Source organism: Hakea prostrata, chromosome 9 (assembly GCF_041222555.1).
Source record: "Hakea prostrata isolate BN-2017 chromosome 9, UWA_Hpros_2, whole genome shotgun sequence".
Lineage (NCBI taxonomy): Eukaryota > Viridiplantae > Streptophyta > Magnoliopsida > Proteales > Proteaceae > Hakea > Hakea prostrata.
In genome coordinates, this window is record NC_142608.1 from 27,403,360 (window position 1) to 27,475,448 (window position 72,089).

At 39.2% G+C, this 72,089-nt stretch overlaps 1 protein-coding gene across 1 annotated transcript; it reads right to left on the bottom strand.

Moving 5' to 3' along the window:
* Positions 1-3,394: 3,394 nt before the first annotated feature.
* LOC149005077 (uncharacterized) lies at positions 3,395-47,666 on the bottom strand. Its single transcript, XM_089168915.1, has 5 exons — positions 47,494-47,666; positions 32,897-32,993; positions 25,556-25,617; positions 17,426-17,482; positions 3,395-7,817 (listed from the first exon to the last, which is right to left on the bottom strand). Exons 1-5 carry the CDS (start codon positions 47,599-47,601, stop codon positions 7,746-7,748), a joined length of 396 nt encoding a protein of 131 aa, XP_089025041.1. The 5' UTR covers positions 47,602-47,666; the 3' UTR covers positions 3,395-7,745.
* Positions 47,667-72,089: the final 24,423 nt, after the last annotated feature.

Genomic DNA, 72,089 nt, shown 5'->3' on the forward strand with positions numbered 1-72,089 from the left:
TTAGGATTTAAATTTCGGGATTTATTATTGTTCTCCCTTCCCCCGGGATCCTTGATCAAAGATGCCTACAGTCATGCCTCTCTTTGGTTAAGGTTTTTCTTTTGTTTTTATTACTTTGTTTATTGCTTTGTTATTTACTTTCTGTTATTTCCTTTCTGCAATTTCTTTTTCTCTAATATCATTTCCCCCGATCGGTGGACTATAAGCTACGGCAAAGGGTCCACGGTCAAAGTCATTATTATTATACTCCCCTTCCTTTGATCCAGAGCTGACACTCGGATCACTTCCCTTTTATTTTTATTGTTCGCATTATTTTTCCTGTCTTTTATTTATGCCTTGGTTTTGTTTGCTTTATTTTTCGTCTTAATTCGATTGCATTATATATATGGATTATGATCGTTGCTTTAGTTTAATTAATTAGTTAACAAAATTGAATCATTCCACTCTCGTATTACTATTAAGAAGTTGAATTATAGGTGGCATATCTCTTTGAGATCGACTCGTTAGCTACACGATGCTATACGCTTACGGTTATTTTATTTTGCAAACAAGTTTTTGGCGCCATTGCCGGGGAGATATTTGTTCATCTCATTTTTTCTCATTCTTAGGTAAATCGAAGTGTTTAAAAAAAAAAAAAAAATTCAAGGATATTACTCTTAACTTAAGTAGAAACAAAAACGTATAGTAGTCCCCACTCTACTGCAAAATCCCCCGGATTCGATTGTAGGTGGCTCCAAAGACTATACGAATTCCCTTGCTGTCAAACCTATACAACGCTCAGCTATACGGCAACCTTACGTCTTTGGAATCATTGTTTCAATCTTTGTGGTGGGGAAATCCATTACTTCCGCTTTTGTTTTTGGTTTTATTTTATTTTCTTTTCTTCTTTAGTTTCTTTATTAAAAAAAATAAAAAATAAAAAATAAAAAACAAAAAGTCATCTTCCGTAAGAGCCTTTAATTGCATTAGGAGGTTAGTGCATGCGTGTCTGGACTCGTGATTCCACCAATCGACTTGTCCGAGTATCTACCTTGACCATGGGAGACATACCTCCACCTAAGAGTCTTAGGGATAGATTTTACCCAACTTGGTCATCACAACCCTCCTGTATACGTTTACCTGACGTAAGGGGTAACAATCCAGAGTTTTCTCGTCTCTCTTCCTTAGAGAAGAATATTAAAGTACTTTCCAGCACATTGATGACTTCTATGCACAATATGGAAAAATAGATTTCTACTCTTGCAAGTGCTTTGTCTGAGTGAGAAAAAGGTAAAATGCCTAGTCAGCTTAAGTTAAATTCTAGGACTCAAATTCAGCCAAGACCACCAAATTTGCCAAATCAAATCAACCAAATTGAAACCACCTCTTCTTCTTTAGAGCCAATTACTTCTTTGTATGCATTGAGAAATGGGAAAGGTACTTAACAGGTGAATCTCATATTTCGACCCAGAGAAAAATTAGTGACCATCATGATGAGGAGAATATTCAAGTGTCTAATGAGGGTTTGTCTGAGAAACCCATAGAAGTTGAGGATGAACCAATTGCTTTAGAGGTACCTAAATTTGATGAGTCATTATCTGAAACCTTAAGTAAAGAGCAAACTTCAAATGGGAGATCTTATGTACCTAAGGCCCCTTTTCCTAGCCGATTAACAAATAATAAAAGGACTGCAAATGTTGACAAAGTTCTAGAAGTTTTCAAAAATGTGAACGTCAACATTCCACTTTTGGATGTTATTTCTCAAGTCCCTTCTTATGCTAAGGTGCTTAAAGACTTGTGTAGTCAAAAGAGAACCACGAATGTCCCAAAGAAGGCCTTTCTAATGGAAAATGTGAGTTCAATCCTCTCAGAACAAGTCTCAGTTAAGTATAGAGATCCAGGATGTCCAACAATTCTATGTGTTATTGGTGATAGAAAAATCAAGCATGCTTACTAGACTTGGGCGCTAGTGTTAATTTATTGCCATATACCGTTTATAAACAATTGGGTCTTGGGGAACTCAAACCAACCTCGATTACTCTCCACTTGGCTGATAGATCTGTTAAAATACCCCATGGAGTAACTGAAGATGTGTTAATTCGAGTAGGAGAATTTATTTTTCCTATTGATTTCATTGTCTTAGACACACATCCAGTTACAAATTTTAAGGACCAAATTCTTGTGATATTAGGGAGACCGTTTTAGCTACAAGCAATGCCCTTATTAATTGTAGAAATGGTCTTTTGAGATTATCATTTGGGAATGCATCCGTTGAGTTCAATGTTTTTAGGCTAGGAAGACAACCAAATTTTTCTGAGAATATTAGTACGTTGCAAAGCATTTCTGATGATATTGATTTCTCCCTTACAAAAGGTTTTGAGGATGATTTTTTACAATTATTTGGAAGAACTAGAGGATATCGGGAGTGAATTTTTTGCTGATATGTGAGCTTGCAACAATTTAATGAACCACTTGGTAAGTTGTCTAGAAATCTTCCTGTCCCATCTATGGTTGAGGCCCCCTAACTCGAATTGAAACCTTTGCCTTCAACTCTTCGGTATGCTTTTCTAGGCCCCAATGCAACACTTTCTGTAATCATTGCCTCTGATCTTGCCAAAGACCAAAAAGATGAGCTTCTTAGTTTGCTTAAAGACAATCAAGAGGCCATAGGTTGGCAAATGGCCAACATTAAAGGAATTAGTCCCTCCGTAGTTCAACATCATATAAATTTGATTGATGGATACAAACCTTTTAGGGAACCCCAAAGAAGGGCTAATCCTGTGATGAAAGAAGCAATTCACAAAGAAGTGTTGAAATGCATGGATAATGGGTTATCTATCGCATATCAGATAGCCAGTGGGTCAGCCCAGTCCAAGTTGTTCCTAAGAAATCCAGAGTCACAGTAGTTACATCCGCTAACAATGAGCTCAGCTCAACTCGTATTCAAACTAGTTGGTGTGTTTGTATTGATTACCGGAAGCTTAATGCAGCCACTCATAAGGATCATTTTCCTTTGCCCTTCATTGATCAAATGTTAGAACGTCTTGCTGGCCATGCTTATTATTGTTTCCTTGATGGTTACTCTGGCTATAATCAAATCCCTATAGCACCGGAAGACCAAGACAAAACCACATTCACATGCCCGTATGGAACATATGCCTATCGACGCATGCCCTTTGGGTTATGCAATGCTCCTGCCACATTCTAACGATGCATGATGAGCATATTCTCAAATATGGTAGATGATTATTTGGAAGTATTTATGGATGATTTCTCTGTTCAACATCATATAAATTTGATTGATGGATCCAAACCTTTTAGGGAACCCCAAAGAAGGGCTAATCCTGTGATGAAAGAAGCAATTCACAAAGAAGTGTTGAAATGCATGGATAATGGGTTATCTATCCCATATCAGATAGCCAGTGGGTCAGCCCAGTCCAAGTTGTTCCTAAGAAATCCAGAGTCACAGTAGTTACATCCGCTAACAATGAGCTCAGCTCAACTCGTATTCAAACTGGTTGGTGTATTTGTATTGATTACCGGAAGCTTAATGCAGCCACTCATAAACACACAACCAAAAACTTCAGGTGGAATAATAAATGAAGACGTTCCTTGAAGAACTTCATTAGGACACTTAAAGTCAAGTATCCGACTAGGCATCCTATTCATAAGTAGGAGGCTGTGAGTATAGCATCACTCCAGTACTAGTCTAGTACATTCATGGCAATCATAAAAGAACGAGCTATCTCTAAAAGATGCCTCTTTTGGCCACCCCATTTTGGGCAGCCATATAAACAAAGTTGGTTCGGTGTATTATGCCCGAGTTAGAGTGGTATCTCTAAAATCTCAATCGATATACTCGGTTTCATTGTCACTACGAAGGATTTCCACAGTGGCATTGAATTGAGCCTTAATTATGCTAAGAAAAGCATTTAAAGACTTCATTTTTTTTTTCTTTTCCTAAAAGATAAATCCATGTGGATCTAGAATAGTAGTCTATAAATGTGATAAAATATCTATGGCCAGTAATAGATTTCTTTCTTTCTTTTTTTAAAGCTTGCATTTTTGCAATGCAAACCCGTTCTAGTTATATTTACCTTCTGCTAATAATAGAAGTGTCGTTTCTTTTGTGTTAATTCCTACGGATGTGTGGAAAAACTTTCCTTAGAGTACCAATAGAGGAGTAACCTAATCTATGATGCCACTGATGAAGATCAAACAAAGCCGAATTGACCTGGTGTGGAGGAGCAAGCATAGTAGGTGTCAATCCTCCATTCAGTTACAGCAAATAAAGTCCATTGTCCAGTTTATCACATCCAATCTCCTTCTCCATTACCAAATACTGAAAGACACATTAGGAAGGAAAAAAGGTTACCTTACAATTCAAATCATTGGTAAGACTACTAATGGAAAGAAGGTTAGTAGAACGTGATGGGACATGCAAAGCTGAGGACAAAGAAAGTGAAGGAGAGTGTTGTATAGTCCCCTTTCCAGTAATAGAAGAGTAAGAGCCATTAGCAATACGAACTTCATCTTTCACTGAGGTAAGGCGAATATTGTAAGAAAAGAGATGCAAAACCTATCTTATGATCTATTGCTCCAGTGTCGATGATCCATAGAGCTGAAACAAAGGAAGCATGGAAGCCTGTAAAGAAAGGACCTGATGTAGGAAGGTAAGAATTGGAGTGTGTAGTGGAAGTAGTTTTAACAAAGGCAGCACCAGCAGTAGAAGACTGCAGCATACGTCTAGCAGCAAGTAATTCTTGGGGAAACCCGACGTTTGCAGTGGATGCCGTAGGAATAGTCTCTGAAAGATTGGCCTTCAGTTTGCCATTCCTTTGTGCTCTTTTTTGCTCAAAATCAGCAGTGCTCACACTTCACTACTTCTTTAGCTGGTTAGTTTTGGAAGAGATAGTGCTAAGAGTCATAAGAGCAAATTTTTCCATAGGAGTGTAGAGCATGGCCAAGCGACGACTTTCCTCACACTAAACAAGAGCATAGGATATTCTAGTGTGGGGAAGGGAGAACAGCTCAACACCCACACTCATATCTGATCATATTGCACAGTCAAATCAATCAAGAAATCATAGACTTTAATCTTATCAATATGTTTCTTGTAGAAAACCACATTATTAGAATTAGTGGGATGATAATCCCCATAGTACTCTAACTCCTGCCAAAGAGATCTCAATTTAGCATAATATTATGCTACAGTCAATTCCTTCTATGTAGTCTCATGGAGTTTTTTCTGAAGCTCATATATGTGCATTTTAACCCATCTGTCCATATGTCTCTGCAGTAGCCCTCCAGATTTGGGCCACTGTATCAAGCAATAAATATCCACCGGCAGATTTGAATACATGGAATTCAGAAGAAACGACATATGTACATAGTCGTTCAAAATCTACTTATCCTGAGGAGTGCCTGCAGTTGTAGGCTTGATCATGGTGTCGATAATGTGACCAAACAATCCTTTACTAATAATAGTTAAATATGCTAAATGAGACCAAATTAAATAATTTGTTCCATTGAACCTTACCGAAAGAGAGGTAAGAGTAGGGTAAGTTTTTGAACCAGTTGGAATGGAGGTATTGTGGCTTGGTGCCATGTCTTCACAAAATTCTATATATGTTGTTCTTCAGTCTTCACCGTCCGAAATAACTAAAACTTTGCAGGAATTTCAAGAAAGCTTCAATAATAAAATAGATCTAGGTTTTCATAGAGGGAGGATAAGGGACAACATCGATTCCCAAAAAATCACCTTAGAGATGCTGCCCTAGGATGGAAAAAAAAAAAGAACTAGAGAGGTTACCGCCGACGGTAGAAAGGAAAGAGATCAGTGGTGGTAACAAAAAAGGAGAGAGGGAGGTCAAAGTGGTGGCTTGGGTGTCACGGTGATGAAGAGGGGGCTACTATGATGGCGCTAGAGGTAAAAATAGAGAGGGGCGATGGCGGAGGTAGTGTTGCATCGGCGGCAGCGGGAAGAGGGAGAGAGTGCCCAAGGTTTTCTTTTTCTCATCAATCGACTTTTGACTCTGATACCATGTTAAGAGGGGGGGGGAAAACTTAACTACATGGCTTGAATGATCATTGTGATCCCAAGCCCTTTAATTATAATGATATGAGGAATATAATATTACATAATTACCCTTACTAGGGAAACAAGAAATAAATTACTATAACCGAACCAACCAACAGGCATCACTGAAAGAAGGCATGATGTCAAGTCTAATGACCTTAGAACTAGATCTTGTTATAGTGATAATAATATAACATACCAACACCAAAGATGAGCTTGAATAAGTGAGGATTACACTTGATCCAAAGAAGAAGAAAAAAATTCAGCAAGCAAGGCATAAGAGCTTTCAAACACAAAAACACATCAACAGCCTTCCTTGAGCCCAAATTCCATTTCACAACATCCAATGATCGTCACAGGGTATAACCAATAGTTGTGTAATGCATGAAATTCCCATACCTGGTTTCGGCTCCAACATATGTTTTTGGGTGATCTGAAGGACCCATTTTTCTGAGATTTGTGATGGAAGTAGAGGACTTGGAACTTTACATTCCCATTTGAAGACCTGAGAATTGGGGATTTTTGCCCTAGGGTTGTGGGTGACCTATGACGCCATTTTTGGTGTTACTGAGATCCTTATTGTTCCGCACAAAGTGAAAGTCCTTCTCAATTGACATAGCATAGCATTGGTGTGTAAACAAAGTGAAAGTTCTTCTCAATTGACATAGCATAGCATTGGTGTGTAAATCATGTTAAAACTCTATGTCGTCTCCATGTGATTCAGTTTTGGTTTGTTATTTCTTGGTGTTAATTTTAACAGAATCCATTCCATGACAGCTTATCACTTCACTCCACATAAAAAGGTTCAGCCACAAGTAAAACACAAAGCAGCAATGCCAAGGCCTTATGCAAATCCAAAGGGGGGCAAAAATCATGACAATGTTATGTGTGTGCTGAGAGAAGAGAAGCGAACAAGCTTCAGTGAGAGGCAATGGAAGCTAACTCTCTGCAATTTGTGGGATGCTTCCAGACTTCAAGTAACATATATGGCTTGTAAAGACTATTCCATTTGACTTTTGAGAGGTGTAATATACTTTGATGAAATATATTAAGTATGTACCTTATGTAGTACAACCTCCAACAGTACCCTCTACATTTCTACCCTTCCCAAGAAAGATTTTGAGGACAGAGCCTGGTCGACTCCGAAACCAGCTCTGAGACCGAAACCAAGAGGATCACTATGGAATAAAGAACAGTTGAGAGGATTGAAGGACATGAAGAAGAAAAAAGGAGAACAAATAACGAAGAGAGAAACATTAGAAAAGTGAAAATTTTTGTACTAGAGTTTTTCATTCATGCCAATATTACAAAGACCTCCCTCGGGTGAAAAGCAGAAACAGAAACTACAACTTAAGCTGGTATATACATAAAGTAGGACTAAAGTACCACCATTACATGAGTGAACTATAACATTAGCAAGAAGTTGTTTTTGATTCAGCCAATTAATCAATTATATCATGTTATGATTTGATTTATTGACTGAATATCATTATTACATGAGTAAACTATAACATTAGCATGGTTTTGTTTTCAAATTAGTCAAACATATTATGTCATGACTTGATTTATTGATTACCCTATAACAAAAGGAAAGCATAGTACTATTATAGAAAGTACACTGCCAAAATAATTCCTCATAGTATTCAATGTGTATAGGTCATTGAAGGAAAAAAAAGGATCACTCCAACTACAACAATACCTTTATGTCACCACTGTCATCTGCAGCAGCAAGGAAAGATGACCTAGAACTGCAAACAACCTGCAGAGTTGAGAAACTTGTAGTTGAAGAAATGATAGAAAAACTGTACCAAATAGAAAAGGATAGACAAATAGAAAAACTAATATATGTACTACAAGATTACTATCCCAACTAAGCAATAAATGGGGCATTTAAAACTAAGAGAGCAATGAATAGAATAGTTTAGATTTGGAATCTTTTTCTCAGAGAGGGAACAGCTTAGAAACTGACAAGAGATAAGTCCATTTATTCATTGCATAAGAACCCCATCCTAACCTGTGGATTCCTCACATAGATGCTGAATCAGCTTCAGCATCGAAGCTTGAACTTAGTAATTGACCCAAACCTAGCCCATCTCTCAATCAGTTTTACATACATAATCCCAGCTACAACAATAAACAAGCTACACAAGATTCCAATACTAGAAGCAATAAGTACTCCTCCCTGCCCCTTCCTGCCTCCTAACCCCGTCGCACACTAGCCCTTCATCCCTTCTCCTAGCTTAAAAGCACCCTCTCTTCTTCCCCAAACCCTGAATTCTATCTCTCAATTTTCTTCCAATAGATCCTACGCCCTACTGGAATCATCATCCCCTTCCCTTCCTTAGCACTTGATCCTAACCCGTGCCCTATCCACCCCCTAAAAGCCCTTGAAAATTGAAACCTTAGTTTCCCTAGACCCTAGACTTTTAAATCTTGAATCTGAAACCACTTCAAGGTTCAGATTTAGGTTTTCATCAACCTCAAGTCATGAACCAAAATTACCCTCCTTTCAAACCCTAAAACCCCTAAATAGCCCTCCTAAAACTGTAGCCACAAGGTTTTGAGAAACCCTACTCACCTGCAGATTTCTTTAATTAACCCTGGAATTTGGCCCTCATCCTATGGTGCTACATCAGGATTCAGGAAGTGTAGACACAGATTTTACCTAAATTCAAGGTTCCCTCATTTGAAGGGAACATGTGTCTCCTCAAGAAGGTACCATATGATCAAAAACAGTCCACAAAGGCTTGGTTTGAGAGGTTTAGGGTTGAGGGGATGAGGTTCCTAAATTTTGGGATAGATCCAATGATTTGATTGTCAGAAGTCTGATCTTGATGTTTAGGTCTGAAAAATTAAAAACAAAAAAGGGGATATGGGGAATGGGTTTAGGGGAAGAAGGGATTCTGTCTTTCTAGGGTTTAGGGGGGTGGGTAGGACAAAGGTTAGGATCGAAAGCTGGGGAAGGCGAGGGGGAAGAGACTTCCTATAAAGGGATTGGGATGTGGGAGAGGGAAGGGTTGACCTTGGGTTTAGGATTTGGGGGAAAACTACTGCAGTGCAGCCACAAGGGAAAACAGAGAGAGGAAGGGTGCAATAGGTAGGGTTGGGAAGAGTGGTGGGTGAAGACTCTAGGGCTGGAATAGATGATAGGGTTGGGGAATTAGAAGAGCTAAGGCTAAAGGGAAAGGAGAGGTGCTGCCACCGGCTAGGGGAGGAGGAAAAGAAGAAGGCTGTGATTAGAAAAGAGAGAAGGGAAGCTAGAGGCAGGGTGGGGGATTTATGTACTTACTTGCATAAGAGAAGGAACTCGAAACATAGCAGAAATAAGAGAATACCAGCAGCCACAGATTCCTCCCTCAGGAAACCCACACTCCAACAGTTTCACCTTCAACAAATCTTCATTTAATAATTCATAAGCTGTCCTCTACTCCACTTTACAAGCAAAGGGCTATGTATAGCCTTACACGAAGGATTCTAGGACTCAACATTAGAAAGAAAATCAAACCAGGACTCAAAATTAGAAAGCAAGCAAACTAGAACTCCTGCTTTACTCAAGACTCTTGTTCTACCAAGTACTCTTGCATAACTCAACCTAGGATGATTCAAATTTCACAACAAGAGAAGGATTAGTCCCCCATAAGAACTTGGATTAGTGTCAAAACAAGATGGCTTTCGGTCAAAACCTGGCAATTTCACCAGGTCATTTCAATGCTTGGTTTAGGGGTTTTCTGATTTTTTTTATCAGATTTATTGCATACTACCTATTTAAAGCGTAAAGAACACAATGGCACAGGCATTTGAATGAAGAGTTATCTAACGAGTTAACAGTATACAATTTGTTCTAGTTTCAGTGTATTGCAGTAGACAATTCATTCAAGAGTCAAGATCCAATTTATTGCATACTTTAAATGTTTGATACAAGTGTTAGTATCAAACAAAAAAGGTTCATTAAAAATATTGCATGCTTTCAAAGCAAGGTTCATAGTTCACTTAAAGTATTGCACACAAGTGTCATTGTATTGCATACTACTTTAAATGAACCTTGATTGACTACAATCTAATTCACACTTGAACAAAATGTATTGCACACTATAAATGTTTGATACAAAATGACAAATACATTGTGGACCAATATGAAGGAGAAAGTGGGGTTTTCTTCAACAATTGGATTGTCTGCATTCAACAAACTCCAGGTTGCAAAAATTGCTGAACTCTATGGCATTGAATGTGAATGATTAAGATAAATTTAATGAGCAGCAATTCACTTTTAATGCCATAGAGTTCAGAAATTTTTATAGAAACACGAAGAGTTTGTTGAATGCACACATCCGAATTGTTGGAGAAAGCAAGCCCCAATGATTAAGATAAATTTAATGAGCAGCAATTCACTTTTAATGCCATAGAGTTCAGAAATTTTTATAGAAACACGAAGAGTTTGTTGAATGAACACATCCGAATTGTTGGAGAAAGCAAGCCCCACATTAGTCCATGATAAATAGAAAAACTTGTAAAATTGAATAAATTGTATAACATACTTTAAATGGTTCATTCAAAATTACAAATACAATAATCAAAAAAACTCCCAAGCTTCAATTCCAACTTGAGTGCCTCGGTGGATCCATCCCTTGAGATGTATACTCTAAATACTGGACCTAATACATCCCCACACCCATATGCAAACATAGAAGTGATGGTTTTTTAGTGAAAAACAGCTTTAAAGAGGAAAAAATGGGGGGAGATGGTTGAAACTTCGACCAAGATATGGGAGTTTTAAAGCATAGACCATCGTACTGCAATCGAAACCTGCGAATAAAATTTTGCCCAAGGAGTTTCGTCTCCGTTTTGGAAACAATCGAGGTTTCAACCAAATTTCGGTTGTTTCAGTTGAAATTTGGACAACGACTAAAAGAATGCTTCTCTATGCAGGACTGACTAGATCGAACTCCTTCATAACTTAATAAAGACTAACTTCAAATATGAAATAAGATTAGGAATAGAATCCCAATAAAATTCTGGTTATACTTAGATCAACTCGCGTTGGAATGCAGACACCCAAAATGTCCCTATGCTGGCCCAATTTTGCTGGGTAGCTGGCAGCACCACAGGGTACTAGCAACCCCCGTGGCTTCTTTGGGGTGGTCCTGCGTCCGGTTAACATCTACTACTTCATTGTTCATAAATTTTTAAACCATGACTCATTGAAGGTAAAATCCTATTAAATGGTTTTTATTTTTTTTATTTTGCTAGCTTCTATTTTTATTTTTATCTTTTATTTTTTATTTCCGTACCATAACTCATTTAGGATAAAAGTCATAAAACCCAATAAAATGAACTCTAATCTTTAAACCATAACTTGTTTAGGTGGATGCAATTCTGATGTCACTTATTGAGTTAATCCCACCACCAAAATCAACATGTAATCTAAAAGGGTGATCTAGGTGATCCGATGGGATCAAGGTGCAAAAACAATCAATCAGAATCACAATTCCATAAACATCAATCATGTAGAATCACACAACCAAATGCTTCCTTAAGATTCTAAGGTGAGATCAAGTCAAAATCCTTGTTGTGGTTGAACTGACAACCTACTAACTTGATTTCACTCACTCCACAGGGCTCCCCATCGAGGTATCTGGTAGCCTACATTCCATTCTCCTTTTTCTATCACTTTTATTTTTCATAAATTTTCAGACTCCCCAAGACACCTAAAATTCAAGGTCATTCCTACAACAAACTGTAAAATCTGTCCCACATTATAGGCACAACATCCCCTCCCCCAAAACCCTAGTGACCGTAGATCCTTCTAACCAGCCAATTTGTATATTTTAATATTTTCTTGAGTTACCATACTCCCATAAGAAACGTAATATCTTCCAATTTAGCCACACAAACCCGACCAAAATTGGGGATCATATCCTTATACAATTACCTACATTCCCACCAAGTTTCAGCCCATTCTGACACCTATAGACCCTGGCTTCCCATCACAAATAATTTATCCCACATATCCTATGAGATAGGCTAAGTATCCTTCATAAGCTGGATATCAGTTAAGAGTGCACCACTTTTAACCATATGGCCCCAACCTAATCCTTTCCTCCTGAAACCAAACTTATCCATCCCCATATGAGTTGGTTCTCTCAAAGACCCTTACTCATTTGAGGATACACCAAGTATTATCAGAGCAAGGAAGAACCAAACATTGCAGAACATGATTGACGTCAAGCAGATTTTGAGTTTATTGCCATCGGTGCAGAGTAAGTAAAATAATGGCATAGACCTCTAAGGATGTACAAGTTGAAGGCGTATGATGGCGGAGATGACTCCAAGGTACTTTCTGAACAGTTACATATTGTAGAATGATCATTTTGATTTGTATGATTTGCCTGAGTGCTGCAAGACAAGATTAGCATACACTCAACTAAAGCGACATGCCTATGAACGATAGAACACTATAAAAGAGATGGTATATCAAGGCAATGCATCTATAACCTGGCAGATATGAAAGAAGATTTAAGAAAACTTTTATCCCCATGAGAATTTAGAGCTCAACGATGACATCAAAAGAATTTCTTTGACCCACAATATTACCAAAATTCCTACAAAGCAAAAGACACTGTGAGGCCTAAACCACTAAGAAACAATTCACAGATTGAGGACTGTTGGGAATCAAGATTCAATAATTTCAGAATGTTGGCTCCACTTAACTTGGCATCATCAAAGGAAGAAAAGAATGTTTTTGCAGAAAAAACATAGCAAATGTGATGGCATAGCTCCAAAAGTCTTCAACTCACCAAAATGCACAAAGAGGACTTGATGGAGAAAAAAGAAGGAAATGAGAGTATAGTAATAGTCAGGGATAATCTGCCATTTGCTCAACCAATAAGGGGTTGCATATTAATAACCCATTCAATTCTTAGGAAACATCTTCTATTGCCTTCATTGCTAATAGCTAAAAATGTCGTCCATATTTTTTTATTTCAAATGCCCAAGTGATATGAAACTTTAAAGTGTGGAATAGAGAAATTTGACAAGCATTGGCCAGAGTATAGTGTTAGCCTAAGGAAACCTAACTCATGTAACCAGGGGGGCCCGCAGGGCAAGGCAAAAAGAAGGCTAAAATCAGCCCCTTCCTGTGGCTTAAACCATTAGGGGTCAAAGGGCCATTTTACCAGCCCCCTTTTGAGTCCCCACAGTCCCAGTAAAATCCAGAGTCACCTGATGAATCAAGATCTACTTTTTGTTTTAAGATTGAGTCTTCGGTTGCTAAGATATGGCAGAGTTCCTGTCAATGTGGGAGACCCAGTTGGAATCCTTTTTTCAAGTGGGATTCCTTCTTAAAGTAGGAGTTTAAGTTCGATTTTACAACTTTTATATGTTTTGGAGTTCCTAAATAGAATTCGTTTTTTCAGTTTTTTGAGTTAAGCCTTAGTGTGAGAAGGAATTCCAGTCCAAATAGAATTCCTTGTTGGGTCCTAGTTCAAGTAGTCTTCTCCATTTTGTGGAGTCCAAATATAATTTCCTCCACTGTAAAATGCTAAAAAATATAGCCTTCACACATGTAACAAGTGAGATGGTGTTTTCAGTTTTCTGCCAATTTCTAGATTTCTTTTCTTCTTCAAGCTTGCAGCAGCCATTAAAGACCTTTAATTTCTTCAATTGTCTACAACAGTCCCTCCATCAAATAAGTGCATCCCCAACCCCCTAACCTACCCTAATCCCTTCTCCCCTCCCTTGCACAAAGACCCCTCCCCGCTCTCTTCCTGGCAGCAACTGCAGCCCCAATCCCGAACATCAAAATCCTAGGTTCCCTACCCTTCAATCCCATCCCCCCCCTTTTGAATTACGCATTCCCTCCCTTGTGCAGACACCACTCCAGCTTTCTCTTCCTTAAGGCAACAGCAGCCCCCATCCCCAACATCAAAACCCTAGATTTCCCTCCCTTTCTTTCTATTCCATTCCCCTCCCCTTTGAATTGTTCATCACCCCCCCCCCCTTTCTTCTAACCCTCAATCTTATCTCAGCACTATTCTATTACTAAAATTCAAAACCTGCACTTCATCTTCAACCTTGAAACCTTAGAAAAACTAGAAGTTACAAAATCTTAAATACCCTAAACCCAAGCCTGAGGAATAATTCTACAACTAAAATTCTATTAAAACAGAATTAGTTTCTTCAATTTCCAACCCTAATCCAGCTTAGTCAAACCCTAATAACCCCTCCCAATCATTCCCCACTTAGTTCTAGATCCCTAACCATAGATCCAAGGTTTGGAAGTCAAAGCTCCCTTAGCCGCAGAGTTATTTGAGCCTATACAGCTGCTGTCCATTAAGAAGTGACTGAAATTTGACCTATAACAGCAAAGTTAAAACCCTAAATAACTGCTGGTTCTCTAGAAGAGGATGGTGAAGACTGGCCCCTGACTTGGGGTTACATTACTAACAAATCAGGTAAAGTGTCACCTCCCCTTGAAGACAAGATCGCACAACCCACGGAAGAGCCCAGTAATTTTGAAGCAACCCCAACAACCTTACTCGAATAAGTACCTTCTCCATATGATGTTCACCATGCCCTAGACCTAATTGTTGGTCTGGTTCTACCAAACGAAAGAGGAGGTAATATTTACAACTATGAAAACCAAGATTGTACAGGTAGAACCATAGAAGAGATCTTTAAAGAGGAAGAGAGTAAAGCAATCAAGGTTTACATAAAGGATGGCAAAGAAGTAATTGAAAACACTCCCTACAAGCCTTCAAAATTCAAGATGTTACTCTTGAGGAAATGGAGTGTGCACCACAGATCTTTGACAAGAAGGACAATAAGGCTGGAGTGATTGACAGAGAAGGAAAGAGAAGGATCTTTGCCATAGGTAACTATGTAAATCAGAGGTAATTATCTCCAGTTCATGACTGGTTGGCACAGGTTCTGATGGCAACACAGAGGTTCGCGAAGGCATGATCAAGATAGTAGTACCAACCGAAGTGATAAAAGAAGACCCCAAGAGCATGGTGATTGATATAGGACATAAGCATATTGATTTTGTCATGTCCCCATGGTTCTTCGTAGAGGAGGTCCCTTGAGTTGAAGACTTCTTTAACTACATACTCTATAAGACTCCCCCACCCAAGTACCTGGTAGCCTACACTCCAATTCCCTTTGATTCACTTCTTTCCCTCCACACCCCCTAGACTACCCTAGACAACCAAAATTCAAGGACAGATCTACAACAATCTAACAGTTAGATGTCTCCCACAATTAAGGGACATCATTACCCCAGCTCAATAACCTTAGGTCAAGTTTGAACCAACCAATTTCAAGATCTTAACATTTTCTTGAATTTTCCAACTTTAAGAACCCCAAAAACAAGAAACTTAATATCTTCCAATTTAGCCACCCAAACCCAACTAAACTTGGGGGATCATATGTTTATATCATTACCTATATTCCCTCCAAGTTTCAGCCCATTTTGACACTAATAGACCATAGATTCCCATCTCAAGGAATTTTTGTCATATCTCCTGCGGGATGGACTAAGTATCTTTGATACCCTAACATCAGTTAAGAGCGCATTACTTTTAATCATATGGCTATAGTCTAACCCTTTTCCCCTAAAACCAAACCTAACCACCCCATATGAGTTGGTTCTCTTGAAAGATCTTGGAAGAACTGGCCCACATTCATTGAAGGCCACATAGGGGGGGGGTACCAACAGAGAGTACAACTTTAGCCTATACTTTATACAAAGTATTTTAACTAATTCAAATCAACCATCATTGAATCTGGTTCAATTTTCTTAATTCTTTTCAATTTAAATTAAGGACTAATGAGTCCATTTAATCTTTAGTTAGCATGCTATATTGCTATTAGGATTATTTACCAGATCACAAGATTTAGCGCCCCCCCCCCTTCTCTTCTCAATGTAGTGACTAGTGAGTCTAATGACTAAATACTAAACTATACAAAGAGGAACAAGCTGTCACCACAGAACCTTAACTAATAAACTATAGATCATGACTGATGTAAATTAATCATCAAATTGGACTTCTTTCCTTAGGAATAGTCTTGGATTGGATCATATATGTGTTTAGCCATTGATTCAATGTGTCTGCTTTGTAATTGCCCAACTTGACGGACCCAAGATATGGGTAGAAAGCAGGAAGATGATTCACTTAAATAGTTCAGTTACAGTCTATGTCAAGTCTATTTGACTTTCCTAATCAATTTAGTTTACCTAATAGGTTAAATATTGGGTTAGGGCTTTCCTTTTTACTATAGGAGTATATTTGTAATAAGGATTTGGTTAGGCCTTTTTAAATTAAGGTTGTAATAAGGACCAATATTAGAAGTGAATGATCAATTAAATTTTGAGTTTTGTTTATTGCTATCAGCGACAATGGCATTGGATAATTGTGTGACCATTCCCCCCCCCCCCCTAGGGCGCTTCTGCTCTATGTGATTTCTTCACTTCTTCTCTTTTCTTCCTTCTAAGAATTTCTTTAGTCATTCAAGCTACTGTTCAAGAACATCTTCTACAATACGAAGTGAATTATCCCCAAACCCAATTCTTCTTCCTTCTAATTTTTAAATGCTATTTTCCCCTTTCTCTGAATTTTGGTTTCCCCAATAAACCCTAATTCCTAAGCTAAATACTACACACTTGACCTTTAGAACCTTCCCAAATTCATCTATATACACCATATACCTATTCCTTTACTTAATATGAAGTTACAGCCTCATCCTACCATTCTAAAACCCAAAGCAGACCGACTGCTAGTTGATTTAATTTAAGATCTTGGAAGACTGGCCCCAGTTGACCCTATTCAATTTAGGGCTACACCACATAAGGTTCCTTAGTATGTTAATACCTGAAACCAAAGAGCATACCCAGAGCACAAGAATCCAACCACTGCAGAGTCGGTGAAGGGTCATGGTGTCCAGCCTTACCCCTGATTTCAAAGAAAGGCTGTTTCTGGCCTCGAACCAATGAACACGTAGTCACCTGACTAATGATATATGGACCATGATACCCCTAGTATTCAAACACGCATGATTAATAAAATATAATTTGATAAGGCCAACACCAGCAGGGCCAGTTTCACCATAGACTAGATTCTGAATCACACCGGAGTCCAAAATGGACCACAACAGTTATAGCATAATTTAAATTGAAGATAGTCAACAAACAAATTAAGAAGAGAACTATAGCTTTTCAAATATGCACAAAAAGGTGACAATGTAAACCACAAACAATACCAGTAAGAGAAATAGATTCCAGACAGCAGCTCAATGCATTCTATGTGTTCATCAAAGATAAAGTTTAACATGAGCATTTCAAACATTCAAGAAATATTATCAACAATTGAGTACCTGATTTATTTCATCCTTGTTATAGTTGAAACTGTTTAAGGGCTTCCATGAAGATGCCTTAAAGGTGCCACAAGAGAACATTTTAGAGACCAAGATTGACAAGATCCATAAATGAAACTGAAAAATTTTATCCAGAAACAATTACAAAGACCCCCATCCCCATATCACCCCACATGTTGTAAAGAACTGTAGGGGCCAAAGCATTAATTAAAGTAAAAGTGCATCTCCAAATGTCTAGTTGTAAAGAAACAGATACAAAGACAGAGAGAGAGATAGAGACACAAAGAAAGAACATAATGTGCATTTGATAACAAGTTTTACTTAAACAGAAAGATACATCATCACAATTTGAAGCAGCAGTTGATGCTTCAAAGCTAAGCCAGGTCAAGAATAAGGAATAAAATTTTATATGACAACTCTGAAACCAAAGCTAAGGTCAATCTTTCAGCAATACACATCTCGATGAAGCCAATGTGTTCACTAGTAACTTAAGACAAATGGCAGAGTAATTTTGGTGGAACAACGGTGAACAATAGAGTGTAGGTTTAGTGATGTAACCAGGGTTCCCCCCCCCCCCCACTAATTGGGCCCCAAGAACCATATCCAAGAGGCCTACTTTAAAGCTAGTCAAATACCCCAGGGGTATTTTGGTCATTTTCCCAGCCCTTTTAGGGCTCAATAGGGGTCTAGTTGGAATCCCTCGATCCAAGGATCATGGATCTATCCTTATGTTTTATTTGGATTATTATATTGTGAGTTGTCATAGAGTCCTAGTCTAGTCAAGAGTCCAAGTTGGAATCTAATATAAAAAGATTCCTTCTGGGAAATTATATATTTAATTTTGCAAAATTGTTAGGAGATTCCTTTTGATTGGTATTGAGTTGTAAAGGGAACTTTAATTCTAAGTGGATTCCCCTGTTAGAATCCAAGTCTAATTCATTAGTTAGAGACCAAGCTTGTTAACTAGAGTCCAAGTTGAGTATAAGGTTGTAAGGCTATAAATGGCCCTCTTATTATTGAATGAAACATGTTAGAATATTAAATAAATCAGAGGCTTGGGCCATGCGGAAGGAAACCCTTGAGGCCTGGGCTGAGAGTGTTCTTGTGCAAGTTCAGCAGACTCCATCAAGCATCTTCATCTTCTCTTCCTTGCAGCAGCCTCCATTACAGGTTTTCTGCAAATTCCAGCATAGTTTTCTTAACTTGAGGGTCATCTTCTTCAAGTCCAGTACATACAGCAGCAATCCAAGCCAAGTAAGTGCACCCCAGCCCCTCCACACCCCTTTCCCTGACCTGCATGACCACCAAGAAACCAACTCCCTTTCCATCCGCCAGTCTTCCCATCCCCCTTAGCACCATCAGAGCCCTTAGAATTTTCTGCAATTCCACCACTTCATGGATCTTGCAACAACCCCCCCCCCCCCCCCCCAAATTCTGTTTCATGTAAAATTTATGTTTTCTTTTTACTTCTCTGGTTCTTGCCGCAGAAATCAAGAAAAGAGGGGGGGAAAATAACCACAGAAAAAAGAAAAAAAGAAAAGAAGAACAAAAGAAGAAAGAAACAACGGAAGGAAAGAATAAGAAGAAAAGAATGAAGAAAGGAACAAGGATGTTGAAGAATTCCAAGATCCAAGAATTCTTCAAGATCCAATCAGAAACTCCCTTCCCGTTTGCCACAAGATTCCCATATCCTTCTTTATTCCCATCACACAATTTCCTAACCCTAATTTTCCCTTCCCACCTTTTCCTTAATTGATAAAACTGTGATCCCTATCACTCAGGGAATTTTCTCCTCACAAATTATTCATTACTTTCTCCAAATCATCCCAAAACCATACCTATATCGACCTTAGAATATACCCTCCCTATCTTCTTGAGCATCCCATCCCTTCTCCTACAAACCCTAGTCTAACCAAATATCCCTATAGGTTAGCCAATAATGTTCAAGTCATCCCATTGGGCCTCAGGATATTCCCACAACGTTCTCCCACCCAAGCCATCCCATTGGATACCCATAGGCTCGCAAGAACTCAAAACATCTCTTTCTCAACCCATAGAACATATCCTAGTCCATGGTCAGCCCATTATTTGCTGGTTTTTATTAAAGAGGGTCCTAGAAGATCTAATCCAGATCCTAAGTTATATTACTTAGGCACAAGAAATGGTAATGTCGCTCTATTGCAACCAAGTAGTCATGGGTTGAAGTCTAGAAACAACCTCTCACAAAAGCAGTAATGTCGCTCTATTATAACCAAGTAATCCTGGGTTGAATTCTGAAAACAGCCTCTCACAAAAGCAGGGGTAAGGCTGCATATTTATGACCTCTCAAGATCTATCTCTTTTCTAACCTAGCTACCCTTATCCTTCCCCTGTCTTTCTAAACTAGCAAGATCGTGGGACATCAAAACTGGGAAGTTTCTTATTGTGTCCTATACTAGAACAAGCTCTCCTATAGGTGAACCTAGACCAAATGTCCTTTTTGTTTTTAATGGCAAATAACATCTATTGCCCAGTTCAGTGATTGTTGGTCATGTGAGAAAATAGGCCGACATTCAATATTACTCCTATTTTTAGGGTTTTTATTTCTCACTCTAGTCTCAAAAACAAGGAACAAATTTCGGTTGAAACTAGGATTTCGACCCAAAAAAAGGCCGAAATTTATAGGTTTCGAAATATGATTTTTTTTTTTAATTTTGACCCTAGGTTTCAGGCCTTATATGACGTTCATTTTATATGATTTCTTGCCTCCTCCCTATTTAAAGCATAATAAACACAATAAAACAAGTATTTTGCCCAAAAAAAAAACCACTGAAAATTTATAATTCAAGTATACTAACAAATGACTTGTCCCGACAAGTACAAATTATATTGCATAAAAGCATAGAATCATCAGCATACATGAATTGCTTAATAGAATGGTTACACATACAATAGGTCAACAAAATAAAATGATCAACTAGATCAAGTGATGATGTCTCACATATATTAAGTTGAAGCCCATACATCAGAAAATGAAAAAAATGGTAGAAAATAATTAAAAAAAATCAGTTTAACAAAACACAATCATAGATCATAGTCCTAGGCTAAACATATATTAATTTCAAGGCAATACCACATCATTTAAGGCATGCAAAAAAAAAAAAAAAAAAAAAAAAGGGAAGTTTGGAACTGTTGGGTATGGCTCATGCTTCACATTCTATTGCTATCAGAGTTTCCTTTGTAGGTGTTGTAGCTTAGGAGGTGTTTGGAGGCAAAAGAGGTGTTTGAAGGCAAAGGAGTCGTGGAAATTAGGTGAAATTTGGTAGAAATCAACAAAAACTGAGGAAAAACAAGTTGGAATATTAAAATGGTAGAAATTTCGGTCGAGATCATAGAAAAAAATTCGAGGGAAACTCAAGTTTCGACTAGGTGAAAATGGGAAACCTAGGTGGGACACTGGGAAATTTCGAGGAAATTAGGACTTTTTTGTGCAAGTTTTAGGGCGTATTTTAGGGTGGGACTCTGCATTTAAGCTAATTAGAGTATAAAAAACACATTAGCTATATTTTACTAAAAAAGTCAATGTAGATATGTCCTTTAATGTACATAACATCAATTTAGAGTTATCCGAGAAGTACATTATAAACTTAAGTACATAACATTCAATATATAATTTCTAACCTCAAAACATCAAATACAAAGTAACTAACAATAAAAGGAAACTACAACTCAGTGCCAAGAGGAGTGCCTCGGTGGATCCATCCTGTGAGCTAAGTAGTACTATACCTGTAACATCCTCTCCTCCAACCAACTAACATAGACATTCCATGACATTTTATGCCTATGGTTGTCAAGGTAATCGACAATTGTAACTTTATAAGTCTGGTCATCAACATGCCTAAGATAACCAGTCTGAGGGAATACGCAATTTGGATAGGGAAGTCTTGATGGAGGGGGTATTTAGGGAAACATCAAAGAAACAAAAAAATTGAAAATATGAGAAAGCTAAGAAACTTGTAAGAAAATGTCCCAGGTTTCCATGAAATTTCCCAAGTTTCCACGAAATTTCCCAGGTTTCCACGAAATTTCTCATGTTTCCCATGAAATTTGGGAATTTTTTTTTCATGAATCAGCTGGTCTAGCTAGGTTGAACAAGGTTTCAACAGGTTTCGAAAAGTTTCGACGAAATTTCAACGGTTTCGATCGAAACTTGGGAATTTTTTTCGGTCCCCTAGTTTTTCATTTCGGGGTTCCCAAAATGGGAAATTTTGGTGGAAATTTCACAAGTTTCGACGGGATTTTGTTTTATGCGCATTACTTTTGTAAAGTTTGGTGAAGTTTGGAGATAGGAACTATAGGATTTGGGATTCAAATGGGGATAACCATGGCGCTTATGAAAGTGGGAGATTGTAGATCAATCTCCTTACCAAGGAGAGCCCAAACTGCTGTAATAACATTAAGAAAGAACCCCAAGACTAAGTTTAGTCTTAAAACCAATAATCAAAGAATAATCTGGCATGCTAATGTTTTTATACTCAATAAATGGGTTTATTACGCTTAAGACCTATAGAAATGAAGGATTAAATCAAGGTGAAGCCAAGTGAAACTTTGGGATTAAAAACCCAAAATTCGGATGCAATCCTGGGCAGCAATACAAGTCGGTCAACTAGACCATCAGTTGCCAATCAACCTGCTAATCACCAAAGCAATTGACCATTGTTGTTGTTAAGCCATTACAAAACAGTATGGAAGGCGTAGACACGTATATTAGCGCTTGAACATCACTTCTAAAGAATGACACAGTGAATTGGGAGGATAATTCCAGGGGTGGCACTTCGATTCAAGTGAGTTCTACACTACGACAAGGTGAGGGGAATTGAATTCTAGACTCTAGGATGCATATTTTATTTCCTCCATATATACTTGTGTGATAAATATTTGATTGTACACTTTAATAATGTTTATTATCATGCCATGCATTCATTTGGGGCTATGCAAAAGGGTAGAATGATGAGTTAAAATGTTAATGGAATTTATGTTTTGGAAATGGTATAGATGTAAATGGTATTACAGACGTGGTTGGATATGGTATTGACACAAACAGCATTGTACATGTGGAAATGAGGAAATGACATGGGGATTTATGAATGTACTATTTGATCATCATGGGTTTGTGAGCTATAGCCACAGCCTTTGCACCTTAATGCACATTAACATATTCATGAGGATTATATCGGTTGCATGGCAAGGTGCTGTCCCGAAAGTGCTACTCCCTACCAAAGGGGGAAATTGAGGTTAGGGCAACCCATGGTGTGGATTTCTTCAAGTATGCGTGATACAAGGGAATGGAAAATGGAAGAGTTTTGTGCGTGTGTGTTGTTATGACAGGTGTTACTTGTGGGGTTTCCAAGAGAGAGGGTGAAGCCTATGAGGGGCCATAAGGTAAAATCAGCATACCATTCGTGGCAAACCAAGGGGCACTCCCAACATGAGAGGGGACTTAAGGGAGGGTCCCGAAGATTCTGGTGGGAGATCTCGCAAGATCTCACCGAGATCTTGCGAGATATCTCGCTTTTTCAAAGAAGTGAGACGAGATGAAGATCGAGAGCAAAGAGTTGGGATATCTCGCCATATCTCACTATAACTCTCCCTGGATCACACCATATCTCGCTAGAACTCTCAATTTTTGCCAATTTTTTGCGGATTTCAGCTGGATTTTCACTTGCAACTACTCTTAGCACATCTACAACATCGAAGGAAGATCAATCATTATCTGCTTGTCATATGAACTTATGATTTAATGACTTATATAGAACTTCTAATGGTTGTATAATTTTATTATTCTATTCTTGAAAATTGAGATTGTGATACTCATATGGATGGAATTTTGATGACATTTAAGCTATTTGATGCATTTGATACACTTGCTTTTCATTTATATGCCTTAAATGTTCTATATTACATGTTGTATAACCTTGCATTCCCTAATCCTACAACATTTCGGTTTCACACTATGGGTAGACATAGAAATCATACTTAGGGTTGCTTTCTAACAAATCCAAGGTGGCCAATGTGTTCAAAAGACCTTAAATAAGCTAAATACCAAGTTTCAGAACAACTGGGACCCTAAAATCCACCGAGATGGGCCATCAAGTTGACACCAAAAAATTGCATATCTCGACCGAGATCTCACCGAGATGGTCGAGATCTCAGTTTTTCAAGATGGCGAGATCTCCCTCGAGAGCGAGATCTTCTACCATGCCGAAGAATGTCAATAGGGTTGTTGGGGTGCTAACCCAACATGAGAGGGGACTTGAGGGTTAGTGGCCCCTGGCCTTGAGTAGCACACAAAGTAGATGACTTATGCATGGCTAGGTAACTCCCTTAAAATGCGCCAAACCTAGGCCAATGATTGTGCATTTTCTTTTCGAGAGTTGTGATAAGCAATGGACCAAAAATCCGATTACTAGGTTGTGACAAGGAATGAAATGGAGACCAAATTCCCTTACCCCCAATAGTGGAAATAATGAGATGAGACCCTCCTGAGGGGGCTGGTTCCCACTTAAAGCATGTTAGTTAGTAGACCTGCATATTTATTCATGTAAATTGGATGGCATATAGAGGATCATATATTATATGCATTTTGATGTGTGTTTCCCCTTACAAGTTCGGTGGAACTCATCCCTATGGGACTGCATATTATAATTAGGGTTTCAAATTAAATGGACATACATTGGACAACAGCACCCAATCGGACCCGGATAGGGCCATTCAGTCGGGCCTACCGAGGAGACCGCCCCTACAGGCGTACCAGTTTTGGTCACTCTAACTCCATTTCGAACTCCCTACTTTTGGGGGTTTTGGAGTTGCAAAAAGGACAATAACAATGCTCCGAAAACACTCCCCAAACAACCCAACTAAGCCCCTGCATTGATCCCCAATTCGTTAACAAAGAGCCTTCCCGTGAGCATCTCTGAGATGATGGGAAATCAAACTCACATGGAGAGAATAGCACAATCTATGCTCAATGGGGTTAGGAAACATGAAGACGAACACCAAATCTCTTCTTTTAGATGATGGTACGAGATTCGAGTTTTCTGTTGAGCAGGAGACATTATCTAGTGATATTCCGAGTGGTTCGGAGGTTACTAAGATGGTCTACGTGGGGCACGATGTTGTGTGCATGTCATGCATACGCATATGGCTTGCACGTGGATCTGTAGAATGGGGTTAGGGATGAGTTCTTTCTTAGTGGAACAGTTAAACACTTCGTGAATTTATTTTATTTGGAAATGGAACAATACACTTGGACTACCATAATAAATCTTAAAATTTGAATTCATTTAGACACTGGGTCTTATCTTCTACATTTTATAAGTAATTCCCACTAGACTTTTACAAAAAAATATAATTCCCATTAGACCATTCCCCTCTTTTATCTTGTATTGTGCCTCTCATTATGTATTGTAAGTTGATGTTAGTTTATGGTACTGTGTTGGTCCTAGAGAAGGGAGCCCAACTAGGCGGACCTTAGGATTTGGATGAAGACCCACACGCCCAGGGTGGGGTGTGACAAATAGTTTTGTTATTTGTATACTAACCTGCCTTCTTAGCATATGGAGATCTGTAAGTATTCATTAATTTCCTTTTGGTAGTTACATTTACTTTCTGTATTTAATAAATAAACCATGTATTATTAGGCTTAGGATACTTATTTCCTAATTGGAATGCTGGGTGTGGAACACCAGAATAAAAGGCTGATCAGGGTGCCTAACTGACCAATACAATTGGGAACAACCAGAACAATGACCATTAATTTCATGCAAGACCCAAACTCCCGAAATCTAGGTAGCAGTTCCCCCACCCCCCACCTCCAGGGCAAAGTGTGTGGGACCCGTCCTATCCCATTCCCTGTCCAGATGCATATGCTCACTCACCATCCAGAAGCTATAGACCCAACAAACCCATGGGACAGAAAATAAAATTCAACTGCCAAACGAACACTGGTGAAATTTCTCCCAGATGTGCACATACAAGTGAACAACAATATTATGGTTGCAACAACAGCATGGGAAACCCACTCACGATGGCGTCAAGCAACAGTAGAAAAATAAACAATATCAATATCAGTGTGTATAAGAACAAAATTACCAGATGAACATCAAGACACATCACTTCTGTGCCACAGGATGCATAGACAACACGTTCGTTTCCTGGGACAAGATACAAGTAATTGTAAGAAAACAAACTCTGACCAAATCTCCAAGCTTCAGCATGTGTTTGGATTTTAGAAATATGCTTATAGAAGTCCAAAAAGGAAAGGGGAAAGGACAAGGTTGAGGAACAAATAGAGGAACATAGCTAACATACTCACTACCTGATGCAGATCCAACATCAAATTGGGCGATTTTCTTTGCTACCATTGATAGATATAATGGACCTATGCTATGGGCCTAAACCTTAAGTGCTTAGGCCAAATACAAAAATAGGTCAACTAATTGGTTAATTGGTCAAGTTAGGTAAAATATATCCAACTGAAATTACAAGGAAAAAATGGTCTTTTCTTATGGCTTATTCCAGTCATAAGAGTATTAAGTCCGTTAGACGTTAATTAGGAGTTGCAATCGAGATAGAACTCCTTAGTTGTTAGGAATTTCTTTTTGTTATGAACAGCCTATCCCATCCAATGAACAGCTACCTCTCTCAGATTATCGACAAAGTTTCATATTCAAGTGCACTTTGTGTGTGTTGCGGCTGCAACTGTGCTTGTTCAATTTGGAAGGTCCAAGGTAAAGTCAAGCCTGGTTCCTTGCTATGGCTGAAAGGATCAGAGGACAGCCTTCTTCAACTCCATCTCCACTTTTGATCCTTGGCATCTATAAGGACCCCTTTCAGGTATCTGGCAGCCTACACCCGTTCCCCTTTCCAAACACCCTTCTTTTAATTTCTTGAAATTTCTCGAATTTTTTAACTTCCAATACACCAAAATATTTAAGTCAGACCTACACCAATCTGACCATTTGATCTGTCACAAAGTTGGAAGGCCATATTCCTATATGATTACCTACATTCTCTTCAAGTTTCAGCCCAAGCTAAGACTTATAGAACCCAGTTCCTCATCTCTAAAATTTTCACCTCATATCTCTATGATGCTATCTATTGGCAAATTTCCCATACCAGTTTGGATTGAACCCACTTATTTACAAATTACTCAAAACTCCACGTAGCTATACTGTCGGATTACCAATGCAATCTTACATCCTATGAACCCATTTGGAGTTTCCATGTTTCACCTTAGGAACACCATACTCAAAATTGCAAGAAGTCCTTAATTGGATTGTAAAATGTTGGATTTCATAAGATCTAGGAAAAACTGGCCCTCACTCAATTGAGGCTACATCACAACCAGCCTCATTTAAATTTTACTTCATGAAGTCAAAACCACAACTACGAGATGATTATTAGGACCTTGTCAAGGTCTTCTTCTCACCAACTTCCACAGACTGGTAAGATGTCTTTTATGCAGAGAAATTCTTAGCTCCAAGTACATATAATTAATAAGCAATGTGTTGTAATGTGAGGAATTGCTCCTCTAAAGTATTTTATTCACAAGACCCCAATAGGGTATTTATAGTTACAACCTAATTAAGTCCTATACTAAGTAGGAAAAGGAATATAAAACAAATAGAAATAAAACTCTAGACTTATTAGGAAACATAATCCTATTCTAATTAGAAAACCTCTGTCCATGTTTTCAACACTCCCCCTCAAGTTTGAGCATAGATATTTATCATGCCTAACTTGCTCATAATGTAATTGAATATCTTCATGCTCAAGCTCTTTGTGAGCACATCAGCCCATTACTCGTTTGAAGTAACAAAGGTGATATGGATCAGCCCAGCCTCAACCTTCCCTTTGATGAAATATCTGTCAATCTCCACATGCTTAGTCCTATCATGTTGTACTGGGTTATGAGCTATGTTGATTGCTGACTTACTGAGTATAATCTGTACAGGAACCTCCAAATCTGTCCCAACCTCTTGAAGCAACCCTTTAAGCCATAGTACCTCACAAATGCCTTGAGCAATTGCCCTAAACTTGGCCTCGGCACTGGACCGGGCAACCACAACCTGTTTCTTGCTTCTCCAAGTCATAAGGTTACCTCCCACATATACAGAATACTCAAAGGTAGACCTCCTATCATCTGGACATCCTGCCCAGTCTGTATCTGTATATGTCTCAATCTTCAAATGTCTATGAGCTGAAATTAAAATTCATTTTCCTGGAGTAGTCTTCAAGTATCTCAAGATTCGATATACTGCATCCAAATGTGAGGAATAGGGATCATGCATATACTGGCTAACAAGACTAACTGCAAATGTGATGTTAGGTCTAGTGTGAGATAGATAGATCAACTTTCCCACAATTTTGATACCTATCTTGTCAACGCCCTTCCCGCCCAAGTGTAGGTAGGCCAATAGGAGGCTACACCAGCACAGTTTCCCAGAAGATCAAATGATACTCCCAGGATAGAGATACACCGCAGTAGAATATGCCAACTCTAAACCTAGGAAATATCTTGTTTTCCCATATCTTCGATCTCAAATTCAGTTCCCAAAAAGTCTTTAATGCTGAAACCATCCCACAGGCATGTGATCACAATATCATCCACATACTAAAAGTATAGTAGTGTGGCAACCATCTCTTTTAATAAACAAAGTGTGGCTCCGCATTGCTCGCTTATAGCCATTAGATATCATTGCCTAATGGAACCTTCCAAACCACGCTCTTGGAAATTGCTTCAACCCATATAAAGTCCTCTTTAACTTGCACACTTTCCTGTAAGTCTCTGTAGTAGAATACCTAGGTGGTATATCCATATATACCTCTTCTTGGAGTTCTCCATGCAAAAAGGCATTCTTCATATCTAATTGTTGTAAACTCCACCCTTTATTAATTGCAGATGAAATAATAATACGAATTGTGTTCATCTTGGCAACAGGGGCAAATGTCTCCTGGTAATCAACGTCATAAGTCTGAGTGAAACCTTTGGCCACCAATCTTGCCTTATACCTTTCAACAGTCCCATCTACCTTGTATTTGATCACAAACACCCATTTGCACCCAACAATCTGCTTTCCTATGGGCAAAGTCACCAAGTCCCACATTTTTTTTTTTCAAAGCCTGCATTTCCTCATCCATAGCCTCTTTCCAGTTTAAGTGAGATAATGCTTCTTGCCAAGTGTTAGGAATAGAAGTAAGGACAAAGAGGAAATAAAACTTTGAAATTATGGAGATAAATACTGATATGAAACATAATTGGAAATAGGATGTTTGGTGCAAGTTCGAGGCTGCTTTCTTAATGCAATTAGTAAATCCAAAGTAGGATTAGAAGAAGGGTCAAAGACAAACTCATCTGAAGGAACGGATTGTTCAAGGCCAGGAACCAAAGCTTTTGACTGGCTTGGTTCAGAAGGGGTCACTTGTTGCTTTTTTTTATAGGTCTTCAGAGGTCTAGTCTCCCCCTGTATATCATCCACCAGCTGTTCCTGTTCGGTCATTCCATCTTCCAAAGGAGGATCATCTACAGGAATCTCAGGAGAAATATCGAAATGAGGAATCAACACTGGAACCTCTTCACTAAAACTCTCTCCCTGAAGAGGTGTAGGGGAAAAATAAGGAATTTGTTCCTGGAACACAACATCCATAGAAATGAAAAAACGACGAGAACTAGGATGATAACACTTATACCCCTTCTATATAGGCGGATAACCCAAGAAAATGCACTTTAACCCACGAGGATCCAACTTTCCATGAACATGGTGGTTCCGGACAAAGGCAACACATCCAAAAACCTTAGGTGAGATCTGAAGACTGTTGTCCCTAAAAGAACCTCAAGGGGACAATGTTGATCTAAGACTCGCGAAGGCATTCGGTTAATTAGATATGCAGCTGTAAGAACGGTTTCACCCCAAAACCGAAGAAGCACATGCATAGAAAACATGAGGGAACGTGCTACCTCAAGTAGATGTCTATTCTTGCGTTCGGCAACCCCATTTTGAGGTGGAGTGTCGACGCAACTAGTTTGGTGTATGATGCCATGGTTTGCTAAGTAGGAAGGGAATGCGCCACTCAAGTACTCAATTCCGTTATCCGTACAAAGGATTTTGACTGTAACCCCAAATTGAGTCCTAATCATATTATGAAAATTTTGAAAGCACAAGAAAACATCACTTTTTTTGTGAAGTAAACCCATATGGTCCTAGTAGAACATTCAATAAAGGTAACAAACCATTTATGACCAGATACAGACACAGTCCGAGAAGGACCCCACACATCAGAGTGAATGACTGAAAAAGGAATTTTACTACGATTATTTGAAATAGGGTAAACATGCCTAGTCTGTTTGGCCAAAATACATGCCTCACAATAAAAATCATTCAAATTACACATTTTAATCAGATCAAGAAATAATTTGGACAAAATAGGTGAAGGAACGTGGCCAAGACGACTATGGCACTGTAATAAGGTAAAAAGTACAGGAGAGGTGGAACTAGAGACCGTAGAAAGAGCTGATGGGGACCCATCCATTAAGTAAAGCCCCCCTTTCTGTCTACCACTGCCAATCGTAAGCCCCGTTTCCAAGTCCTGAAACACACAATAAGAAGGAAAGAAAGTTATTTTTGCGTTCATATCACGAGTAAGGCAACTAATAGATAAAAGATTAGCCGAAAACTTAGGAACATGCATGACATTAGATAAGGTAAAAGAAGGCGAACAAATAATAGATCATTTCCTAGAGATAGGGAGAGAGACCCATCAGCCGTTCGAACATCCTGAGCAATAGGAACAGATGAATAAGAATGAAACAAAGTAGATGAGCCTGTCATATGGTCGGTTGCCCCAGAGTCGATTACCCAGGAGGGATAAGTCAAATTTACATTGTGACAACCAAAAATACCTGTGGGGAATTGTGGATCAATAGAGGGAACAATGACAGAGGATATACTCGCACTAAAAGTCGGACTGGAGAAGATGAGTCAAGTCTGGACATCAACTGACGAAGGTGCTGGAGCTCATCTGAGGAAAGAGGTGTTGGAGTACTCAAGTTGTCAGAACTGGTTTGATTTGCAAATGTTTGATTGATGCCCTTGATTCCACTTCTACCTCCTCCACGAGAATTTGTTGGACGTCCATGCAACTTCCAACACTTGTCCTTTGTATGACGCTCTTTTCCACAATACTCGCACTTTACTGGAGGGCGACAATTACAGGAACTAGATTTATTATTGCCATAACCAACCACCAATGCAGATCTATTAGATGTTTGAGTGTATACCATAGTTGTCCTTCGACTGTCCTCGGTATCTACCATGGCATAGGCTTGAGCCAAAGAAGGTTAAGGCTCTCTAAAAAGGATCAGTGTGCAAATTTAATCAAATTCTATATTCAATCTTACCAAAAAATCATAAACTCTCTGTTTATCTTCCCATTGTTGATAGGCAATAGCATCTTCAACATTCTTCAGTGTAAACTTCCCATAGAAATCTGAAGTTTGGTAATATCCCCGAAGAGTGTTATGGTATTGAGAAAGAGGAAAGTCCTTCGTAACTGATTGATTTTCCGTCTAATTTCAAAGCATTGTGCATCATTGCCAACTCTGGAGTATGTATCTTTAGTAACTTTCCAAATAGTTGCCACATCAGGAAGGAGAAGATAGTTCTGTTATGCTAGATTTAATAGAGTTGATGAGAAAACCCATGACCAAGCATTCATTTGTATACCACTTGAAAAGGTGCAAACCAAGTGTGGAAGGTTTTGTAGAAGTCCCATCAAGATGGTCAGTAAGACCACGAGCACCAACAGCGAGGGAAACTGAACGAGACCATCTAAAATAATTTGTCCCATTAAGTTTCACAGTGGTTAGCTAAAGCGGAGAAAACTCACAATCCTTATGAATGGAAGACATGGGAGACTCTTCAGATGTACTAGATAAAGGAGATATGGGATTACCAATCATCGCAAGGAGAAATTATTCAAATTTACAAATAGCCCCTTGAACTTTTTTGAAATTACGAAAAAGTCCCTAAAATAGTTAACAATTTGCAAAAAATTCCCTACATTTTTTCGAAATTTACGAAAAAGTCCCTAAAATTGTTGAAAATTACAAAAAAATTCAGAATTACAAAAAAGTCCCTGAAATATTTTTAAAATTACGAAGCAATACCTGGAACTATTCAAATTTGCCAAAGTTACCCTTGCTTCTATCACGAACTGTTGTTGACTACAGAATAACTCCCACTAATTCACGTGAAAAGTATATCCTCAAGTTACCTACAATTAGTATATTGTTGAACCAAAGTACAACAGGAAAGTTTCCAAGAAAGACTGGAGGAACACAACCGGTCCACTTATACTAGACTCCTTAGAGAAAACTTTCCTAGACATGCACTTAATCACCAATATACATTTCCAGGATACCCAAAAAGAAAACAAACACGTGAATAGCGACTTCAAAAAAAATTTCTATAACACCTCCGTAGGATGAAAACAAAACCTCGCTCTAATACCATGTTGTAATGTGAGGAATTGCTCCTCTAAAGTATTTTATTCACAAGACCCCAATAGGGTATTTATAGTTACAACCTAGTTAAGTCCTATACTAAGTAGGAAAATGAAATATAAAACAAATAGAAATAAAACTCTAAACTTATTAGGAAACATAATCATATTCTAATTAGAAAACCTCAGTCCATGTTTTCAACACAGTGCTACAACAGCATGTACAGTTCATGGAACTCGCAGTAACTTTGGAAGAAAATATATCATTCATTAACTTCTATTTAAAAAATAAATAAATAAATAACAATGAGTATAACTACACTAGTTTAGGCCTGCAAATTTAAGGCTCAACATCTTCACATCAAGAGCACAATTACATGGCTCTTTGTTAAGCTGATTTATCTCAAGCAATAGAATAAAATTGCTCCCCCCCCCCCTAGCCCCCGGGGGAAGGCCATTTCTAGTATATGAGAGAAAATCACAATTATCATACAGGAAACTTGAGCTTCTAATAAATTCTTTGAGGTGAAACTCAAGTCAGTTTTTTAGCATTTCCAACCAAAAAAATAAAATAAAAAATAATGGCATTATAACAGCAAAACCACAGAGAGAGAGAGAGAGAGCTGCAAAAGCCATATGCTATCTCAGATACTTTTTCTTCAAAGTCTTGCAACAAATACATAAACAGCAGGATAGGTAGTACAACAGAAAATACATGCAATATTGACTAGAAAGTCCCCAAAACCAAACTTTATTTTAATTTTTTTATACTATTACCGAAAAACCAAATCACTCTGTTCAATGAACCTACAGTTGAGAAGATGAATATAACTAATTTGAGCCAACAATACCAGAATAGATACCCTTGAAACTAGAGAATGTAACAATTCTTCAAAATAAGAAACAATCTATAGATTCTTAAAATCTCACCTGGCATGAAACATATAGATGAAATCGGTTTCTTCCCCAGATCCATAGTAAATAATACATCCTTGCACCGTAAATCGTACCAGCATATGCAACCATCCTATTTGTCATCAGATTATAAAAACTAATGACATGTTAAATATAATTTCCAGTTTAAATAGCCAAACTCTTCATTTTATTCTTAATTCTGAAATAAAGAGAATGCAAAATATCTTTTTCTCCATGGAAAGAGAATGAAACGAGCCAATGAATCATAGCCACTTTACCAATAACTTCACAGTTCACCCTCAAAATTTAAACGAAAGATAAACAAAATATGTCTATCAAATTTTCAGTTTTATAAAAGAAATGTCCCATCAAGAACAAAAAAACTAGCTTTAACAAATGGCAAAGCACTAAGGATGTAGAAGACTTACAAAGCTACAAGTTTACCAGAAATAAGGCTAAGAAAATTGTGGGAAAGGCAAGCGAGAAAAAATATGACGAGGAAAAAGCTATTTATAAGATAACTAAAATGAGTAATAAAATGATTAAAAAACAAGACCATGTTAGATGTATTATATGAAATTTTCAGTTTTGTAAAAGACATGTCCCATCAAGAACAAGAAAGCTAGCTTTAAGACATGGCAAAGCACTAAGGATGTAGAAGGCTTACAAAGGTAAGGTTTACCAGAAATAAAGCTAAGAAAATCGTGGGGAAGGCAATGGAGAAGAAATATGACGAGGAAAAAGCTATTTATAAGATGGCTAAAATGAGTAATAGAATGATTATAAAACAAGACCATGTTAGATGTATTAAAAGTGATGATAGAAGAGTACTAGTAGGGGATAAGGACATCAAAAAGAGATGGAAGGTTTCCTTTCTCCAGCCTACTAAACACACTTTTGAGTATTAGTGTCAAACGAACATACTTAGAGTATTAGGGTCCCAGAAGACTACAATTCACCAAGACACCAATTTTTTGTACGTATATAGAAAGAAATACAGTGTTCAGAGTAAAGAAAAGCTTTATAGAATATGAAAGGAGGCAAGGCACAAAACTTAGATAAAATTCTAATAGAAGTATGGAAGAGCTTAGGAAGCTACATCTATCTGGCTATGGAAACTATTTAATAAGATTATGAGCACAAGGAAACTGCCAAATGAATGGACAAAGTATCTTGGTTTCAATTTACAAAACTAGAGACGATATGTGGAGTTGTAACAATATAGACGCATAAAACTAATAAGACATACGATGAAATTATGGGCAATGGTACATTGGTGCCTGAAACCCATTTAAAGGAACAAATTATCACTACAGAAAACCAATTTGGTTTTGTGCCAAAAAGATCTACAATGGGAGCTATTTACCTTATTAGGAGAATTCTAAAAAGGTTTAAAGTTGTAAAAAGGATCTTCATATGGTCTTTATTAACCTAGAAAAAACCTACAACAAAGTCTCTAAATCATAGTTTTCAAAGTGTTCGCCTACAAGATAAGGCGGTAAGCGGTTTTTCAACCGACTTATTTGCCACTGCTTCGTTGACATGCAATTTTTCAGCCACTTCTTTGCCTAACAGCTACCTCTTTGTCACCTTGTACGCTTTATTGCCACTGAATGTCAAAAAAGAATGCCAAAGCAATCGCTTTTTTTACATTTTGTACATAATAATATTTTTTCTTGATTTTTCTTAAATCAAGTTTTATTCTACAAAGCCGTATATGAATTTAATATTTAGTCAATTTTTTAATCGGGAATCAACGAATCATTAAATGGATAAGGCACTTATTTGGCATCACACTATCATAAATCATAGAGATAAGTAAAAATGTAAAATTACTACTTCCATTTTCATACATGTAATTTGATGTAGTTTTTTTCTTTTTTGGGTAGAAATAATTTGATATAGTTCATAGTCATAGTTTATGATGCTTGATGAGATGAACTTATGTTTGTGTTCTTTTTTTGATAATCTTTAACAATTATGATTCTTGAATACTTTTTTTTTTTTTTTTTTGATGAATGTCATTCTTGAATGTTGTTTAACTTACTACAGAAATTTATCAGTTTAGAAGTAGTTGTATTGAGAAAATTTGACCCAACCACTTTGGTCGACTTATTGCCGCCTAGGCAGCGCTTTGTCACCTAATCACTTAGGCAGGGCCCCAACCGCTTTGGCCACCTTACCGCCTTGACAACCATTCTCTAAATAACTAATCTGGCAAGTAATAGAGAAGAAAAATGTTTTATGTGAATATGTGGACAATCAAAATTAAGTATAATGGTTCAATGACAAGTGTAAAAACAGCAAGGGGTTAAGGTACTCCATTCCTTATTACAATTGGGTTGCATCAAAGATCATCTTTAAGCCTTAGTAAGGGTTATGAAGATCACCAAGTCAAGGTTATAAAGATCCAAATTTGGAATCAAAAGGTTTTGAGCTAACTATGGACTAATCTGGTGTGCAACTTCAACTATGCTATGACAGATTACGAGATGGTGGTGATGAGAGTATGATGCAAAACCAGGACACATTGAAACCATCACACCCCACCTGAACTACATAGGCTTAAGGCATGACCCGTATGCTACATTCGCACACCACACAACCCAAATCACATAGTTTTGGGCCAATCTCACATTCACATCACAGATCTCAATATAAAGAGAAATCCAAAATTATTCGCAGCGGAAAGGAATATTAACAATGATTAATGTTCTCTCGGCTATTTATACGAGTTCTATTTATTGTGTTAGTACATTTAATATGTCATTACATGGCATTAAAATTGAATAAGGAAAAAAAACAACATTTATAGAATCTAAAATCACAAAATAGAACTAAATCTCTACATTCCAAAGCACAATCCGCGTACACACAATTCGCATCATGTGTGTCAACCTCCTAAGCCATCCAAGCATACTCCTTAAAAGCGTACTCCTTAAAGCCGGACTATCACCTGAAACATAATCTAAAGATGACAATCCCCCAAGGGATAAGATTCCCGACACAAGCTTAGTGAAGGGAGATGCAAGTGCAATGCAAATCTTTAACACATTATATCCCTAAAGTCGATAAAACCATCAATACGAATAATCATACGAGCAAGGAATAAAAGAAAACCACACAGTCCTTAATAATGTTCAATTTATTAGAAAATATAACCCCCTATGCTAACAAACAATTACTAAGTCAATGACGGTATAGTACTACTTGTGACACGATACAATGACCTTAGAATCGCAAACACAATGGATACCTGTAGGTTAGATGCTAATCGTGTTGGAAGCCATTAGAGTCCAAATCCAACAACACTGGTATAAGTCTATTATATTGCCCATCAGCCAAGATTCAATCATTGGCAAGCACTGTCCATTTCTGGTAGAACTCAACATCATACTCCAAAATAGTTCAGCATGATCTCATTGAACTGGTCCTACAAAAGTTATCCAACGCCTAAACCCTTGTTGGCAAGGGTCGCAACAATTGGGTATGTTCACTCACACACAACTCACATGATTTTAACTCTTAGACATGTCCCATACCACTTGTACTCCTATAATGAGTAAAGCAAAGAACCATAATAATCCCACCCCATTACTATCACAATATCCATCACAATCATAATCACAAATCCCAAACCAAATGCAAGAATGATCAAGGAAGAATAATGATGCATGATGCATATAAACAGATAAAAGTACTTTGAAAAACAAAACGTATCCCACACCTGTAGCGACAGTCAAAGAGTGTAGGAATCAAGCACCCAATAAAACCCCAGAACCTTAGGTCTCTGAACCTAATAATATCTTCCCAATAAAATAAAACTCACCTTAGGTTCTAATTATTAAACCCTAAAAGCATAGGATCTAGTCTCTACACATGTGGTGGTAACCAACCTCACAATTACAGTTCACAGATTCTACCAATTCTGCACACCGAAACCGTAAAATGTGGTGTAAATAGATCTCACTCAAATTGGTCTAAATTTGGTTTCAATTAAACTAGACTTCTAATTCTAACATTTCCCAAAAAATGAAAGTCAGAATCAACTCCATGGTTGGGTTTCAGGTCTCTAAAACTACAGCGTCCAGATTCGTTCAGATTCTGCACCTGGTACAAAGATGACTCTAAACCTATACCTTGCAATTTTTAAAATTTTGCCCAATTTATAGCAAAATACATGTTTATTTAAAAATCTACTCTAAGAATTTCAGATTAAAATTCATTATAGAACATCAGATATGATTTTTACAAAATTCAGATTGAAAAAGCATATTCAGTCCATTAATCAAGATTCTAGTAAATTTATTACCATACCAAACGAGATCAGATTGCTTTCAAATTTGATATGATAGTTCACCTATGAGTCCTCTACATGCACAAAAAGTTCCAAGTCAAAAATCAAAGTGGATAAAGAGATATACACGTTCTCCCATGATTCAACCGAATTAGTCCACGATTGGCAAAAATGTCAAACCCTAACTTATCAAGAATATCAAAAGTTGGGTTTTTGTCGATTCAAAAGGTCAATGGGATTGTTAAATTACAATCACTCACACCAAATCAATCCTATGGTAATATCGAATCAATCCTAGGGTAATTATACATCCCCTTAAATTTCTATTATGTTCCTTGATAAGAACCCACGAATCGGATGCAAAACTAATATTATTTAATTGATAGAATAATGAAGAACAATAATAAACTGGTTACACTGATGCCAGTCACCCCCACAGCACCTAGCTGCCCCTCAGCCTACGGATGCCCAAATACTCACATAAATAATCCTCTTTTCCTCCTAACATCTTACCCCTATTTATAACTCCTAATCAACCCTAATTCTCTCTCTCTCTCTCTCTCTCTCCCTCAATGTAGCTTAATATTGTAATCCCAGGGCTCTATCATTATAGGCCCCTCGAAAATCACCTTGTCCTCAAGGTGATGGAAAATTATAAACTTGGTCTTTACATGTTTGCCATGCAACCATGCTAGTTCGACATTCTGCACAACACACCTCCGTGGAATCCAATAGATGCAATAACCACATAACTCCAAACAACCCAAATGAAGAAAAACCATGGAAACTGCAGCTGAGTTAAAGAGTACACCAAGAATATCTATTAGAACCGAAATCAGCTGAACAGCAATAACATATGGACCCATACAAAGCACAACGCCTGCTGTAGAAGGCGTACAGTTCATCTCCGACACACATGGCCAACCAAGAATGGAGTCCTTCGTGAAATAGAAAGCGCCAACACACTCCTCAAGGTCGCCGTCAATCCTAGAAGGTAGCCTTGCTGCCGCACGAGCCACCGCAACCTTCCTCTTGACTATGAGCAACCGTTGGCGGTGTTGGATCGCTGAATCAGGTGCAGGTTTTAAAGAAGAAGAAGGTTGAACAGTGTAGTTCCTAAAATACCCCTGTTTATGATGTTTGGCAAATGGGCCATTAGGTTTTTGGACCCTTATTTGCTTGGGCATTAAAGCAACTACTGGACTGGGCCTGAAAATATAACACCTGATGGGCTGTTGTCTAGCATCTTGACCCTTGAGTCCATAAAATAAGTGAGTGGGCCACTGGGCTTTTGAATTAATTTGGCTCCTTGAGGCCCACACTTTTGACTTTAAATCTTGGGCACGTTGCTTAGTTCGGCCCAACTTAATAGGCCCTAGTACTTTTTTAACCTTTGGTCCACAGCCTATGGATTTGGGCCTTTGAGTAGTCAGGTCTATGTGGGTTCTCAAGGCCCATTCCATGGGTTTACTACACAGAAATAAATAGCCCAAATGGCCCAGGGGTCTAATACACTTGAACCACACTTGGACTTGAACCGCAGGTTCAAACCCTTTCTTCCTCTTTACTTCACCTACGATCCTTACCCTAACCATTGCTCAGATTGTCGCTGCTGAATCTGGAAATTTTGATTTCAGCTCTTCCTCAATGAGATTTCCAGCGATCAATTTCCCAATTGTTGGAAAATGCCAAGTCAGCATTTGCCACATCAGTCTCCAATTAGTTTTGATGATGACAAACACTCTACTAATGTTTCCATAAAGATATGTTTATTGTCCAGCTCATCACTGAAGAGAATTTCGATGTAAATATCCGGTTCAAAGAAATTTCCGGAGAGTCAAGCTCAAGATCAAACCATCTTAAACAAATAACCAAAGTCAAGAGGAGAGCATCAAGATCACTGATCAAGATCAAGTCAAAGACCAAGTCAAAGATCAAGACTTAGGCTAAATCAGGGCTTAGGACACCTTTGCATACACACACATGTAAATACATCCATAATATGTAATCCATGTTACTAGAGTGACCTAGGACATGTTAGTAAGGTGTACAGCGCTTAGGATTGTCAAAACGATCTAAAAATCCAAGCCATATCCCAGCCCAAAGTTGTTTAGAAAAACAGAGCCCAGACGGAGGTCCGTCTGAGCAGACGGACGTCCGTCTGTTTTCATAACTCTGTTTCCCAGAAACAACAGAAGGTCAGACGGAAAGACGGAAGACGAATGCCCGTCTGAGCCGGTCCGAAGGCGGACGGATGACCGTCTAAGCAGACGGACGTCCGTCTGTTTTCATAACTCTGTTTCTCAGAAACAACAGAAGGCCAAACGGAATTTCCGTCTGGCAAACGGATGCCCGTCTGAGCCAAACCAGGCCAGACGGATGACCGTCTGGGCAGACGGACGTCCGTCTGGCCCAGATTTGACTATAACGGCTAGTTTAAAGAGAATATCTTCTACAGCTGTTTGTAACGGATACCTTTGAGACGGATGACCGTCTGGGCAGACGGACGTCCGTCTGGAACAAAATCTCGCAAAGATTTTATGTCCGTTGGGGAAATGGGGAAAGCAGTAACTTGGGGTCTATAAAAGCCCAACCATCCCCATTTGAGAATCATCCTTCTCCCCCATCTAGCACATATTCACTCACAAGTGAAAAAGCAAAGTTTTGGTGTTTTTAGCATTTTTGTTGTCCTCCCAACTCTGGTTAACTTTGAGGGATATTCCAAAGTTGAAGCTTTCACTAAAGCAAAGTCTGAAGTTATTGAAACCGCTGAAGTATATTGATTCTTGGTTCATTCATTACATCACTTGCACTCAAAGGGTAAAGGGTTACTCTCTTTTGATAGGGAATATCTAATACTTTTCGTATTGTGAATTGGTTATTTTAATTCTAGTCTAGGTTGATTAGAATTCATTGTATTGGATACTCTTGTCCGTAAACGAAGATTGTATTGGATACTCTTGTCCGTGAACGAAGATTGTAAAGGGTACTTTTGCCCCGAAACGAAGATTGTAAGGGTTTGTTTCTCTACCCACTGTATTGAAAGAGATCCGTTAGTGGAAATACTCTCTTGAGACTAAGAGAGGAGTGGACGTAGACTCGTAGAGTCGAACCACTATAAATTATGTGTTTGTGATTGCTGTTTATCATTAGATTTCATCTTGAACTGTCAACTCATTTTGAAATTGCAACTAAACCAGAAAATTGGTATAAACCACTAGGTACAACCTAATCACCCCCCCTCTAGGTTGCACCAACACCAATTTCCTTATTTTCTGTTGTCAATTGTAATATCTCCTTCCTCTTCAAAATTGTAAACAATCCAATCAATTCCCCAATTTCCTTATTTGATGTTGTCGAGTGTAATATCTCCTTCCTCTTCAAAATTGTAAACAATCCAAAAAATTCAGCACACGATTTCACCATCAAATCTAATTTGGTAACCAAATCTTGGAGATCTATCTCAATGGGAAATTGAATTACTATTGTACTAAAAGGTTTCCGCCATTGTCGGAACTGAAACCAATCCACAACTGCTACGGCTTCCTCCAGCATAATCCATGGAGGCTTCGCTGGAGCTCTTGCTTCCCCGTAGTCCATCACATCGAGCCGATGTGGCTTCCACATCTCTCCGTCCGTGAGGCCTTCATCTTCTTCTTCTTCTGCTGCAAACAACCCCATCGGAACTTTGCTGCAAAAATACAATTTGCCCAGAACACTACGAGAAGACCTGCTACTATCCACCATGCCATATTGACCGTAGCCAAATGCTATGACTTCAATTTTCTCATTGGACTCCAAAGGTCCAGCAGCAAGCATCGTTAAATCTACGAGCTCAAGAATCTCTTTTGATTTCATAAGTTCAGTAACCCTTCCAATCTTCTTGCCTTCACCAAAATCCACTTTCAAAGCTTCTTTGATGCAAGACCAATTAAATTCAGACCAATTCTTTTGGTACACCCAATCTAAAGCGTTCCCGTTTAGGTGTTGGAGAGCCACACTCAACTTTCTGTCCTCCTCAATTTGGTGTTCCCAATAGAATAACAACACTTCAAAAAGCCACTCTTCCACATTGCCTTCGCCGGAAAACATAGGCAATCCGGTGTCCATCTATTCCACGCAGATCGTCACTGCTCTGATACCAATTTGATAAGAACCCACGAATCGGATGCAAAACTAATATTATTTAGTTGATAGAATAATGAAGAACAATAATAAACTGGTTACACTAGTGCCAGTCACCCCCCACAGCACCTAGCTGCCCCCCGAGGCCTACGACTGCCCAAATGCTCACATAAATAATCCTCTTTTCCTCCTAACATGTTACCCCTATTTATAACCCCTAATCAACCCTAATTCTCTCTCTCTCTCCTCAATGTAGCCTAATACTGTGATCCCAGGGCTCTATCATTGATACCAATTTGATAAGAACCCACGAATCCGATGCAAAGCTAATATTATTTAATTGATAGAATAATGAAGAACAATAATAAACTGGTTACACTGGTGCCAATCACCCCCACAGCACCTAGCTACCCCTCAGCCTACGGCTGCCCAAATACTCACATAAATAATCCTCTTTTCCTCCTAACATCTTACCCCTATTTATAACCCCTAATCAACCCTTCTCTCTCTCTCTCTCTCTCTCTCTCTCTCTCTCTCTCTCTCTCTCTCTCTCTCTCCTCAATGTAGCCTAATACTATGATCCCAGGGCTCTATCATTCCTCAAATGAAATTAAAAGTTAAAAGTTTTGATCATCCTAAGGTTCAGCCATCATTCCAAAGGGATTATGGAATAAGTGAATAACTATTTAGGTTTCTCCCATTGATAGAAGAAACTCACAAATGAGGTTTAGATTATTAGGGTTTCAAAAAGAAAAAAGGAAAACCAAAACATACCAATAGAGTCAAAGCTTATTCTCCTATTTGTCGATCTTCTTCTTCTCTTGCTCTTCCCTTACTCTATCTTCCTTTTTTCCTATTCTCTCACGGTCTCACCTAATCTCGAGTTCCACTCTCTGTAACTTTTCTTTTTCCATAGTTGTGCATTAGACTCCCCCACCACCTTATGTGAACCCCATTTTAGGTTTAGGGTTTCTTGGATGGATTCCCTAAAATTAAGGGTTTGCCCAGAATAATCTTATTTTGAACCAGCAAATAAAATAATCAATGGGAAAGGAAAGGGGATTTAGGGAGGGTTCTTGAGAATGATTTATTGTAAATGTAATCTAAGGCTCCAAATGGGTGCAAATAGAGATACCTAATAATTACTAGGAAGCTGGAACTGGGAACTGGATGACAAAGGAAATGTTTAGGGATGTTTGTGGAGCTCGAAGAAATTTATAGGAGGGTCCTAGAAAGGGTGAGGGTTTAATAAAATTATTTGGGAAGGGGAAGGAAGCTTGTGGTTTGGGTAGAAAGGGAAGGGAAACTTGCAGTTGGGGGTGGGAGGGATCTCGCTATCTTCTTTCATTCTTTCTTTTCTTCTTTCTTCTTTTCATTCTATCTTTCTTTTCTTTTCTTTTCTTTCTATCTTTCTCTTCTTCTTTTTTCTTTCTTTCTTCTGTTTTCTTTTCTGTTCTTCTTTCTTCTAATTGTTCCACAAGAACCAGAAAATAAAGAAACAGAAAAAAGAGGGAAACAAGGGGTATCACAAGAAAGAGAAGGGAAGGATGGGTCTTTCTTGCTGCTGCAAAGGGGCAGAGGGGCTGTGGTGAGCTGCAGAGGTGAGGGGAGGGGCTAGAGAGTGTGCACTCACTTGTAGGCTGCTGGAAAGTAGATGAATGCTGCTGATTCTTGAATCAAGATACTGCAATTGAAGGCAAGAATACTTGAAATTCTGCCGTGCCCTCCCAAGAAGGCCATGACCCAATTTCCCACAAGAGATACCAATTCTTTATTCAATGCTGACTTAGTTTTACAATGATCAATTGGCTTATTCATAGCCATACATCAAAAAACAAAGAACCTAACTTAAACTGGGAGACTCTATTTGCACTCAGCTAAAACTACAAAACTTACTTAACTAGCGTTTCCTTTATAACTTAGGATACCCTGTTTACAAATAAATAATAACCACACATACAAAAAGAACTCCTTTTGAAATAAAAGACTTACTTATCTAGAAGTCCTACTTTTTAGGAGTCCAAATCTACTTCAACTTTGTTATTTGAGTTCTTGTTTAGAGTCTTAGTCCAAGTGGGAGAGTCAAGTTGGATTCCTATTTCAAATTAGATTCCTTCTTAAGTTAGCAGTTTCTTTTGATTCTGCAATCATTATTTATTTAGCAGTCCTTCCAACAGAAATCATTCTTTAATCAAAGTCCTAGTTGAGTCAAACTGTGAGCATCAATTCTATTTCAAATAGAACTCCTTGTTTGTTGAGTCCTATTAGGAAATCCTTTATGTTAGAGCCTATATAAAGACATTCATGATGAGGTTCTTTGGTGTATGTTTTTTGTTGATAATATTGTTATGATAGATGAGACACAAGTAGGGATTAATACCAAGATAGAATCATAGAGAAAAACTTTGGTATCAAAAGTCTTTAAACTAAGTAAAACAAAGATGGAATATCTAGTGTGTAACTTAGGTTGGGATAGGGCAAATAATGAGGCGACGAAACTTGATGAGAAGGAGTTTCCACAAAAAGATTATTTTAGGCATCTTGGCTCATTCATAAATAAAAAAAGATGATATAGAGGATGACGTTTCCTAAAGACCTAAAATAGGATGGATGAAGTGGAGAAGTGCATCTAGGGTCTTGTGTGATCAACACATTCCTTTAAAGCTCAAAGACAAATTCTATAGGACCATTGTACGACCAGCTAGGATGTATGGTACAGAGCATTGGGCTATTAAGAAACATCATATGGATAATCGCAGTGTACCAGAAATGAGGATGTTAAGACGGATGAGTGGAAAAACTAGGAAAAATAAAACAAGGAATGATCACTGGTCTGGGAGTAGCTCTGGTAAGCGATAAGCTACGAGAAAGTTGTTTCAGGTGGGACGTTCATGTTCAACAAAGGCTTGTAAGTGCCCTTGTATGGAGAAGTGATTAATTCAGATTGAAGGAAATAGAAGAAAAAGAGACAGACCTAAGATAACTTTAAGAGAAGTGGTGAGAAAGTATATGCATAGCTTAGGCCTTGCATCTAGTATGAACTCAAACAAAGCGAATTGGATGTCTAAAATCCATGTAGCCAACCACATTTGGTTGAGACAATCTTGTCATTGTTGTTGTTCAATCAATGATCAAGTTAACAATACAAGGCTATAAATTAAAAAAAAAAAAAATCCATCCCAACCCTACAACTGAATTCCCAAGAAAACCCAAAAATAACTCTCTACCTAGATCCAATATTTAGGGGCAAATTTGAGAACACTAAAGTACAATTAAATAGAAATAACCCATGGCCTAAATATAACTACAGATCAACCCAAACCCAAGTATATTACATAATTCAAAACGAACCAATAACAAACCACACCCTACCCAAAAGACTTGAAAGGAAACATTAAGGCTCTTTTTGGTATCAATTCTCATTCTCTATTATGAGAATTTTATTATTATTTTAAATGATTTGGCATCTATTATCATTTTTGTTATTATTTAAAATAATAGAAAAACCTCCAAAATCCACAATGAACTTTTTGTCCATTATGGATTATGGGTGAGAATCATTCTCTTCAATTATGCGCACATCACTTAAATTCCTACATCAAAACTTAAGGGTATAATGGTCAATTTACATTCTATTTTGAAAACCTTGTCATCTTCCTCCTTTTTCCCATTCTCAAACACTACCGATCCCTTTTCATCGTCATTTCACGATCTCCCACTTTCCCTTCCTTTTTCTCTTGAGATCGAACTACAATTCATGCTCTTGTTTCTCCCTTGCATTCCCTCTTCTTCTGATTCTCCTCTTCTATGGCTATTCTACATCTATCAGAGTGAAATATTATCAAATTAGAGCTCCCCTTGTTGCAGATCTTAAGCACTTAAAGTTTAAAGCCACCTTTGAGAAAATCAAACAAGTTTGGAATGTAGGTGCTAAATTCTATGGAAAGGGGAAGTCACCTCCTCCACCTACTTCAGTAACCAACCTTCCAATGGAAGATGCTATTTTGTGACTAAACTCCGGTGGCAAAGATGTTGATGAAACCTGAATTTTACGTAGGTCACATCATACCTGAGAAGATATTATTTGGAAGAAAATAGAAGCATGGACCACTAATGAAGAAAACGGATACAAAGCACCAGCTTCTTGCGATGAGGTGAGGAGGTGAAGCCAATCCAACCTACCTCCAGTTATGAGGAAACCAAAGTTTCAGAAGAAGATGAAGGGTTAGTTACTGCTGTACCCAATGCTGAGTTCAGAGAAGCTATGGAGCCCAGGAATGGGGACAGAGAGATGGATAGGGAGCGTGGGAAGGAAATGTCTTCTCCCTTAACTCTCTCTTTTCTTTCTCACCATGTCTCAACCCTGTACAAATTTTGAATTGCAAAGCAACTTCTTGATTGGATTAATGGAGTCTTGGTCGGATGCACCCTATCTGTTTGATCATATGCTTCATTCGTCTGGTTTTCCACATTGTTCTCAATTGCTCTACCATTGAGCGTTGCTGCGTTTGGAATCCGTCTCCATCATGTTTATTATTTATTGAAAGTGGGTTGTACCAAACTTATTTTTCATTTTATAATTTATTCTCAAGATTAGTCGCCAAACCATTTTTCATTTTAACTGAAAATGAATTGTTGTACTCATTTCTTTTAAATAGGTATAACAGAGAATGAGAATTGAAACCAAAAAGAGCCATTAAATTAAATCTAAAGACTTCATAAAATTGCCTATAGGCAATGCTCCTCATCGAACCATAGGAGTCTGGCAATCTAATAGCCTCTAAACTCATTGTCGACCCAGATAGGTGTTGTCATGGGCTAACCTTTACGCCAGCATCACTGATAGACTCAAAATTGTTGCCTAAGACTGATGTCCTCATCAAAAACCTCTTAAAGCACAACCTTAAACATGACTTTGCTGCTCTATTAACATCCTTAATTTATAAAATAGGACCTTTGTCAATGTGACATGAGTCTACTTTCTTTATAGTAATCAATGATGAGTGCATTACACTAAATGCCCTAATGGCAACACGAATAAAACATTATGAACAATCGCCACCTCTATCGCATATGGCAGTCATAAAAGAACATCAAATAATTAGCGCAGCCAAGATGCACTGCTATTCTGCGAAATCAGCAAGGACTAAGGAAAAACTGGTTGCAATTAAAAAGCACATGAAATGCATGCTGTAACCTTTCACAACGAACCTTAAGTCTCAGGATCTTGGTTTTAGACCTAGTTTCAATCACCCCAAAATAGAGAAGCACTGGATATCGTTTAGAGGTTTCAACCCTAGGGATCCCTGGGTTTCATTTTTGCCAAGCATAAAATTTGAACAACTTGGAGAATGCTATCTGCATTGATTGACATATTTACCTTTTTTTATATATTTTTTAATTTAGTTGGCTGTAAAGTGAAGTCATGCCTGGCTTGGAAATCCAATACCACACTATGCAAAACTTATGATTGGGTTAGAGTTTGAATGACAATAGGACGTAATGTCCTGGATTTCAAAACGTTTAGTTAGTAGGATTTTAGATTAGGATTCGACCATGGACAAATAAAATTGTATCATTATTGTTATGTCAGTTAAATCAGTTCGAGTTCAAGCTTTTCCTTTTGACTATTATTATGATTATTATCAGCCTTAACCCTACTTCCACAGAGAATAGCTTCCAGTGATCATGGGTTTGAGTCTTGAAATAGCATAAATTATTATTTTTTTTGGAAATGAGGTTCATCCGGGCCAGCTTGCACGCACCACGACTACATCCTCAAGGCGAAATAGCATAAATTATGATCCTCTAAAGACCTGCAGTGGCAGGAGTTTTGTACAGCACCCCCCCCTTCCCCGTACGCCCTTTTGCTCGTTAATTAGTTCAATCAATGGCTATCCAAATTAGCTTCCTAATGCAGCCACCACCAAAATCTAGGTAATTATCCTGTAAGCTTAAGCTTAAATAGTTGTTCGTCGTGCCCTGCTCATATTAGATAGATATGCTGTTAGTGGATGCAAGAGATCGTTTCTCGTTTCAGATAGTCTTGATAAACCAAGACTTTCACGTCAATTTTCATTTGGTACTCACCAATCAAACAAACATTGATTAACTTCTTTATCTAAAATGGAGCAATGTTCTCAAATAAACTAATAGAGAAGGGAGAGTAATGAGGAAGACAGAATCGAACCTCGCCAGAAGTTGCGACCACACCAGGCCTATCACGCGAGGCGATGCAGCACGTGGCAGTCGCCTTGTGACCTCTCAGATGTCTAGGCTTCGTAATTTCTTCTGCCATGGATTCTGGGTTCTGAGCAGTCGCCTTTGTTCCCTTTGTTCCCGGGTTGCAGTTGAACCGTATTACCCTCCCAACTTCAGGGCCGTGGGGGTGGGGACCTTATTTTATTACGAAAGAACGATGGTCGAACCGAGTTTTTACGAAATTATTTGGGTAATTGCTCTACAGTGGCTGCGAATTGTCTCCACCAAGATTTTGATCTCGACTGTCTCAATTTTTTTAAATTGAATCAAAATCATTCCCTAGACAGTAATTGGGCAGTACTGGTCAAACTCTAGTTTCTAACAGCGCTTCTACTTTAATAACATCCTTCATGGCTTTATACAAATTTTCTTTTTATTTTGGGATAATTACTATTGGCCCCCTGTATTTTGATTTTATTACTACTGTATCCCCTATACTTTTCTAAATTACTAATCCAACCTTCAACTTTGTCTATAATTACTATTGCCCCCCTACCGTTAAGTTCCGTTAGTTAACTAATGATGTGGCATCTTTATATTTTCTCAAAAACCCCAAAATACCCTTATACTTATCTCTTTACTTATTACCCTTTTGTCAAGTTACAGTAGTACCCTTAATTAACTGTGGATAAAAAAATAACTATAATCCGTTTTATTTTCCCAAAAAAAAAAACCACCAAATAAAGAAAGAATGATTGAATAAAATTTAAATAGAAACCGAAGAGGAAGGAAAATCGAATTCAACTCAAATTGGAAACTGAATATCACCTAAAAATTTTTCAAAATAAATGAAGTTTAGTGAGGGTGGGAAACCAAATTGTATTTGGATTTTGTTCATTTCTTTAATTCAAAATAAATGAAGTTTAGTGAAGGTGGGAAACAAAATCGGATTTGGATTTTGCTCATTTCTTTAATTCAAAATAGATTAAGTTTTGTGAAGGTGGGAAACCAAATCGGATTTAGATTTTGCCCATTTCATTAATTCAAAATAAATGAAGTTTAGGGTAAAATTGACATTTAATCTGGTTTTATAAATGGGGTAGCATCGTCTCTTAATTTCTTAATTTTAATGAAGGGCAAATTAGACATTACATATTCAAACTTAACGGCAACTTAACACCGTTATAAGGAAGGGGGCAACAGTAATTTCGTAAAAAATAGGGTTTTATTAGTAATAAAATCAAACTACAAGGGGGCAACAGTAATTATCCCTTTTATTTTTTGTTTGAATCACTTATTTGGACTTATATTTTTGTTCCTTCCTCGATTCGCACAAAATTGTTCATCAGTCACAACCGTTAAACTGGAGTGAAAGACCGTTTGTTAAGCTCAACTTTCGGATTTAATAAGACGAAGTTCAGGTTGAGCTGTTTGACTGTTTCAAATTAAATTCATGAATATGACCAAATTACCCCTTATGTGTTAAAATGACTTAAATGCCCTCTAATTGAAATTCTATTTTCAAAGTCGGCCCTTGATGCATATGGATCTGCCTCAACAATGACCATCCTACAAAACAACTGTTAAACAACAACCGACTCTTTGGTCGAGAAGCCGCCTCCAACAGCCAAGTGAAAAAGTGCACTACTCAATGAGCTTTGGCGAGTTGTAGAACTTGAACAAAATAACAAAAGGTGGGAAAGAATTCAATTACCTTTGCCTTGAGGAGTAACTGGGTTTATAGAGATATTACCTTTGATTGCCTCTGTCGGATTATGTGGGCTAGCTTCTTTGCCATTTGTTTGATCTTAGGGTTTCTGCCAATCTAGGATTCAAGGATCTCATGGATTCCTCTTCCCTTCGTGGTCTCCCAAGTCCTTTGGGATCAAGATCCTTCCATTACTCTCCTTCGTTTAGTTTCCTTGTTGGGCACGCTAATTCTCAAGGGTGCTTGGGATTGTGCTTGGGTCCTGGTTGGACTGGGTCGGTTAATGTTCTTGATGGTTCACTCCGGCTGGCCCAACAGTATGGTTTTTACTCATCACAAGCCTCCCAGACCATACAGTTGGGCTCTAGTGATCGGACATATGGGATGACACTTACAACTGCTAGCTTGGTAAGAGCAACTCTTTCAAGATGGAAGTTAACTGTAAAATCCAGCTTTTACCTAACCTTGACCCGACCCGGTCATTGTTATGTTTGTAGGTCCAAAGACCCGAAGTGGTGGTAGGAGGGACTTATGGGCCCTACTGGTTGATGACGTAATGTCGGGATTCCAGTTTATGGACATTGATGATGCTGCTCCTTCCTTGAGCACATTATTAGTGCTAAGTTAGAATCTGCGCGCTGATGAAGAGCGAGACAGTTGAAATAGCAAACGGACTCCTGTGCATAATCCGAAGGTACTCCCTGAAACTAGACCTCTTGAGTGAACTGTAGGAGAAAACCCCATGCAATTTGACCTTGTATAGCCCTCCAAGTCCGCACCTAAAGTTGCGAACTATTCGAAAATTTCTGCAGAGATTGTTTTGGTCGATACTATTGGTCGATACCATCGACCAAAGGTATCGACCAACAAGTCTCCCGAGCCCCATTTAAAGATTCTTGGAATATTCTTTTCTATTTATTTATTCCTCGAGACCGGAGCCCTATTCTCGCGTTTTTAACATCCGGGAACGTGAGAGAGCCTCCCAAGAACTCCTCCTTGGTAGTGGTGAAGCATCTTCTTCATCAATCATTGCCAACCACTCATTCCTACTTTCTTGTTCCACTTTAAAGGTATGACTCTCTCTCCTAATCACTTTCTCACTCATCTTTTCTCTATTTTACTGTTGGGACCATGGCCAAGGTGCTGCAACCTGCATACACCTTGCCATGAACCTTCTAAACCCCATACAATGATGTTCATGATAGACTATGATTGATTCACCTCAGATCATTGACTACACATTCCGTGATTTATGCACCAACGCTAACCAAAACGAGATGAAGCTCATGATTAACCTAATCATACCTTGCATATGTGCTCCATGTTACCTAAACGACCACCTAATCCCCCATGTCCCCTAAGCAGAGATAAGCCAATGCCAGATCTACAACCAACCTAATATGTCAATTTGGGATTCCAAATGGACCATTGATTATGAAAGTCTTGATAATTAGTGTCCCCATGTTGTGCAGACTATCCCCAAGTTTCATGCAATCCGAGACCCGAAGACCAAATGGGCAAGAACCAAAAGCACCCGCCGAATGATTGGTGATACTAGTCGAACTATGACCAAATGTATCGACCAAAGAGTGCACAGCAACGCCACGAGTTGACCGATTGCGATCCTAACCCATATATGCAGGACAAGACTAGGCCGACTGGACCACCTCCCGACAAGGTAAGGATAGTTATGAGTAATTACCTAGGATATGGAAACGACTTGGTATCCTAACCTAGTAAATATAGACAACTAACGGAGACCACAATGTCAAAGACGGACAATAACCAATGATCATGACAATTCAAATAGATGACATGTCAATGTCATGAATGAATGAATGACGTTGTACTTGTGAACGAATGATGAACGGGCAGGACAAATAACGGGAGAGGGGTACCCAGGGCCAACGGAGGGAAAGAGGGATGCCGAAGGTGTCCAGACCCGGATGAATGACATGCAAGGAGCTAGATGTAGGCAGGATGTCCCACAAAACCGACGGAAGGCAGAGACCAACAACGGGTAGTAGTGGGAGGGGCGCCAAGAGACACCCGAGAGGACAAAAGCAACGACCGAAAGGGCAAGGAGGGACAAAGAGACCAGGGCACCAAGACCAAAACCAGAGGGAGAAGGACAGGGAGACAAAGGAAGTCGAGAAACGACAGGGAAAACCGAAAGGACCGAGAGGGGAGGAAGGAAGATCAGCAGAAGAAAGAGAGACCAGCAGGCAACAAGCAAACAACCAAACGAGGAGAGAGCACAAACCCCAACAGAAAAAACCCGGAGAGAGAAAAAAAGAGGCAACAAAGCAACAAAACAAACAGAAAAAGAAGAAAGAAAAAAAAGAGGGGGGAAAAGAAAAAAAAAAAAAGAAAAAAAAACAGAAAACGACCAACGAAAAGAAACAAGAAGAGAAAACAAGAAGATAAAAAAACAAAACAAACAAAGAATAAAACAAACAAAAGACACAAAAAACCACGTGAAGGGAAAAGATATATATAAAAAAACAAAAAGTAATAAGAATAAAGGGATAGCCAAAGGATGGGAAATCCGGAGGGGGCCGGGGGTGGATGTGTACAGTACTCATGAGGATCCCAAATGCTAGATTGATTGAAATGACCATTGCATTCCCTCAAGCCGCCTTCGTGTTCCATGAAACATGCTTTAGTGACCACGTGGACTGACATGAATAGATGTCATTATAACACCTATGAAATTCAATCATGTTACCCTAACCGCCAATTGGAGTTCATCAAAGTTGTCAATTGAGTGTCTTTACTAAAAGGGTACTCTGAACCGTTGCAAGATCTTAGCCATTTATTCCATTGCTCTCTAATCATTGATCTGGCATGTCCCTAACATTTAAATAGGTGAATCCTTCCTTTCTTCTTCATTTTCGCACATTGTTTCTATGAGATCCAACCCAAACCTAGCCAAGACACCCTATCTATTTTGGGTGAAGTAGGGCTTGTTTAGTGTTTGACCTTAAAGTGGGACCCAAAGTTCAGTTTGGATATGTTTAGAAGACCCTAAGAAGTCAAGCCAAACATCTTCCTTAGTGTTAGTCCGAAGACCTGAATTGAAAGAAGCCAACTGTGGGCCCTCCCAGTGGAGGACATGGTATTTGACTCCGAACCCATGGCGATTGATGATGGTGCTCCATACTTGGAAGCATTGTCAGTGTTTGATAAGAAACTGCACCTAGAAGAAGGAGAGTTTAGTTGATGGACCTAATTCACTCCTGGACATGATTCGAAAGTAATTCCCTGACCTAGACTAGTCAATTGAGATGTAGGAAAAAGTCCATTTGAATTTGAGTTGATCTAGCCCTCGAATTCCTAGTCTGAAGTTGTTGTTCTAGCTTGGTCGACTAGCCAGTCAGCTAAGCAGTCAACCAAGCAGTTAGCCAGCTGAATATTGAACCCGAGAATCTTGGGGTTTTAGGTCATTTTAGGTTCTACTTAAGTGGATCTTCGTGACTACAACCCTATTCTATTGCTAGAACTCTCTGAGAACGTGGTAAGACTCCTCTTAGGTCTCTCCTTGGCTTTGGTGAAGAGCTCTTGCAAGATTCTTAGTTTTTCATTCTCAAGTTCATCTTCAAGGCAAGAAATATGTTGCTCTCCCTTTAATTTACTCTCCTCTGATCTTGTTCTTGCTACTGAGACTATGAAGAAGGTGCTGCAACCTTGCAACCACCTCTTCTATTGTCTCTTGTTGATGCAAGATGGTAAAGTCATAGCCTATGCTTCTCGGCAATTGAAGAATGATGTGGAAGACTTCATTGCTAAGTGTGGAACTTGTCAACGTGTGAAAGTTGTCCGGCAGCCTTCGTCTGCCTTCTTGCATCCTCTTCCAGTACCTAGTTGGAAGTGGGAAGACATTGCTATGGATTTTGTCATAGGTCTACCCCGAACTAGCAAAGGGAATGACTCAGTATGAGTGGTAGTGGACCGACTAACCAAATCGGCACACTTCATTCCGATGAAGATCACCTATACTATGGACAAGTTGGCTCGACTCTATGTTGATAATGTGGTGAGATTGCATGGTGTTCTTGTTAGCATTGTGTCGGATAGAGACCGGAGGTTTACTTCATGTTTTTGGAATAGTTTGTAGAAAGCTCTGGGTACTCAGCTGAATTTGACTACTGCTCATCATCCTCAGACCGATGGAAAATCGGAAAGGACCATACAAATTTTGGAAGATATGCTTAGAGTGTGCGTCATAGATATGAGTGGTAACTGGGATGACCATCTAGTCTTGGTGGAGTTTGCTTATAATAACGGTTATTAGTCTACTATTGGAATGGCCTTGTTTACAGCTTTGTATGGAAAGACTTGTAGAACTCCTCTGTATTGGGATGAAGTTGGGGAAAGGCATGTTCTTGGCCCTGATCTATTTGAAACCACCAGTATCATGGTGGATATGATTAGAGAAAGGATCAAAATTGCCTAGTCTCAACAGAAGTCTTATGCGGATAAAGAAGATTAGACCTTGAGTTTCAAGTTGGTGATCGTGTGTTTTTGAAAGTTTTGCCGATTAAGGGAGTCATGCGTTTCAATATCAAAGGAAAGCTTAGCCCTAGATATATTGGTCCCTTTGACATTATTGAAAAGGTTGGACCAGTAGCTTATCGGTTGGCTCTACCCCCGTCTCTTGCTGGTGTGCATGATGTTTTCCATGTATTGATGCTAAGGCAATGCTTAGCAAGCGCGGAGCAGTTTCTCCAGCATGAACCGGAAGGTTTGAGTGCGGATTTGACGTATGATGAAGAACCGGTTGAGATTTTGGATCGGAAGGATAAGCAGTTGAGAAACCGGTCTATACCTTTGGTGAAGATCAGATGGAAGAATCATTCAATTGAGGAAGCATCTTGGGAAAAAGAAGATGAGATGCGATCCAAGTATCCTCATCTTTTCGGACTTACAGGTACGTTGTAATTTCGTGGATGAAATTTCTTTTAAGGGGGGAAGGATGTAACAACCCTTGCATTTCTAACTCGGGATCCGTATTGCAGGTCCGAGAACCCGAAGGTCTAGCCTGGTAAATTTGTGGAGTGTTCGGATAGAAGTCCATGATCCATACCCTGAACCCATGGATCTGGATTCTCTCAATAAAGAGCCTGCCTTGCTTGGTAGTTGGACTTCTAGAAGGGAAGTGATGTCTGGAGATGTCCAGAATGAAGGTAAGACCTCCCCCATGTCTTCATTAGGGTTAGGTTGTACTTGGACATCAACCCCCTGAGCAAAGCACCCTTGTATAGCAATATACTTGGGGGCGGTTGCTAGTGGTGGTTGATTAAACCAAGTGACCGCCTTGAGAGACCGCCTGGTCTTGGTTGCGGGGTTTTGCCCTATTTTCCCCCTGACTCCTATAAATAGTAACCCTCGCCTATTTTACGAATATTATATTCGGGATTATGGTTTTTGGAGGTTAGACGGCTGTGGAGACGTGCTGGAAGAAGATTTGAAGCTGTTAGAGTCCCAGAAGGTTCTACTATCCTTCATAGTTGATCTGGTTGAAGTAAGTGATTCACTGTTCAATCTTACTTCACTGTTAGCTATGATAAAAGTAGATTAGTGTTTCCCTTTGGTTGTTCTTGATCCTTCTATTGCACTGACCACCTTTTTGATGATCTTGGTGAGATCATATCTGAAAATGAAACCCTGCTTTCGTGAAAAGGGCTGATCTAATCAAGAGGGAGGATTCTGGATAACCAATTTGATGTCTTTGGTTAGGTTTAGTATCACCCATGGTTATGGGAGTGATAGATTTGAGATTCAGACTATGATCATTCAAATTTCATATTGAAAATGGATGATCAGAAGCCTAACTTTCGGATTTGAAACTCTCTCTTTTTAGGGCGGTCACTAGTGGCGGTCGCTCAACCTAAGCGACCGGCCCAAGCAACCGATTGGTTTCCAGTGACCAAATGACTTTTGGTTTTGATTCGATTTGATTCATTCGACTTATACCTTATTGTAACCCTGTATATAGGTATTTTCTGTTTCAAATAAAAGTCTTATAATAGTTTCTGGATTGCAAATTAGAGGAATTCTGCATAACTACAGGTAAGGACATACAATCCTATCTTTATGTAATGACTTGAAAATGCTAGTCCAGTGTCTGTTATTACTGTTCTTTCTTTTCATATACTGCTGTAACCTTGTTTAGCATATTGATCTTATGATATGCTTGCTGTTTGTACTATTTTTAATTAAACTTTGTGGATTATGAATGTGATATGCTGAGGTTGATTGGTTTTGTAGTTCTGATGGAAGGGGTATTCCATTGGGATATCCTAGCTTGGGATATCAGAGGGTTGTGGTATGGGACACATGCTCATTGATGTCTCCCGCACTATCATAGCTACTAGATGCCATACCTAGGTAGAGTGTAGAGTTGCATGGCTAGGTACCCCACATGCTACTACCCTTTCGTAGGGGAATTGAAGCCGGATGACCTGTGATGACAGTGATGTGACGTTGGTCCACTGTTGGTCATATAAATGGTAGGGTTGCATATGTTAGGGTTGGGCTCATGGACATCCAAGTAACGGACCGGGTGTCGTGAGGAGTCATGAGAGCATTCCGCCCCAACAATATGTGGATGACCATAGGGTTATGGAATGGAGTTCAATAGCGGTAGCCAATCCGTGAGGGTTCTCATTCCTAGGTTGCGAAGGATACTGAACTGAGTTGGTTGGTGCCATAGGGGATGTATCTGGACTTCATGTAGTATGTTACCTTTATGACCTGCATTGGATTAGAAACCCCGACATGCGCCAGTACTCATGCCAATGGTCGTGGTGAGAGAGTGTTAACTTAACCCCAGCCATGGTTTGAGAGCCAAGTGTAGACTTTCCATTTTACCCAGGATCCCTACAGAGGTAACCAGTCCTTGCCAGATCAGAGTGACTAGATCTACCCAGAGGAGGGTTGGTGTATATCTTAAAGCATGTCAACTGTTATAGACTTGCATAGTTAGATCTTAGCGGTATTCATATTTTGCATTCATACATATCATATATGCATTTTTGATTGGTTTGACATATGGATGGGAATCATTGTTTGTTTTACTAAGTTCTCTGGAACTCATTCCTTTGTTTGTCTATGTTTTATTAGCTTGTACAGATGGAGGATATATGCCGGAAGATGGATTGGTTTCCCATGAAGGAACCTTCCCGTATGAAGAAGATGTGGCACCGACAATGGGTGTCACATCCCGCCCCGAATCCACCGAGGGGGTACCCTATCTGGGTTACTCGGGAGTGATCCACAGCCCAACAGATCCAGTTTAGGAATGATCATAGCCACTTATCACAATAATATAATCAAAAGCAAGAACAATTTATAGTATTCAAGTAATCTAATAATAAAGGTTAAGAAATGATCACAGAAGGATCACAAAGAACATCAGAGTGCGGAAATGATTCAAATAGGGTAAACAGTCAAGTATGAAAAGGAGGGAGGAAACCCATCCTATAATAATAGCGGAAGGTAGATCGATTTAAAATTTAGGTTTACAACCGGTTCCCAAATGACAAGGGAACAAACTAAACTACGGTCTCGACGAATCAAATAAAAGGTTAAAAGAAAATGGGACGATATCCCAAAACTAGCACACAAGTGCAAGGGCCGAACTATTTCAGATAAGTCTCAGTCTTGGACTGTTAGTCTTCACCAATGTAGACACCAAAATCAGTAGTTTAAGAGTCATCAACCTAGTCTTCATAGTTTTGACCATCATAGTCAACAGTAGTAGTACCTGCAGAAAAGTCTAACAAAATATGTTGCAAAAAGGAGTGAGTTCAGAAGAACTCAGCAAAGAAAGTTGTTCCATAATAACATAAATCATATGATGTACATCATAGCATGATGCAATATGATATGAGACAATGATGATATATGATTCTAACCCTAAGTATGCTAGTCTCTAGGGTAGACATACTTTAAGTCATTGCACCATACTTCTTTAGGTAGTCTCAGTCACTCATCACCGGGGGGAATTGGGTCCTGCATCCCTCTCGGACAAATCCATGGTTGGGGGTTTCGGTCACCACTCTCTCACATCACCATTTGGTCTAAGTATTGGCGCATGTCAAGGTAAAGCCTAGCCCAATGAAAGTCATCTACTTAGTCATATCATGTCAGTTCCAGATACGTCCATTCCTCCCCTCTCGGGATCCTTTCCGGTATCCTTTACACTAGAGTCACGGATATTACTCACCGGACTCATCAACCCTATTGATCATCCACAAATAGTAGACGGGAAGCTCTCACGTCCCCTCACGGATCATTTCACCGGTCTTGAGGGCCCGTGAGCCCAAGTCTAGCCATTTGCAACCCTACCAATAAATGGCCCCTTTCGGGTCACCGCAATGCAATTCATGTCCTCTAACGGAGTGGTTACCGGCCTTGAGCGCCCACAAATCCACACTACTACCACGGGTCGTTCGGTCTCAATGCCCTTCCGATTCGGGTCTGATATGACAGGGACATCCTAGCCATACATCTAGACAAGTCCTATGTATGTCATCTAATGATCCAGGAAAGCGTCAATGGGCATCTTCGGAGAACATCCCATACTATTCCCCCCGATGTCCAAGGACAGAAGTACCAGTAGGGCACTCCCCAATCCCAAATCATACCTAAGCAATCACATGCTTATTTCTATCCATTACATATCAACAATACATTATCATATTGAAAACATGTCATAACATCTCATAATACAATATATAAATAAATGACAAGAATAAGTAAACATGATAAATCAAGTAATTAAGCATGGTGCTACTGTCATAAGGTAACTACAGTAGTCATATGATGTCTAAAATCAATTAATAAGTTAAGTCTACTAAGTTACCAACAACAGTGTAAAAGTCATACAGTCTATGATGTATGGTGATAACCATCCTTACCTCAAATTGTGAAGAAGATGATTCGAAGTCACAAGAGAATGGTCCAATTATAGTCTTAAAGCCCTAAACAAACATACATGAAGGATTAGAGAAGAAATCAAAACAATCGGAGATCGAATGGATCGAAACTGGGCAAAAGTTGCTGACAGCAACTCTGTTGGTTGATACATTGGGTCGATAGTATCGACCAACAAGCATCGACCAAAAGAGTCTCTGACAGCAAGTTGGGTTTTTGGGTTTTGGCTCAAAACTGGTCTTCTGGGTCTCGGATCGATACGAAACTTGGAGAGGATGCTAGGAATAGTAGTAGGAGACTACATAGCAAGAATTAACATGATCCAATGGTCAAATTGAAAACCCCCAATTTGAACCCTAGGTTCAACTTGCAAGACCCATGTTCTTCAATGAAATCAATTACAATTGCAAGAGAACTTAGGAATTGAATTAAGGGAATGATGGGCAGTAGATTAGAATACATACTAACATATAATCAGCCCTATTTAAAGAAATCAGATTAGGCAAAGGATTCATGAAGAAAATCATAATAAGGAGGCAAGAACATTATGCATAATAATCATAGCCTGAATATGATATGAAGGGGTTTATTCAAAACAAAAGAGGTTGTAGAAGGGGTGGTTGCAACGTTGCAGCACCTTCTGTGAAATCCAGCCCAAACCTAGCCAGGGCACCCTATCTGTTTGGGTAAAGAAGGGTTAGTTTAAAGGTTGACTTTAAAGTTGGACCGTGATTTCAGTTTTGTTTAATGTTGACTTTGAAGTTTGACCGTGATTTCAGTTTTACTATCTTTGAAAATCTTAGGAAGCCATGTCAGACCTTTCTCTTAGGGTTGATCCAATGTCCCAAAATGAGGGATGATGTCTTTGTGGGCCATCTCAGTAGAAGATATGGTGTTTGACCCAAAACCCATGGATATTGATGATGGTGTTTCCTTATGGAAACCTTAATTGATTTGGTGTTGAACTACTCACTAGTGAAGAAGAACTTGGTTGATGGACCTAAAGCTTAGTTGGACCTGGTTTGAAGACATCCCTCCATACTAGGTAAGTAGTATTATGTGTTGAAAGAAGCCCATCCAAAAATATTGAAGTTAGGCCCATTAAATCCCTATTTTTGAACAAGTTGTCCAGGCAGTGGCATTTTGGTAATTTTCTGTTTTTAAGGTTTTTAAAAGCTTTAATTCTTTTAATTTTGTGGTAAACATTCCCACTAGGTTTCTAACTCTCTATGGAACGTGGAAAGGACCTTAGAACTTCCACTTTGGCAACCAATCAATCAACAGGGTCAATCTGGTCAGTTTGGTGAAATCCTAGTAATTCTTAGACTCTTTGTGCTATTTAAAAGGGGGAACTCCATGTTTTCCAATCACAATCTGTTCTAAACCTTTGGAGAACGTGGGAAGAGCCCTAGATCCTCTCCTTCGAAGCCAAGGAAGACCCTCAAGCATCTGTTCAGATTTCTTCATCGGTTTCTCTTCTAAAAGGTTAATATTCAATTTGCTTCTTCTTTAATTCATTCTTTCTTCTCTACTTCTGATATTCTGATTATGAGAAGCGTATTACACTGCTGTAATGACCTCTTTTCTAATTCTTTTAGCCCTAGAGTGAATTCCCCAATTCACTCTATGTTTTGAAGCCATATGGCGATGATTCTTGAATTTGATTCCACCAACGATCTTGATGATACTTTCCCTGAATTTTCTACCTATCTTTATGATTGTGGGGAAGGTCTCATACAATTACCATGACCTTCCCTTGTGTCCTCATGATTGAGGAGTTGATCCTTGTTTTTCCTTGGATCAATTGGCAACCTTTTATTAATTCATTGGACCCTCCCCAAAACCTTTCTTGATTTTAAATTCTTTCCCTAGGGTGAATCTCTATTCTCCCTAGTCTTCCCATGGGATATTAGGATTTCTTTCCTTTGAATTTATTTACATTCTTTCCTCTCATTGGTAGACCCTTCCTAATTCCATTCTTGATTTTGAAATATTAATGAGATGTTCCTTTATCTATCTTGGGTTGTTTTTGTAAGAGTTTATTATGGGTAACTCTCATGGGAGGTAACCAACTCTTATGAGAGGTAACCATATCTGAGACCCTAATGTTCTTTTATCTTTTGGAAACTTCCCAACACCTTTTCAGATTGTGCATTCTTTATTTCTCTTTCCCTAGGGTGAATCTTGATTACCCCTAGCCTTTCCATGAGAGCCATCAGTTTTGTTCTGAACCTGCGCACCGAAGAGGGGTGAATTAGTTGAAATACCTAATGAACTCCTGTGCTCAATCCGATTATATTTCTTGACACTAGACTCCTTAATGGACTTCCAGGAGAAAACCCCACTCAATTTGACCCCATATAACCTTCCAAATCCCTGTCCGAAGTTGCTGAACTATGTCTGACAAATCCTGCTCGTGCATCAAAGAAAATGAGCTTAGTTTGTGGACCTAATGAACTCCCATTCTTGATCTGAAAGTATCTCTGGAAACTAGACTTCTTGATTGACTCGTAGAAGAAAACCTCACTCAATTTGACCTTGTATAGCCCTCCGAATCCCTGTTTAAACCTTGCTGTCCTGATTGGTCAATTCATTGGTCGATTGGACCAACAGACCAATCAATCGACCAATGGTGTCTGAATTTACCAATTTGGTCCTGTCTCTTCTATTTAAGTCTAATCTCGGGAATACTCCGCCTCATCTGCCTCCTAAGCCTCTGGAACGAGTTAGAACCCTAATCTAATCAATTCCCTTGCATTCCTTGGTGATCTCTCACAAGACTTGAAGTAATCTTCTTCCTCTCGCATCAAAGGGGTTTATTTGCTAAGTTTGGAGCCTCTCTCTTAGATCTTTGGATTATCTTCGGCGATAATCAAGGTAAGGACTGTTGATTCCTTAGCTACATAGATGGCTTGTTCTCTGCTTTCTACTTTGTGGAACTATGAGATTACTTACTGTTATTATAATTTAATTATGATCTCCTACTGTGGGAACAATAGCACTTGTTTATATCATTTTTTATTATTATTTATGTTATATGAATTACTTATTATTGCTTAATCCGATGTTGCTTTTACATTCTCTTTTATATGATGAACTACTGGTTGTGTATGTCATGACTGATTTGAGAATGTGTTTGCTTAAGTTTGGTTTGGGATTGGGAAGTGTCCTTTTGACACTTCTGTCCTAGGACATTATCGGAAATAGTATGGGATGTTTTCGGGGTTGCCCATCGACGCTTTCCCAAATCAATGGTTGTCATACCTAGGGATGTCTAGCAGTGTTTGGCTAGGATATACCCCTGTTATATCAGACCTGATTCGGAAGGGTATTGAGACCGAACGACCTGTGGTAGCAATGGGGATTCACGGGTGCTCAAGACCTGTGAAATGATCCGTTAGAGGACGGGAATCACATTGTGGGGGCCATTTATTGGAGGGTTGCATATGGCTAGACTTGGGCTCATGGGCACTCAAGACCGGTGAAATGATCCGTGAGGGGACATGAGAGCTTCCCGTTTACCATATGTGGATAACCAATAGGGTTGATGAGTCCGGTGAGTAATATCTGTGACTCTAGTGGAAAGGATATCAGAAAGGATCGCCCGGGGCGAGGAATGGAAGTATCTGGACCTGAGTTGATGTAACTGAGTAGATGACTTGCATTGGGCTAGGCTTTTCCTTGACATGCGCCAGTACTTATGCCAAATGGTTGTGAGAGAGTGTGTTGACTTAACCCCCTGCCATGGTTTGTCCTGAGGGATGAAGGACCCATTACCAACCGGCTGCTCAAGACCGGTGAAATGATCCGTGAGAGAACCCAAGATATCTTTTATGGTTGAGGGTGTGAGCGGACCTTCCCAAAGAAGTACGGTGCTATGACTTAAAGCATGTCTGCCATAGAGACCACCATACATAGAGTTAGATGCATTCATGCATTATCTGTTTCATATTGCATTGAATCTTGTTATGGTTTGCCACATGTTATCTATGATGTTATGGATTAACTTGCCTTACTGAGTTTCTTTCGAAACTCATTCCTTTTTTTGTACAATCTGTTGTTAGACTTCTTTGCAGGTTCGGATTTCTTTAACGGTATGTATGAGGAAGCACAAGGTGAAGAAGATGAAGACTGAAGAGAAAGAAGAGCTGACTGAAGATGTACATGGATTAGATTTCTTTTGTTTCTTCTAGACTTATCTTTTACTTTACTTGTATTAGCTTAGAGCTTTACTTGGATTTCGATCTACCTTCCGTATGTGTTTGTAGGGTATATTTCCGCTATACTCTACAATTGTCTTTTGATTTTGGTATCTTGTTATTCCGCACTCTGATATTTTTAGTGATCCCTTCGAGATCCTTTTTTGACTTTTATTATAAATTACTTGAACATTATGATTTGTTCTTGCTTTTGATTATGTTATTGTGCGAAATGGATATGATCGTTCCTAAACTTGATCTTTTGGGCTGTGGATCACACTCTCGGGTATGCTAGTTAGGGTACTGGCTGGGGGGATGTGACACCTTCTTCCTAACCTCAACACAAAAAGTAAGAGTAATTAGGAGTAGGTTAGAGAAGGGAGAAGAGATTACCAATGAATGGAAGAGGAGCCGGGCCTGGTGGGAGTTTCTGCCGGAGTTTCCCCTGCATCAACACCAAGTTCTGCCCACCTACGGCTTGCTCACCCACACAAATCAAGTGAAACTGCAGAGGTTGGTTGCTGTTCTTGAGGAGCTGAGTCATCAATAAGCAGCCTCAAAAGAGAAACACACAGAAGGTGAACTATAGGATTTCTTTAGGCCCTAGACCCACCAATGAACTGGAGCCGCAACTCCTCCTTGGAGGTCTAATGATTTCAAAACAGAGGAATAAATATAAACGTTGGACTTTCCTGCCTCTTCCATAAATCCCCAAACCATGGCTTTCATCTCCTGTGCGATCTAGGAGCCTGGACAAGCCATGTCGACAGAGAAAACAGTGTTGGACAGCAAGTTCAGGGTTGTGGCAAAGGCAGCTTGACCAACAACAATAGCTTGCCTCAGTTGGGTGATTTCAAGAACATGATCAAGGAGTTGCTGAATCTTAAGGTGCCGTCAGAGATTCACCAGCATCAAGTTTCTGGGTTGAGAAGAAAATCTGATGATTACAGAGCTTGAAAAGGTTTCTCCAGCGTGGAGAAGCAGAAAGCCATATCATAGACGATTGATGGTGGTTTAGTGCTCGAACTGCATCCACAACTGTTCAACCAGTAAGTGCTTGGTCGTGGGTTTGGAGAAATCCTTGGGCTATAGCTACTGAAGAATCAACTATGGTGGTTAAACCACCGAGCTTCATAGTCATCAGAGGGCCATAAATCTTTGCTAAATCAGCGAGTGACTTGCTGGGTTTGTGTTATGATTCAAGATAGGGATTGAAGAAGAAGACAAGGTAGAAGGTAAGAAGTAGAGAAAGCCGAGACAGAGAAGAAGGTTATAAGGGAAATAAGAGATAGGTTTTCTGATATCTCTTTGCTTAACATGTGTAGTCCTTTTTTGTAAATATACACACTACAATGAAATGTTTAATAACATAACAGCCACTAACTCTGTCACATCCCCCCAGCCTGGTACCCTAACTGGCATACTCGAGAGTGTGATCCACAGACCTAAAGATCAAGTTTAGGAACGATCATATCCATTTCGCACAATAACATAATCAAAAGCAAGAACAAATCATAATGTTCAAGTAATTTATAATAAAAGTCAAGAAAGGATCTCAGAAGGATCACTATAGATTATTAGAGTGCGGAATTAACAAGAAACCAAATCAAAAGACAACTATAAAGTATAGCAGAAATATACCCTACAAACACATGCGGAAGGTAGATTGAAATCTAAGTAAAGCTCTAAGCTAATACAAGTAAAGTAAAAGATAAGTCTAGAAGAAACAAAAGAAATCTAATCCACATCTTCAGTCAGCTCGTCTTGCTCTTCAGTCTTCGTCTTGCTCTTCAGTCTTTGTCTTCTTCACCTTGTGCTTCCTCATACGTACCGTCAAAGAATTCCGAACATGTAGAGAAGTCTAACAAAAGATTGTACAAAAAAGGAATGAGTTTCGAAAGAAACTCAGTAAGGCAAGTTAATCCATAACAACATAAATAACATAAATAACATGGAAACAAACCATGAAAAGATGCAATGCAATATGAAACAAATAATGTATGTATGCATCTAAACTCTATGTATGCTGGTCTCTATGTTAGACATGCTTTAAGTCATAGCACCATACTTCTTTAGGTAGGTCAATCACACAACGCTTTTTGGTAGTGGGTCCGACATCCCTCAGGACAAACCATGGCAGGGGGTTAAGTCAACACACTCTCTCACAACCATTTGGCATAAGTACCGGCGCATGTCAGGGAAAAGCCTAGCCCAATGCAAGTCATCTACTCAGTTACATCGACTCAGGTCCAGATACTTCCATTCCTCGCCCCGGTGATCCTTTTCCGGTATCCTTTCTGTCACATCCCGCCCCGAATCCACCCAAGGGGTATCCTATCCGGGTTACTCGGGAGTGATCTACAGCCCAACAGATCCAGTTTAGGAACGATCATATCCACTTATCACAATAATATAATCAAAAGCAAGAACAATTTATGGTATTCAAGTAATCTAATAATAAAGGTTGAGAAATGATCCCAGAAGGATCACAAAGAACATCAAAGTGCGGAAATGATTCAAATAGGGTAAACAGTCAAGTATGAAAAGGAAGGAGGAAACCCATCCTATAATAATAGCGGAAGGTAGATCGATTTAAAATTTAGGTTTACAACCGGTTCCCAAAATGACAAGGGAACAAACTAAACTATGGTCTTGACGAATCAAATAAAAGGTTAAAAGAAAATGGGACAATATCCCAACACTAGCACACAAGTGCAAAGGCCGAACTGCTCCAGATAAGTCCCAATCTCGGACTGCTAGTCTTTATCAGTTTGTACACCGTGATCAGTGGGGTACAGGTCATCAACTTGGCCTTCAGAGTGTTGACCATCATAGTCAACAGTGGTGGTACCTGCCGTAGAGTCTAACAAAAATGTTGCAAAAAGGAGTGAGTTCAAAAGAACTCAGCAAGGTAGGTTATTCCACAATAACATAGATACATGATACAAAACATAACATGATGCAATATGATATGAAACACATGATGCAATTATGATTCTAACTCTATGTATGCTAGTCTCTAGGGTAGACATGCTTTAAGTCATAGCACCATAATTCTTTTGGTTCATAGCACCATTTCTTCCTCCCCCTCAATCATACAAGATATCTTGGGTCTGCCCGGGGAAGTTCGGTAAAGTTGTAAAACCCAGCCCTAACCTTGACCCGGAAACCTTGTTAATTGTAGGTCCGATGACCCGGAGTAAAGTAAGAAGTCAGCTTTGGGCCATCCCAGTGGAGGACTTGGTGTCTGGCTTTGAATCCATGAAAGTTGATGATGAAGTTCTATTTATGGAAACTGAATCTCGATGAAGATCGGATTAGTTGATGGACTTGGAGTGCTCTCTATCTTGGTTTGAAGGCATTTCTACCTATTAGGTAAGTCACTTGACTTGTGTGCAAAACCCCTTTAGGATTGGATTTGATTTGGGCCTTCAATTCCCTGTTTTGGACTTGGCAGGACGCGACCAACCACTCACCAAGAGGGGGCAAAGGGCCAAAGTCCAACGAGCACCGAGCGCCCCAAACCCGGAACGAACAAAGACCCGCAAGCACCCGCACCGGGGAGGACGAAACCCCGCATCAAAAGGAGCACCCCCCCCACCGAGTGAGACAAGAAGAGAGCGCACCGCAAACACAACAGCCATGACATCCAAGGATTGAGGCTAGAACAAGACAACCAGAAGCAAGCTAAGGAACAGACAAACAGACTAACTTAAACCGAGAAGAGGATCCAATTGATCAGAGTAGTAAGGCAGATCCAGACTACAACCTAAGTCCACCAACAGTGCCATGAAGCAGGTAGACAATATGGTAGGACCGAAGAATGCCAAGCCGAAGATCTAAGTATGCAGATACCACCGAAGCAAGATCACCTAGGGAAGAACACAAGACCAGGGACTAATTAGGTAAGCCAAGGACGATGCAGATGGGGAGGTCCCCAGTAGAATACACGAGAGACAAGACCAACCACCAAAGACAACAAAACGACGGAGGTGAGAGGAGGACAGACCAACCACTACCAAGAGACAACGAAGCGGGGAGGGACTGAGGACCCAAAGTTGTATATACGAGGACCCCCAAGTTTGCCAAGAACGACAGGACCAGATAAAAGGTAAGGATGGACAAACAAGAAGCATGAACTAGCATAGAAACAGAAGTCCAAAAGACACAAGATATACAAAAACCGAACAGAGCAGAAAGACATGAGAACACCAAATATACAAGCGTAGTAGACCCAAAGAAACCAAAGTGATGAAGAAGACAGGACAAGAGGGGAAAGGAGAGGGTCGAACGCGACACACGGGAAAAGGAGCGGAGAGCCGGACACCAAAGGGAGAAACAGGACAGAGGGGCAGGAGGAGCGACCAACGGAGGGAAGACAAACGGGAGCAAGGGGACAGCAAACAACCAACCGAGAGGAAAAAAGGGGAAGAGGGGCAAGAAGGCAGAAGACGAACAACCCAGAGGACGGAGAGACAAGGGAAACCAAAGGGGAGCGACGGACAGAGGACAGAAGGAAGAAAGGAGGAGAGGAAAGAAGATCAGAGAAAAGAGAAAGAGAGAGAAGAGAAACCAAAGGAGAGAGGGAACAACCAGGGCCGAGGGAGAAGGACCCAACAACGCCAAACCGAAAACGAAAACCAAGAACAAAGGAGGAGGAGCGGACCAAAAACGGAGACAAAGACAAGAAAAACAAGAGAGATAAAAAAAGCAAGGGAAAAGAAGAAAAGAAAAAAACAAGAGAAAAACAAGGCAAAAAGAAGAAGACAACGAAGGGAGGAAAAAAAAGACCAGAGAGAGAGACAAGAAGGAAAGATACACAAAGGAGAAAAGGAAAAAAACCCAAGAAGAAGAAGAAGAGCACGGGAGAGGGGAGCCACACAAAATAACATGATAAGATCATTATGGATAGGTTACTCCGACTATAGATGTCAGATTAGTTATGTTTATGGGAGGTTGATCACTCGAGATCTTGGGGTGGATACACTCGGATAGGGTACGGTGGGAGGACGTGACAAAAGTCATCTCAAAAACCATGGTAGGGGAATCGGTCACCGCTCTCTCACATCGCCGTTTGGTATAAGTACTGGCGCATGTCACAGTAAAGCCTAGCCCAATGCAAGTCATTTACTCAGTCGTATCAACTCAGTTCCAGATACGTCCATTCCTCACCCCCGAAGATCCTTTCCGGTATACTTCACACTAGAGTCAGCGTAATCCCGGATTTCGGACTCATCAACCCTATTGGTCATCCACAAATAGTAAACGGGAAGCTCTCACGTCCTCTCACGGGTTGGTTACCGGTCTTGAGTGCCCTTTAGCCCAAGTCTAGCCATTTGCAACCCTACCAATAAATGGCCCCTTTCAAGTATCCGTAGCATGGTTTATGTCCCCTACCGGATTGGTTACCAGCCTAGAGTGCCCATCAAACCATACACTACCATGGGTTGTTCGGTCTCAATGCCCTTCCGATTCGGGTCTGATACGACAGGGATATCCTAGCCATACATCTAGACAAGTCCTATGTATGTCATCCAATGATCCAGGAGAGCGTCGATGGACATCTTCGGAGAACATCCCATACTATTCCCTCCAATGTCCAAGGACGGAAGTACCAATAGGGCACTCCCCAATCCCAAATCATACCTAAGCAATCACATGCTTATTTCCATCCATTACATATCAACAATACATTATCATATTGAAAACATGTCATAACATCTCATAATACAGTATATAAATAAATGACAAGAATAAGTAAACATGATAAATCAAGTAATTAAGCATGGTGCTACTGTCATAAGGTAACTACAGTAGTCATATGCTGTCTGAAATCAACTAATAGGTTATGTCTACTAAGTTACCAACAACAGTGTAAAAGTCATACAGTCTATGTTATATGGCAATAACCGTCCTTACCTTAAGTTGTGATGATGATAATCCAACAATCTCAAAAGAATGATCCAAGAATAGTATCAAGACCCTAGACAAACATAAATGAAAGATTAGAAAAGAAATCGGAACAATTGGAGGTGGAACGGGTCAAATCGGACAAGAATACAGTTCAACAGTATGCTTGGTTGATGGTTTTGGTTGATGCTTTTCCGGAGCTCGGATCGGTCCGAAACTTGGAGGGGATGCGAGGAACAGTAGCAGGAGACTTCATAGCAAGAATTAATATGATCCAATGGTCAAATTGAAAACCCCCAATTTGAACCCTAGGTTCAACTTGCAAGACCCATGTTCTTCAATGAAATTAATTACAATTGCAAGAGAACTTAGGAATTGAATTAAGGGAAATGATGGGCAGTAAATTAGAGTACATACTAACATATAATCAGCCCTATTTAAAGAAATCAGATTAGGCAAAGAATTCATGTTTTTATGAAGAAAATCATAATAAGAAGGCAAGAACATTATGCATAATAATCATAGCATGAATATGATATGAAAGGGTTTATTCAAAACAAAAGAGGTTGTAGAAGGGGTGGTTGCAACATTGCAGCACCTTCTTCCTAACCTCAGCAGCAAAAGTAGGAGTAATTAGGAGTAGGTTAGAGAAGGGAGAATAGATTACCAATGACTGGTAGAGGAGCCGAGCCTGGTGGGAGTTTCTACCGGAGTTTCCCTTGCATTAACACCAAGTTCTGCCCACCTACGGCTTGCTCACCCACACAAATCAAGTGAAACTGCAGAGGTTGGTTGCTGTTCTTGGGGAGTTGAGTCATCAATAAGTAGCCTCAAAAGAGAATGTACAGAAGGTGAACTATAGGATTTCTTTAGGCCCTAGACCCACCAATGAACTGGAGCCGCAACTCCTCCTTGGAGGTCTAATGATTTCAAAACAGAGGAATAAATAGAAACATTGGACTTTCCTGCCTCTTCCATAAATCCCCAAACCATGGCTTTCATCTCCTGTGCGATTTGGGAGCCTGGACAAGCCATGTCAACAGAGAAAACAATGTTGGAAAGCAAGTTCAGGGTTGTGGCAAAGGCAGCTTGACCAACAACAATAGCTTGCCTCAGTTGGGCGATTTCAAGAACATGATCAAGGAGTTGTTGAATCTTAAGGTGCTGCAGAGATTCACCAGCATCAAGTTTCTGGGTTGAGAAGAAAATCTGATGATTACAGAGTTGTAAAGGTTTCTCCAGCAGTTTCTGGGTTGAGAAGAAAATCTGATGATTACAGAGTTGTAAAGGTTTCTCCAGCATGGAGAAACAGAAAGCCATATCATAAACGATTGATGGTGGTTCAGTGCTGGAACTGCATCCACAACAGCTTGACCAGAAAATGCTTGGTCGTGGGTTTGGAGAAATCCCTGTGCTATAGCTGCTAAAGAATCTACTATGGTGGCCGAGCTTCATAGTCATCAGAGGGCCATAAATCTTTGCTAAATCAGCAAGTGACTTGCTGGGTTTGTGCTATGATTCAAGATGGGGATTGAAGAAGAAGACAAGGTAGAAGGTAAGAAGTAGAGAAAGTCGAGACAGAGAAGAAGGTTATAAGGGAAATAAAGATAGGTTTTCTGATATCTCTTTGCTTAACATGTGTAGTCCTTTTTTGTAAATATACATACTAAAATGAAATGCTTAGTAAATAATAGCCTAACACCACAATGAAATGTTTAATAAAATAATAGCCACTAACTCTCTCTCCCTCTCTCTCAACTCAAAGAAAATCATGAATATCGATTCCTCACTTCTTCTCTTCAACTAAAAATAAAACCAATCAATTATTTCTTCTCTCCCATTAATTCTTTTCCACTCACTTCAATTTCTTAAAATTAAACCTCCCACTTACTCCCTTTTCCTTTATAAATAACTTCTCCACTCACCTCTCTCTTTGTTTATTTATTTATTTATTATATATATATATTTAAAACATCTCCACAAGCAAATGGGTCCACATCTAAAATTTCGATCGGATGGCCCATAAGTGCCACCGATTCGAGGCCCGGGTCTTCGAACTTTAGTCAATCAGGGTTTCCGGGTCAAGGTTAGGGTTAGGCTAGGGCTGGATGTTACACTTTCCACTAGAGTCCTAATAGTCCCTGACTACGGACTCATCAACCCTATAGGTCATCCACATATGGTAAACGGGAAGCTCTCATGTCCTCTCACGGGTTGGTTACCGGTCTTGAGCGCCCGTGAGCCCAAGTCTAACCATATGCAACCCTACCGATAAATGGCCTCTTTCGAGTATCCACAATGTGATCCATGTCCTCTCATGGATTGGTTACCGGTCTTGAGCGCCCATGAATCCCCTTTGCTACCATGGGTTGTTCGGTCTCAATACCCTTCCGAATCGGGTCTGATATAACGGGGACATCCTAGCCCAACATTGCTAGACAGCTCTAGTATGACATCCATTGATTCGGGAAAGCGTCGATGGGCATCTTCGGAGAACATCCCATACTATTCCCTCCGATGTCCAAGGACAGAAGCGTCAAAAGGACACTTCCCAATCCCAAACCAAACTTAAACAAACACATTCAGATCAGTCATGACATACACAGTCAACACTTCATCATATAAAAGAGAATATAAGATCATGATCTAATCATTAAACAATATAGTAATAAGCAATTCATATAATCTTGAATAATGAAAAAGAAAACATATGTGAAGTGCTACTGTACTTATAGTAGTACGTCAAAAGTATAAAATACAATAACAGTAGGCAAACTCATAGTTTCATAAAGTAGAAACCAAAGAGCATGCGATTTATGTACTTAAGGAAATAATTGTCCTTACCTTCTAACTTGAAAAGGAACTTAGGGAATCAAGTAAGACCTTGACTAAACCTAAGAAGAAAGTCTTAAACAAGTGTATACAACATGTTAGGAAAGATACATAGAAGGAAAGCTATCAAATCAATCAAAATAGACCAAGAATGAGGTTGCTGTCCTTATTGGTCGATTGATTGGTCTACTGCCCCAGTCGACCAATGAGTCGACCAATAGAGACAGTGGCCTTCAAGAATCCAAATTTTTAGAATAAGAAACCTATTTTGGTGGTTCAAAAGGGTACAAAATAAGGGGGAAACTACAATGGCAGTATCCTAGTATGTAGAGGACATCAAACCACCCACCAAATTGAGTTTCCAAGATACAAGCTTGGAACCGAAAAGTTAACCCAATTAGGTTAAATCAAGGATCATGAAGAAAACACAGTATGATCAAGGATAAGGAATTTAGATGATGATAGGTTACAATTTAGTAAAGAAAACACATTGATTGGCTATTAACAGGGTCAATAACATATACCCAAGAAATTAGGGTAAACATAGATCATGAAGGAAATATAGTATGGATCAAGGATAATGAACTAGAGGATGATAGGTTATGATTCTAGTAAAGAAAACACATTGATTGGCTGTTAACAGGGTCAATAACATATATCCAAGAAATTAGGGTTTCACCCTTTTTGGCTCCCATGAAAAGGTCATGATCACAGGATGAAAGGGAAGTAAATTGTTGGCAAATTACAACAAGAAGAATTATAGAATATCAAATCTAGATTATCATAAATATTACCCTTGAGGTTTCCCTCACATGGGTGGTTACCAGAGGGTTCCAGAAAGATCATACAAGGGTTAGGGTTTCAAGAATTAAATTGGCTAGGGTTTCACCCTTTTGGCTCACATGAACAGGTTAAGATCACCGGATGAAAAGGAATGATTGTTATCAAGAAACTAATAAGAAATCATAGAAATTCTGGTTTAGGTTAATAGAAACA

What these genes read in the sequence shown, in the direction of transcription:
- LOC149005077 (XM_089168915.1), bottom strand. Translation starts at nt 47,601, where the DNA reads ATGGCAGAAGAAATTACGAAGCCTAGACATCTGAGAGGTCACAAGGCG. An exon ending in ATCTATATGTTTCATGCCAG is followed by an intron (nt 25,618 to 32,896) that starts GTGAGATTTTAA and finishes ATCTTGTCCCAG; the next exon opens with GAAACGAACGTGTTGTCTAT. An exon ending in ACAAGGATGAAATAAATCAG is followed by an intron (nt 7,818 to 17,425) that starts GTACTCAATTGT and finishes TCAACTCTGCAG; the next exon opens with GTTGTTTGCAGTTCTAGGTC.